Genomic DNA, 72,089 nt, shown 5'->3' on the forward strand with positions numbered 1-72,089 from the left:
GATGCTGATTTTTTACTCTTATGTGGTCTTTAACTGGACACAACTTGGTTAAATTCTGCACACAGACTACCCACAATAGCTAAGTGCACTTTCCTGTCCCTGAGAGTTTATCTCTGTGTTGAGCACAATGGACAAATGGAGGCTTACTGGGGGCTGCAGAGTCTGTGCTGTTCTGCAGTTTGGTAAACTAGGCTCATCTTATGCCTGGTGAGTGTATATACCCTCAATCAGTGTTCAAAGTGGTCAAGTCTAGTGAAGATATTTTGAACTAGAGCAGCGGTTCTCAACCTGGGGGTCGCGACCCCTTTGGCGGTCGAACGACCCTTTCACAGGGGTCGCCTAAGACCATCCTGCATATCAGATATTTACATTATGATTCATAACAGTAGCAACATTACAGTTATGAAGTAGCAACGAAAATAATTTTATGGTTGGGTCACAACATGAGGAACTGTATTTAAAGGGCCAGAGGGTTGAGAACCACTGAACTAGAGGGACCTGAAAGTAAAGTGCATGCTGGGCAACTATAGAAACAGGCCAAGCACATCCACAGCTGTAGCCCAGCCTTGGAAAGCAGACATGGGGCCATGGGTGGGAGGGAGCTGCATAGAGACAGGGGCAGAGTGAAGGGGGGACCAGTGAACATCCCGGGGTGAAGGCCTCATGTGTGTGTCCTTGTGGGCAGAAAGCAGAGGACTGGTTCCAGGAGGCTCCTCTCTGTTCACGAGGGCCTCACTCTTTTACCTGGAGGCCAGTTAACCACTCTGCTCTCAGAAACAGGGCTTCTTAACGAGGGCTAAGGGCACGTGTGACTCGTGGGCCTCGAGTTAGTGCACCTCTGGGATTTGGTGCAGCAGAGAGCACCACAAGATGTGGACAGGAGGATAGCTCCGACACAAGTGGGGACCTGGGAAACATTAGCTAACTTCTCTGAGCCTCAGTCTCAGCATTGGGAAGCAGAGATGCTGGCGGGCCTGCACAGTGTCTCCTGACAGAGCAGCGTCTGCAGGAAGGCTGACCTGGGGCAGGTTGATTCTCCCCTGAACCTCAGCTTCCTCATCAGTGAGGAGGACTGACCTAGAGGGGCCAAAGTGCCCAGAAACCCCTCTCATGAAGCTTCCTTCTGGCTCCCTAATTGGCCAGGCCAGGGGGTTCTCCCCATCACTGCTCCATCCATTCACCTGTTCACCAGGTGTTGAGAGAGCTGAGCGCTGTCTAACTCTATGTGTTACATGGTGCTGGTGCTGTGGTGATAAACGAGGCAGAAGAGGGAGTAGGAGCAAGCGTGTGTGTGTGTGTGTGTGTGTGTGTGTGTTTTGTGTTTGTGTGTGTGTTTGTGTGTGTGTTTGTGTGTGTGTGTTTGTGTGTGTGTGTACCTGTGTATGTTAGAGTTTCAAATCCTTTTATTTGTAAAATTGTATCTGTTCTTTTTTTTCTCTCCAATGAGCAGCCTGAATCACTCATTTTTTCTTTTCCAAAGACACATACACAAGCCATAGGGCTGTGGCCAGCTTCCTGGGACAGGGAGGGGACTCAGAGGGGCTCAGAGCTGCCCACTGTCATCCTCACCAGCTCCCTCCACAAAACATTCTGGAGGTGCCTCTCCACCTTCAGGTGTAGTGAGAGCTTGGAAAACAGAGCGAGGAGAGCTTCCTTCTTTTGCCTCCCAGGGATGCAGGATCCCATTTCTTGTCAGAGTAACAACCTGTAGCTCATGGACAGAAGCAAAGTCAAGCATTTCCTCCCAACACCCAGAGCCACCATGGGCTAGGGGTCCAGTTGGGGATGGGGCATGTGTACAAGTAGAAACTGGATTTAAAAAGCAGCTTCTGATGTTGGAAAAGGCGTAACTATGTGTCCTATGAAAGGGCAGTTGATGCAGGGCAGGTTCTTGGAAATTAGCTTTAATTTATAATTAGACAGCCAGGTTAAAATTGTTTAAGGCAAATGACCTCCCTCTGTCTCTCACACACATTTAGTCAAGGATGATACAGACTCATTTTAAATGAGAAATGTCATCAAATCAAACACAAGCTCATTCAGTGGAAAGCCCCGTTACTCTCTGATACATTCTCTTGTGTAAGGGGTATGTGTACAGATTGGGAGGTTGCAGGGGCAGTGGAATGAGGGAGGGGGCCCTGGGCCACAACTCTCTCCTCTCTCGAGGCAGGTCTGCTCCATCCTGCTGGGATACTGAGGTTGGCGGGACCCGAGGGACTGAAGATTTTCCTCTGCAGCTGCACCTTCTCTCTCCACCCTCTTGACTAAAGTCCAGATTGGCCATAGGACAGTTCCTCCATCCCTAAACTTTGTGAACAGTATGACCCTCTCCTGCTGACGCCCTGTAAGACCTTCCTCCCTGCTGCCCTCCAGCCTCCTTACGCCTGTACTTGGGATACATGCTCACGCCAGCCCAGCATGGTTCCTCCATAGAGATCTCACTCTGACCATCCCTCCTCTAGAAAAATATTGAATTATATGTGAATATGGACATACAGATAATTTTGAAAAGCAGATTAAGTGCAGGATGGTAAGGTTTGAGCCACCTGTTACCAACTTATAAACTTGGAACAAAACAAAGACTAGAGGAATCTACTGTAAAATATGAACTAACTTCCATAGCAGGAAGATAGCAGAGTTCAATTTAATTTTCTTTTTACCACTTTTCTGTATTTTCATAACTTTCTGCAAGGAGGCTTCAGCAATTTTACTGTCAGGAGGAAGGAAAGCAACACAAGAAGAGTGATGCTGAAGGTGGGAGGGTGTGTTGCAGGGGGAAGCAGATATAGTCATGGATTCCTTACACCTACACATATTTATTACACATATTTATTAAGCACTTGCTGTAGGCCAGCAACTGTTCTAGGCACTTGAGATGCAGTAATTAATGGAAGAGAGACAAACACACCCATCCTGAAGGGACTTGAGATTTTGAGGGGTGGGGAGCCGGGACTGGGCAGGTGAAGGTATTACGGCTGCAGGCTCAGGTGGGACGTCTGGGGAATGCCTCCATGAGAAAGTGACATTCAATTCAAGACCCAAAGGAAGTAGAGAGAACCATGTGGATGTCTAGGAAAGACGGTCCAGGTATAGGGAACAGCCAGTGCAAAGGTCTGGAGGCTGGGAATATCTGCGAATCAGTGAGGAGGCTTGAGTTGAAGGGAGATGGAAACATAGGAGGGTTTATTTTAAGATGGGAGAAAACACAGCATGTGAGTAGGTGGAACAGAATAATCAATAGGAAGGGGAAGGTTGATGACATAAGAAAATATGGGAAAATTGTGACATGTGTGGTATGTTAGGTAGCATCTCCCCTAAAAAGAGAATGAAGAGATTTTTGTATCAGATTGATAGAATGAAAAAAATGAGCTGTTTAGCATAATAATTTTTAAAATGATTAATAGATCATTTTGCCTGAACCCTTAGATAAATATTTATTGAATAATTAGAGGCCCAGTACACAACATTCATGCACTGAAGGGGCGTCCTTCACCCCGGCCTGAGCCCTCTCGCAGTCTGGGACTCCTAGGGGGATGTCCAACTGCCAGCTTAAACCCACTCCCTGCAGTCAGACATCCCCCAAGGGGTCCTTAGAGCTGTCACAGAGGCGGAAGAGGCTCCTGCCACCGCTGCTGCGCTCTTCAGCCGTGAGACCAGCTTCTGGCTGAGTGGCGCTCCCCCTGTGGGAGCACACTGACCACCAGGGGGAAGCTCCTGTGTTGAGTGTTTGCCCCCTGGTGGTCAGTGTGTGTAATAGTGATGGTCATTCCACTGTTTGGTCGATTTACATATTAGGTTTTTATTATATAGGATATGACCTTATTAGTGTGTGATAAAGTAATCATCTGATTACTTCTCTATTAGATAGTTATTATCATGTGGGAGCATTTCATTTAAAAGAAGATTTGGTCACATTAAAATAGAAAGCTCTGCACAGCAAAAGAAACCATCAGCAAAATGCAAAGGGAGCCCACTGTATGGGAGAACATATTTCCCATGATACATCTGATAAAGGATTAATTTTAAAAATATATAAAAAACTCATACAACTTAACAAAGGGAAGACAGAGAATCCAATTAAAAAATGAGCAAATGACCTAAATAGATACTTCTCTGAAGTGGACATACAAATGTCCAAGAGACATATGAAAAAATGTTCAAAGTCACCAATCATCAGAGAGATGCAAATTAAAATAACAATGAGGTACTACTTCACACCTGTAGGAATGGCTACCATCAACAAATCAACAAATGACAAGTACTGGTGAGGATGTGGAGAAAAGGGAACCCTAGTACAGTGCTGGTGTAGACTAGTATAGCCACTATGGAAAACGATATGAAGTTTCCTCAAAAAAATTACATGGAACTCTAATTTGACCCAGTGATCCCACTTCTAGGAATATATCCTAAGAAGCCTGAAAGAATATATGCACCCCTATGTTTATAGCAGCATTATTTACAATAACCAAGATCTGGAAACAGCCCAAGTATCCATCAGTAGATGAGTGGATAAAGAAAGTGTAGTACATTTACACCATGGAATACTATGCAGCAGTATAAAAGAAGGATGTCTTTGAGACAGCATGGAGGACCTGGAGAGTACTATGCTAAGCGAAATAAGCCAATCAGAGAAAGACAAGTATGACATGATCTCATTTTTCATATGTGGAATCTAATGAATAAAATACACTGTTGAACAAAAAAGATCCAGAAACATAGAAGCATAAAACAGACTGATGAATCTCAGAGGGAAGATAGGGGTGGAGGGGGATAGGTAGGGAGAGAGTAACCAAAGAAGTTATACGCATATATGCATAACCCATGGGCACAGACAATACTGTGGTGAAGGCCTGATGGGGATTGGGGGAAGAATGGAGGGGGTTAATGGGCAAAAAAAGGGGGATATCTATAATACGTTTAACAATAATGATAAATTTAAAAAAAAATAAAAGAGGATTTGGGCAGTTTATGTCTAATAAAATTATTGAAGCACTATTATTACTTACCAGTTTACAATCAGAACCAAGGTTTATTGACTGTGGCCAAACATGAGTTGTTAGTGACCATGACAATCTTACATGACATTCAATTGTGGAAGCAATGTTTAGCCAGCGGGTGACAGTTAGCAAACCTTCATGGATTTTTGGGTTTGTTACTGTTCTGCTGCTGTGTGATAGATAACCTCAAAATTTAGCTTCCTAAAAACAAACACTATTACAAAAGTATAGTAATCAAAACGGTGTGGTACTGGTACAAAGACAGGCATAAACCAGTGGAACAGCATACAGAGCCATAGTGAAATACATGTAATACTCATCATTCAACTTTCAGTGCAGCGTATGATGTTGTTTCCCTGTATTATTGGCCATGGATAAAGGAAGCAGATTAAAGCATAGATAATCACCTAATCACTATAATTCTGACTTTTATTCTGGGTGCATACTATTTGGTATACTAAGCACAATATACACTTTCTTGTGGGACAACTCCATGGAAAATTATTGTTTTACAGTAAGGCAATGGTAATAATTTCAGATGAATGCTGTAGTGAGCACCTGTCTCATGTCCGCTCAGCACCCTCTTTTTGGATGAAGCACCCCATCTATCCTTTGTCAAGCTCCTACTCCTTCATGCCGCTAAACCAATTTGATTCTTTCTCCACAAGATCAGAAGCATCTGGAGCCCTTGATGGAAACACCCAAACCCACCATAGGCCCCAAGAGCTGTCTTAGGCCCAGTTATTATCACTGGCTCTGCTTGTCTACCTTTGGCTTCAGTCTCATGCTTAGTTTTGACTTGTGTTGCTTGCAAACAAAGAAGTACAATTAACACAGATGTCTTCTCCATGCCAGGTGGCCTGCTGCATGTTGGGGACCCCACTCTGAAATGACACAGCCTTAGAAGGAGCTTCCAGCCTAGTAGGGAGACCACGCTCAGAGGGCTAATTGGAACACAGATGGTAAATTCCATAAAGCAAATGTCCTAGTTGAATGTGTGGCCTTGGAGAGTCAACAGCATATTTTAACCAAGAACTAGTAATTAGGTTAAACCCCCAAAAGAGGTGAGAGAAGTGGTAGAACAGAGAATGTTCCAAGAGAAAGAACAGAATGAAAATTACCTGGGTGTCGGGACTGGGGTTCCTTTCTGTTTTATTCGCTGGTGCATCCACTAAGCCTGTCACCCCATTGAGCACTTGATGACTATTTATTTGGCAAATATACCAGGACGCAGGGGCACCGATAGCCTAAGTATGATGGGTGAGGGGTGAGGGCTGGGCAGGTGGGTGACATGGTGAAGGTAACAGGTAATGAGTCTGGAACTGGGTCAGATTGTGCAGCCCTTGAGCTCAACACCAAGGGTTTTGAGTTAGTTCAGTTGACAAAAGGAAGCACTGAGGATTGTACATCAAGGGCAACATGATCAGCTCTGTTCCTCAGTAGGTTAAGTTATGCACAGCGGGAGGATGAGCTGTGGTGGAGAAAGTCTTGCGTGGTAATTCCATTTAGGAAGTGATCCCAATGATCCACAGGGAATAATAGCAATGATTGCTCTTCATTTTGCATAATTTGAAATGAAGCGCATACGTACTTTAGATGCATTGCATAGTTTCAATCTCAATCGCAAGCTCCTTCACCAGCTTAAAACTGAGGCTCCCAAGGTCAAGAAGCCCACACTTGCATGGTTCTGGGGTCCACAGTCCTTTCTACTACTCCTTCCTCATGGAAAACTAAAGAAACCTTTGATCAATTCAGCAGCAACTAGAATGGAGAAAAGGATAGGTTTAGAGATAATTTCGGGTTGGAAAGATATGTCCTAGCAGCAAGTTGAATATGAAACTTTTGACAAAGGAGGGATTCAGTGGAAGCTGATTTCCTGCATAGACAACTGGGTGGTTGATGGTGGCAGTCCCACATGCCAGATCAGTGGAATCCAGTCTTCTTCCCCTCATGGGATCTGGTATCAGGCTTCAGCCTTCACATGTCTAGTTCTGGCTAACCTTCTATTTTTCTGCTATGTAACTCACCAGTTCATTGTCTGAGTGGGAAGAGAACAGATGAAGACAGTGAGAGTGTGGAACCACCATGCCCTGGTTGCAGAGGTGCTGAATTCATGAGCACAGATCCACTGGCAAAGGGCTGATGGAAATCCCTTTGAATAGTTGGAATTGGTGTGAAAAAAATTATACTTGAAATCCCATAATTTCATTGAAAATGGAGTCAAAATTAGAGTGGTTTCTCCATTATTTAATTAAATTGCATTTTCCAAACTTCCATATAGCCTTAGAATGGCTTTGATGTAATGGTCATCTCCATGTAATAAAACAGCCTTTTGCCCCGAAGGGTGACTGTGCTTTGAAGGGTGGGGCCTATGTTCTGTGTTTACCTATGGCTGTCCTGTGCTGATTCTGTGTCGTGTTTGTCTGAGTGGGAAGAGAACAGCTAGTGCCGTGGTCGGCAAACTGCAGCTCGCGAGCCACATACGGCTCTTGGTCTCTTGAGTGTGGCTCTTCCACAAACTACCACGTGTGGGTGTGCACATACAGTGCGATTGAAACTTCATGGCCCATGCTCAGAAGCTGGTATTTTGTGGAAGAGCCAGTATTTTGTGGAAGAGCTACACTCAAGGGGCCAAAGAGCCGCATATGGCTTGTGAGTCGCGGTTTGCTGAGCAGTTTGCTGACCACTGATGGGATGGACTAGGTGGAAGGTAGTGGCAGGACTGGAGGCCCAGTTGTGGGCTGGGATGGGAGGATGGACAGGATCTCTTGGCTTTAGCACTTTGTGAAACCTGGAGAGTAGGAGCACCGGCCATTGGGACAAAGACAGGGACAGATGCGGTGGGAGCACTGCGTGTGACATTGAGTGGCTGCCAGGGAAGGGGACAAAGGGAGAGTGAAGTCTTCAGAGGTATGCAGGGGGCTGAGTTATGGGTCAACAAAGGGAGAGAAATTGCTTAAAGGGACATTTGTAGAGAACAACTTTATTAAACTGAAATCTTCAGAAGTATAACTGTGTGAGCCCCCAAATGCAGAGTGTGGCAGTGGAAGAGGTTTTCTTAAAGTGGCTTCTTTTTGCCCCCAACATTCTCCATCAGATGGTTTTACCTATTTCATCACCTAGAACCAGAAAGAATCATGTCCTGCCTTTCCCAGAATTTCCTGGTCAGAGGTTCTGGTCTGTAACTTGCCCTGATGTTTGCATCTGCAGGTACTGACCCAGAGGCAACTAGAGTTTATTTGGAAGTTGTTTGAATTGTGAGAACAAATTTTGGCTTGATTTTTTTTCTTTTAAACATTTCTTCTCTAGATATTATTAGATTGGAAAGTTACAAAACACTTTGCAGGAGTGTTTTAATGGCTTAATGCCTGACTTTAAGTGCATATTTAGCACTTTATCTCACTTTTTAATTCATTATCTGAGGTTTGGTCTACTATAATGCATAACCAGCCATTAGTTTGTATTAGTGGAGCTAAAATGGATGACACCAATATGAGCAGCATGAAACATTGACCTACTTTTATTAGATAAAAGAAGAGAATGCATAGAAACAGCAAGATTGTGTCTACTCTGTCTTTTTTAGCTGGGTTATTTGCTTTGCTAAAGTGCTGGTGTTTTGTCAACCTGCCCCTTTCTCTTCTAAACTAATGGCTGACTAATGTCCAAGGTATGCCTATGGCATTGCTGACATCCCCTTGCTTCCGTTTTAGAAGCCGTCCAATTCTGTGTTTTATAAAAGGGGGTGAGAAACAGATGCAGGCAGAACTGGGGGGGAAGGTGTAGGGAGAGATGACATGGGAACACAACAGGTAAGTGTCCCCACTCTGCAATGTTACCTTCCTTTCCGGCATCTCTCATGGGCTCGTCTTTATTCTGGAAGCCAAGAAGAGGCAACCCGCAGGTATTTATATATTTAGATAATAAACTTTGTTCTGCAGTCTTTCTCCCTCCCAGACCATGTTCCGGGAGCAGTTTTTTTCAGTTCCTTTTGGGGCCTCCAAATAGTTTTATTTCAAATTAAAATAGTCCCACTTTTCAACCAACTTGGGGGCCATGTCTTTACACTTTCAATGGCAGGACTGTATGACGTTATGCAATGATTTGCAGAATCCAGTTTTCCTGTGTCTGGAGTTACAGATCTGGCCACATTAAACACACGATGATGTGTGAACCAGAAAGGCAACCCTATTCAAATGGCAGATAAAAGAACTCCCCCCTCTCTCCACATACCCAGTTCCAAATGAACTACACTCACTTGTTACAAGTTTAGGATGTTTCTTATTTCATTCAATTGATATCAAAATTATTTTATTTTAAAATATTTTTATTGATTTCAGAGAGGAAGAGAGAGGAAGAGAGAGAATCATTGATTGGCTGCCTCCTGCACCCCTCCCCCACTGGGGGTCGAGCTTGCAACCTAGGCATGTGCCCTGACTGGGAATTAACCCTGACCTCCTGGTTCATAGGTCAATGCTCAACCACTGAGCCAAGACAGTCAGGCCAAAGTCATTTCTTATAAAACCAGTATTGTTTCCAAAGATACGCGCTCCCTCACAGGAGTCCTTTCTTGCAGCTTCCTCCTCAAGATCCCCAGACTCCTATACAGTTTCACAGTTCAACACTTGTGGCCCTGTTGGCTGTGACCTCCCTACATGACACCTTTATTGCTTTCGTATCTACCTCTGCTGAGGCGTTGAGGGGACACCGAAGAGGAGGAAGAAACAGATGTGCACTACGATGCTCAAATTCTCATCAATCCAATTTTCTAGAATTTTCTTTCTGTAAACATTTGTATTACCCAGTGATGCCTCATTTTCATCTCTGATTAGAAATTGGTTCAACCCTGTCGTGCTCTTCTCAGATCCATGTTTTTACATCATTGTTTAGACTCAGTCTCATAATACTCTTTTCTTCAGCCTTCAAAACTCTCTGATTTGGGACACACAGTTTATTCAAACAGTGTTTGAACACTGTTCCAGGGACCTGGTCTGTTGAGTGCTGACTCCTGGAGGCTCGGGGCCGTGTCCCACCCTCCAATGGCAGAACAGGCTCAGCAAGAACTGAAGAAGCACAGTGGGCTTGCTTTGGCCCATCTACAGTTTTCCAACAGAAACATTTCATCTTCTCCTTTGGTTATAAACTAAACAGACTTTTGGCTCAGAAGACAGTGATGTTAAAACTTAGGACAAGAGCCCTGGTTTCTGCAATAGCACAGACTAAAAGAAAAATGCTGTTTAGCCCACGAAAAGTGCTAAATATGTCTTCCCTATGTCCTGCCAAACATATCTTCATAAAAAACAAAAGAAGTTCATCTGTTTCCTTGCCGTAGACACAAACTTTCAGGGTTATTAGCCCCTGGCTGTTTGTGTCTTATTCGGAACTGAATTCTAATAAGAAAACAGGAAGGTGTGTGCAAGATTTGTTAGCTGCAGAAGATGACATTGCTGCTGCTTCGTTTTTTCTTCTCTCTTATTGTTTTCTTTTTCATACGATATTTTGGACACACTTTTGATCTAAGGGAAGACATATTATGTTTCATTAGATGGAATGGCTCTTAATACCTAGCTGGTGACCTGGGCTCCCCAAAGAGGAAAATACTGAAAGGATCTTCAAAGACAGAAAGAAACTAGGGAGCCTTCAATGAGGCTACATCCTCTTTGGTGTTTTCTGTCAAAATATGTACAATCACATACCTGGTTCTTAGGGGGAAGGAAGCGAGGTGTCCATATGTTCATCTCCTTCCCTTTACCTCAGTCAGACGATTACCTCGGCATCTCAGCTGTGTTATTGAGACATTTCAGCGTGAAATTTGTTTTTCCTCACTGAACTTTAAGCAGAATTTCAAGTGCCAAGTCTCAGAAGCCAAGTGGGGCTATTAAGAGATAATTACTAATTATGCTAATTTGGGAAGGAGCTGCCTTTTCCTTCCCCGGTCATTTTACCCGCAGCTCTCCTGCGAGAGCTGTCCCCTCCAAGTGTTAATCGCCTGCCCTCCGAGGGGTTTGGTGGAGGACAGCTCGTCCTGAACCTCCACACCCCGAGTCTGAGAACATGAAGCAGGGCTGCAGATTTTCTAGGGCAGTCAGCGCCCTCATCACCGGTGATTTATACTAGTTATTAATTTGTGCCATGCCAACAATATTTATCATCCCTCGTACTCAGATCAGGAGAGTATCTTTAATTTCTAATATATCTGTATTTCTCTTCATCATCTCTGAATCTTAATAAATCCTAAGTATCTGAATCCTTCATAGTATCCTGTGGTATTAAAGTAGACACCACAGACTTTATGAGTCTTGAATAATGATAAACTTTCTCCTAAAAAGTTACTACTTAGAAGAAAAGCAAATTATGAATCTCTGGGTTTGACGTTGATCACATAAATCACATCTGTAATTGGCACATACACGCACACACATGCACACACACACACACAAGTTGGATCAATAAGAATGAAGTCGTTAACATTGGGAAACTTAACCTTCACGTGGATGTGGAAGAGGCCCCTTCAGCCCCCTTACTGGTGGTGGAGAGACTTGCCTAACTGGCACTTTCACGGGGGCTGATGTGACCTATGGATTCAACCTGCACCTTTACATGATAGGAGCCAGAGGAGGATGCTGGTTGCCTTCCTTGGGTAGCCCACCTATCACCTAGTCAGTGGCCCCATTGGTGGGCGACTCAGATGTTCACATCATGCTCCAACCTTCACCCTTGTCTTTATTTGGTCATAAAGACTACACTGGGACTTCAACTTTGCCATATATATACTAGAGGCCCGGTGCATGAAATTCATGCACTTGGGGGGAGTCTCTCAGCACAGCCTGCACCCTCTCGCAGTCCGGGAGCCCTCAAGGAATGTCAGACTGATGGCTTAGGCCATTGGAGAGCTGTCCTAAACCAGCAGTTGGACATCCTTAGTGCTGCCGTGGAGGCGGGAGAGGCTCCCGCCACCGCTGCTGTGCTTGCCAGTCGTGAGCCCAGCTCAGGGCTTCTGGCTGAGCAGTGCTCCCCCTGTGGGAGCACACTGACCACCAGGGGGTAGCTCCTGCATTGAGCGTCTGCCTCCTGATGGTTAGCGCATGTCATAGCGACCAGTCATCCCACTGTTAGGTTGATTTGCATATTAGCCTTTTATTATATTGGATATATATATATTTATATATTTACCCTCCTCCTCCCCCATACCCCCCACCCAGACCAGCATGGAAAAGAGTAGAATTTCAACATGCCCCCAAAATGCTTCCTGGGGATTTCCTGGTGAGTCTGCAGCGTCAAGTTCAACCAAACTAAGGCCTTGAGTGTAGAATGCCATTTGTGGTTCCTATGGTTTCTGTTGTTTGGAAGTCTGTCTTTGCAAATGCTTAGGGAGTGTTCAGCCAGTGGCAATTGGAAAGTGTGGTCAGTCCAGTGCTCACCAGTCCCACAAAACAGACCGGGGTACCTTAACCCAACCCCAAGTATCTCCTAGAAGCCAACAGGCTCTTGTCCTCTTGTTGTGGACTAGATCTGTTTATCCCTGCTTCCTGTGAAGGAAGTTGGCTTTGTCACTTTTAACTTGGGAAACCAAGGGTGAACTCAACGTGTCATATCAGAACAGGGACCACCTCAACACCAGCTGGACCCACCTCTGTGAGACACTTAGGGAGCAGGAGGGAGGACCCAGCTGGGAAGTCCTATGTTCCTGGAATGGAAATGTTGATGGGAGCATCATGAAAGCTGGTGAGCACACCTATGAACACTGATGAAGGGTGCAGCCTTTGTTAATTTTCTCTTTGATACACAATCATTGTCATAGGGCCATAGTCGGCAAACCGCTGCTCGCGAGCCACATGCAGCTCTTTGGCCCCTTGAGTGTGGGTCTTCCACAAAATACCACCACACTCAAGGGGCCAAAAAGCCACATGTGGCTCGTGAGCTGCGGTTTGCCGAGCCACAAGTTTGTCGACCACTGTCATAGGGGATTCTTTACTAAGGTGCTCGCCTACACTTGACAAAGAAGAATTGGTGGCAGTGGTAGAAATTTGGAGACATTTAGAGCTTATTTACCAACTGTGCTATCTTGGGCAAGTTACTAAATTTCTCAGTAACTCAGATTTGTCTTGTAAAATAGCTTCCGGTAAATGGGGCCTCTGACCATTACTAGGTCTCCGATGAATGACGTCCTGTTCTCAAGAGAATAACTAAGGAAGGTGTTTCCTGTCTGTCCATTTGGTTGGAAATTTACATGTGTAGCTTCCTTCTTTGTAAGGGATAGAAGGAGCAGTGCTCAGACATTTCTGGGTCCTTCAGATGGTGGTAGCTCTCTCACAGCTGCCCAGTAAGCCCTGCAACTCTGGACTGCTCTCCCATCCGCAAAGCATCCTGATAAGAGATGAAAACTTAGACACATTATCTCTTTTTGCCCATTTAATGTTAGACTGTTGTTTAGGTTTGGGTTCCCAGGATTCTCAAACTGCCCATTATTTTTGTTGCTCAAAATACACCCATTAAGAAAATAAAGAAATTTCCAAATTACGTATGCCGAAGGTCCATTAAGAAAATTCATAAACAATGATATTATAAGCTGCCTATTAAACAGATGTTTAGAATTTGTGCCCCTAAATTTCTCCAGAGCCCTTACGTGACAACTATTTTCTTATTCATAATATAATCTTTGCACAGCTCCTGACACATAATAGATGCTTAAAACTGTCGCTTTACACAAACTGGCCATTTTCCATGCAGAAATATAATAGTTTTTATCTTGTAAAAATTAATGTTTTTGGAAAGTGGTCACACAGCTCTCGTGCAGGCAAAAATTACATATGATTGATGGGATCTCTTTTGTACAAAGGTGAGATGTGACCATGTGTGTTAAATTATTCGTTCCTTCTTTTTCTTGTTTCCATATGTGCTGCATGAGGAAATAGGATGGGAAAGCACCTGATGTGAACACATGTGACTCCTGCATGGAGGGGTAGCTGCCTATGAGATGTGAGGACACTGGAAGGCTCCCCATAACCTTTTTCAGAAAGACCTCTCTCAGTGTTGCTGTTGGTGACTAAATCAGCCAGCAGTATCATTGTAGTGGCCAAGCACTGTTTTCCCATTACCAAGCAAGCTCTTGAGTTGTGACAATGTGTTTTTCATCAGTTATTTATATTTCCCTGTGGGTCTATGAAATAGTTTCCAATGTCAACTAGGTGATATCAGATTTTAAAAGTGACCAGTTGCCACCTCATGATTGAGCCGGAAGTTCCAAGACAAAGGGGGGAATGAAAGGGTGAGGGCTATGCCCTCCGTCTTGCCCCAGGGTAAGGGCTATGCCCTCCATCTTACCCTGGATCCTCCATTTTGGGGCATCCATGTGCTCGGCAAGGAGCTTCTTCCCGGAAGCCCAAGCCTCTGCTAGCCACACCCAGGACTTCTTTAAACTAACCAATGACAATCAAGGGAAGTGCGCACCGTAGATATGACCACATCCTGTGTAACAAGACACCAACTTGCACCTGGCCAATCGGCAGGGCCCACGGTCCCTTCTCTTCCCCTTACTCCAACCCCCTATAAAACCTCTCTCCACACAGAATTCTCTCTCTCTGCCACTTGGCTTGCTGTTGCGTTGGTGAGTGTGGTCGGGGAGCCGAGCTAGCTCAAAAAAAAGACTCTTTGCTTTTGCAAAAAAAAAAAAAAAAAAGTGACCAGTTGGAGAAAAAAGCATAGCTGGAAAAAGACAGGCCTGGGCCATGAGAACTTGGACTGAAGACACTGGGCACCTGGGAGGAGAACACACCTGGAGAGGTTGGTAGGTGATTCAGGGCGAGGATGGGAGATGCAGAGTCAAAGTTGGCTGAGCTGTTTCAGAAAAGCTTTAAGCTGAATAGCACGAGTCCCACAGGGTATAGTCAGTGCCCCTGACTAGCACTCACCTTACCTACACAACTGTCCTGGCTGGGAGGAGAAGTAGGACAGAGAACTACTCAGGCCACACGCCACTCTAAGGATTTCACAGTTTGTCAAGGAGATAGCAGGGCACAGCGCCTGGTGCAGGAACAGGATAAATACAGACACAGAAATGCAGATTCACAGCGAGACTGTGCTACAAGGTTTATCTCAGGTTTCCAGTCGGTCTTAAATATATTTTTAAGGCCAAAAATACTGCTTGGTTTGGAAAAAAGAAAGGAAATTAAGCATTTTAGGTGAGTGCCATGTAAAGAGATTGTAGGTCAAAGTAAGCATCTTATGTGCAGAACTGTGTTTGACTAAGAAGTGGGCCAGGATTCCATCTACTTGTTAACTGAATACCTACTCTAGATTAGCCATGCTCCATATCTCATAGGGAGTTGGAAGAAATAAAAGTCATGCTCTTTGTCACTTTACAACTAGTTATCAATATTCTATATTTACTTGCTTCCTTAAGGAAATAGAGAAAGCTAAGTTAGGGGACGCAGGATAGGCAGGCACTATAAAAAGAGAACTACAGTTTAAAAGAGAAAACTTAAGCAGTTTCTATATAAAATTGGAGGACAGGATTTGAAAGTATTAGCAGTCAGTGTCCTGAATCAATTTTGTTCTAAGAGGCAGGGAGGGTATGGGATTGAGGTTGAGTTTATGATTGACACTGCAAAGCACTTCAATAAACTATGTGAGCATTCAGTCTAGAAGCCGGCAGAGTGAGGAGCAGCATAATTGAGGCATAATTTTTTTAAAGGTTAATTGCTAAACTTAGTTTCATTTACAAAAAACCAAAGCTAAAATAATTCACTTAATAAGCATTTCTAATTTGTGTGGAACCTTTAATTCAATGGTCACTGACAGCTTACTGGATACCCACTTAGTCTCCATCAACACCCATTTAATGCCTTTCACAATCTGTGTGTTCATTCAAAACCCAATATGGTATTCTCAAATTCTGCCTTAACTCGTAAAATCTAGGTCTGGGTCATAACGCACCTCTTACACTTTGTATTTGAATAACTTGAACTGGCTTTTGTTGTTGTTGTTGGGTACATACCCTCTTGCCTTAGGAAGACTCACACCTGCCTTTATGGTTCTGATGTAACCTGTCAGCCTGACCTGTATGAAGTGACCCCAGGAAGACTGTGAGCGACTTCAGCCACCTGGGTGCACATTTTCAAGCTGCCTTTGCCTGGACAGTCCATCAGAACCAGCTACTTACGAACCAGATGCTTCATTGTAACCTAATGAGGTTCTTTTATAACCATAATATCCAATTAGTTACATCTGCTCTTCTATTTTACTGAGTTAAATTACCCAATTTTTTTCCTTCCTGTGGTTTGACATCCTGGTTTGATTGCTCTTATTGGAAAACAAGAAGCTTCCAACTCATTATGTTTCCCTTTTTGCCTTGGGTGCCAGGAAATGCAGTGCTTTAATGCTTCATAGTCATACCATCTCCAAAATTTTAAAATTCAATTTGGAAGTGTATTTTCATAGACTTTTAGAGTCTTTTTTTTTCTGTATGAATAATAGATTTTGATTAACTGAGAAATGTTCAAGGTCATTTCATAATACATGTAATGTAATTCTTTTTTTTTAATTTATGGGTGAAAATGGGCCCTAATGATCTAGAAAAGCTAGCAACGTGCAAGTATCATGATATAAAAATTGCTGGGCACGCCTTAGCTGGTTTGGCTCAGTGGATAGGGCATTGGCCTGTGGACTGAAGGGTCCAGAGTTTGATTCCTGTCAAGGCCACATACCCAGGTTGCATGCTCCATCCTTGGCCCTGGGTGGGGCACAAGTGGGAGGAAACCAATTGATGTGTTTCTTTCACATCGATGTTTCTCTCTCTCTGTCTCTCCCTCTCCCTTCCACTCTCTCTAAAAAAATCAATAGAAAAATATACTCGGGTGAGGATTAACAACAACAACAACAACAACAACAAAATAACAGCTGGTGCGTGACCTAGTTGATGACACAACACCTACAGGTTGGGTCTCATTTTGCCTTGCCCCATTATTTTTAAAAGGTTCTGAAAAAAATAGGCTTTTCTAACTAATAAGCAGTTGGAATTAAACCCATTAGCTTTACACAAAATGAGCACCTGGCAGAAGTATCGAAAAGACTCAGAGTGCCCAGAGGAAAGGCACAGGTGCTCCGGAAGTTCCCAGAACTGTCGGGACACTGAGGCTGGGGCCCCCATCAGCGCTGCCCTGCCCTCTCCTCCAGCTGCAGGACCGAGCCCTGGTCACCCTCCTGGTCAGTGATGTGGCCGCCAAGGAACATGAGCGGTGGGTTGTGCTTCGCAGAAGGCCCTCCACCCTGGCGCTCTGGAGCTGGTCCTTCTCCAGTGCACACACAAGCTCCCTTTCCCAGGCTTGAGAAACAAGCCAGCGGCTACTCTGGCTTCCCCGGTCAGGTGACTTAGATTCTGAACAGAAGCTTGAAAATAACCCTAAACCTGATCAACCTGTGTCCAATATGGCAGGTGACAGTAATAAAGGTGTTAAAGGGTCTAAAAATATTATGGTTCTTAGGAAGAAAATAGAAGTTTTATATAAATTCAAAACTGTAGTAGATTACTTAGTAGCAGATCTCATTGTGCAGGAGCCAGTGACAATGTGCAGCAATACTCAATTATCTGGGCATTTCCTAAACCTTATCCTGCTGAATGCTCACGTTAAGTGAGGTATTAATGTATTGTCCCCCAAAAGGTGTTGAGAGTTGAAACAAGTTTGGAAAACACCTTGTGCTTCTCCTTGCCTTATATATTATTGATATGCAATGGGTTCTGAGAAATCTTATAAAATTTAAATATACCAAATAATTTGTTAAATTTAAATATGTCAAGACATCCCAAACTTAAAAACAAAAACAAATAAATGGATCTTGCATGTTGCATAGAACTGCATTTGGCCATTTCACTTTACTCCATTCCATTCCATGGGAGAAATGACCAGATTTAGGATTCACAAATGTCTGAGTACATATTGCGTATGTATATCAAGGATCTACTGTACAGACTATTTCAATAAAATGCTAATTACTTTTAGAATGTCTAGGAAATAACCCTAAAGTTCACACATACCTTGGGTAACAATAAGATATACTACGTCTTCTTCATTCCACACCACAAGGGCACATGGGACTGAACACTCCTAAAATACTCAAATAAGTGAGTTTTGGCATTTTATTCTGCTCAGGCCCTTTCTCTTTTCTTACAGGACGGGAGGCAGGGCCTCACTGCACAAGTTTACGAAGCAACATTTCCTGTGACCCTGCCTGGGTTTTGGTTGTGCCTTTGTGTTCCTTTGGTCTTGTTGTTGCATTTGGAAAATCCAAGCTCTTCTCATTTGCAGGCACAAATTGTCTTCATTTCTCAGCGATTTGGGGGCAGAAATAATATCAGCATGGACATGTAGTGGGGTTGATGTCTAGTCGCTAGAGCCTTTTGTGTGTCAGGTTGTGTGATGGGGGTCACAAGTCTCTGGGACTCAGGGGGTGGCTGAGTGTCCTGCGTTGTCTGCATCTCCAGCTGTGCGCACCTCTGGCTCACTGGACTGGCTCACTAACCTGTCTCTCCTCTGTCTTCCCACTGTGAGATCCTGCCTTCGAATGTTTGCAGCCTCTCCCCACCCCAATATGCAGACCAAGAAGGCTTCAATGATTTCAGGCGGTATGTGAAAAACATTGAAAAAATTAAATGCCTTATTATATTTTAATGAGAATTAGAAAAATATAAAGCGGGAACATTAAACCCACAAATATAACATAGCCTAGGAAAACATAACAAATGGGGGAAGAATGTCTTCACGGTCTTTTGGGTATTTAGCGGAATAGTAATAGTTTTGTTTCATATGTTCCTGGGCATGTGACTTATGATTAACTGTCTAAATCAGGATGCTTATGGAGTGGAATGGGGCATTATTTCTAATTAATCTCACACTACAGGTGTACGCTGGCACTCTCTGGGCATGTGATTATAAGAAACAATTGGTGAAGGCTTGACATTTCACATAAAGCAAAATTTGGGACAGCAACTAATATAACAAGGAGAAAGAAGAGGAACTATAACAGACGAGTAAATAAACAGTGCATTTACTGTTCTTTTTAAAATTTGCAATGTGCCTGGTTATCTTGGCAGCACTTGATCAGTATGGATGGTTCTATCTGTAAAGTTATCAAAAAGTTTAAGGCACCCATTACTTCTCCTTAAATGCACTTACATTGGACATTATTCATTTGATCTTCCCACGGCTTTGGTGAAAATGATTGCAAAAAAATACAATACCATTGTAAAACTTTATAAGGAATACAATGATCATAACTGAAAGCCAAATCAGTCTTTGCTCAAGTAAAAGGAAGCTGGAGATTAATAAACAAACCTACATTTCAAACCCGCAGTTTTGCCTTCAGTTTGGAGGGACCTCAGCCGAAAGGCTGACCTTAATTGATGCTTTATTATTCAACGTGTGTAAAGAATCACTTAAAGAAATAAGGCAACAAAGGAAATGAAGCCAAATATTGCAAGAGGTGGAAGTTTACTGTGTGTTTTAAGACCAAACAAATGTTAATGATGGTATAAAATAATTCAGAAGGAACACCTATTAACAATAAGCTTTAAAATCATAAGCTTATTATCCGAGTATTTCCTAAATTTTCCCATGCATTTGTTTTTCATCTGGAAAGATTATATTTATACTAAATGCCCTGGTTCTCCTGTTTCTATACTTGTAACATAGAGCGCGTGCGCGCATACACACACACACACACACACACACACACACGCGCGCACACACACATGCACACACACTTTAAGTCACTCAGATTAGGGACAATTTCTGCTATAAATTGATAAGGAGTTAGAGGACATTCACACAAATAAAGAATTTCATGCATTGCTATTCCATCAGCAGGGAAAGTCTATGTGACCCAGGCACCATGACTGCTATCTGTAACCTGAGACCTACGGCTAACGTTGAAATGTTGTGCCCATGTTAGTTAGGGCTCTGGGTCCAGGATGTCCTTCCTCAGGGATGTAATGGATGGACCCTGTGCTTTGATCCACCCTCAGTTCTTCCCTCGCCCCAGCTCTAGATCTGGAGTTGCCTTCAGTCTAGGAAACTGAGCTGGGAGGGGTCTAAAGAAACGTGTTCTGTCCACGCTCTTCTCTGAGCTCTGTGGCAGAGGGACCCTCCCAAACGAATTTTTGGGCATAAAGGGTGGAGATCCACTGGCCCATTATCAATAAAATGTCATTGAGAATCAGTGACTTGTTTACAAAAGAACGTTAATAACTCAGAAATCCTATGTGTGTGTGTTTATGTAAAATGATTTTATAACGAAGATTTTGAGCAGATGGGAAGAGTAATTTTAGGTAATTTGTGTGCAATGAGTTGCATATATTCTCCTTAATGTTAATAACCTTTGTTCTCTTTGGGAGTACAGAGTGTTTTCTCAAGAGGGTCTCATTATTTAACTGTTTTGTTTTAAAGTTGACACTTCCAGAATCATCATCGTATGGTGAGTTCAGATGTCCTATTTGACTTTTCTCTACCCAAATTTGTTTCTGTAATCCGCTTTTCATCCATTTACTCAGTGAATTTAAGGCAGAAACTACATGTTTACCTGTGGCTTTAACTTGATTTTGTCTTTGTATCGCCAGCATAGAATCTGAGCTGGTTTAATCTGGGAAATTGGAACATTAAATTTATTGTTTATGCATGAAAGTGGATGAGAAATATCCTGTACACAAACACACAGAGACACTCACACAAGGTCATACAAATGTTTCCATTTTAAATCCAGATGCACAGCAACCAAAAAAATGTATTTAAATCTGAAGAGAACATTCTACAACATTCAAATTTAGTTCCAGGATTTTACTGAATGAGTAATAAGTTTCATTTTCATTGCAAGATATTAACTAATTTGAATATCACAGTAAACTGTGTGCTTATCTAGACGTATCTTTCTGTGGACGGTGTTGTGCATGTAGGTGCTGTATATGTATAGCACTGGCTTTCTTTTTTTAAAAAAAATATATTTTATTGATTTTTTACAGGGAGAAAGGGAGAGGGATAGAGAGTTAGAAACATTGATGAGATAGAAACATCAATTCAGCTGCCTTCTGCACATTCCCCACTGGGAATGTGCCTGCAAACAAGGTATATGCTCTTGACCGGAATCGAATCTGGGACCCTTCAGTCCGCAGGCCGACGCTCTATCCACTGAGCCAAACCAGTTAGGGCAGCACTGGCTTTCTTATTTTAATATTTGTTTATTGAAAAATAGAATTCAAAATGTCCTTACCACTAGTCTTAATTCATAGTAGTTCTTAAAATTTTTTACCTTGTATAGCAATTAATTTTTTACTTTGAATTCAATATACATTATTATGTAGATATCTGAAAAATGAACATGTTGAATAGCTAGTTGGTTCCACAATTTAAGGTTTTTTTAAACCTTTGAATCAGAAAATTGTGTTACTGATGCTACCTAAGCAAATAAAAGCACAGTGGAAGATATGTGTGTGTATTTACATATATACAAACACATCTATACAATAGCACACACACCAACACACATATAAGCAAATAAAAGCACAGTGGAAGATATGTGTGTGTATTTACATATATACAAACACATCTATACAATAGCACACACACCAACACACATGAGCTTGCCGTAACCGGTTTGGCTCAGTGGATAGAGCGTCGGCCTGTGGACTGAAGGGTCCCAGGTTCGATTCCGGTCAAGGGCATGTACCTTGGTTGTGGGCACATCCCCAGTAGGGGGTGTGCAGGAGGCAGCTGATCGATGTTTCTCTCTCATCGATGTTTCTAACTCTCTATCTCTCTTCCTTCCTCTCTGTAAAAAATCAATAAAAATATTGGGGGAAAAAAGATATTATGAGCTGGTTTTACCCTAATTTCCATCTTCTGGAGAATGGGAAGCATAGAACTCTCTTACAAGCCCTGCTGTACCCTGGCTCCATAACCTAGTTTTAATTCCATACCAGGACGATGGCACTATTCTTTTTTTAAAATATGTTTTTATTGATTTCCGAGAGAGGAAGAGAAGGGAGAGAGAGATAGAAACATTGATGAGAGATAATTTTTGACTGGCTGCCTCCTACATGGCCCCGACTGGGGATCTAGCCTGAAAACCTGGCATTTGCCCTGGCTGGGAATCAACTGCTGACCTCCTGGTTCATGGGCTGATGCTCAACCACTGAGCCACACCAGCTGGGCAATGGTACTATTCCTGACTGCCTTTTTTTTATTTTTGCCAGTGTACTACACCTCAGTCCTATTTGAAAAGACAGAAATCTAATTGAAAGAGTTATAGAAACATCTGCTTCAAGTCCAGAGAACCTTAATTTTACAATATCTCTAAGGGAGGTATATTCTCTGTAACATGAGCCCTAAAGAAAATAAACTAAATAATCAAATATCTCACTATCCTTGTCCATAAAATGAAGACGCTATTGAGTTAATACTTTCCTAGAATTCGTTTACCCCCTACTAAAGAAGGGTACATGACTGATTTCGTTTCAGAAGGAAGAGTGTCAGTGGGAGGTGGAAATGGTCCTCACACCATTCACACCCTGGAAGGAAACCCCTCTTAGAGTCATGGTAGTTTACGCTGCTTTAACTGGAAATGGGGCTCTTCCGAGGGTCAGGAGAGGAGGGAGCCAAAAGCAGGATACAATAAAAGTCAGGGAGTGTCACACCATTAGATGACATCTGAAGAGAAACTTCCTGGACATTATTCAGTCAAATCTGATGTTAGTCTAATTCTACAAGTATTTCTTGTCCACTGGAGATATTATGGTTTATATGCTAGAGATTATGGTGACAAAAGTGGAACTTATGAGGCTCTTGGCTCTTATTAAGGTAGAAATATTTCTGGAAAGAGGGCATAACCTAACAGCATGCTTTCATTTTCAGAAAATATCTCTAAAGGTGAATAGAATCATGCTTTTCTGTCTATTGTAGGCTGAGTTGTGTCCCTGCAAATCCATTTTCTGAAGCCCAACCCCCAGGACCTCAGAATGTAACTATATGTATTTAAGAAGAGGTGGTTAAGTTAAAATGGGATCATTGTGTTAGCCTCAAATCCAATCTGACTGGCGTCCTCATAAGAGGAGATCAGGACACAGATACACACAGAGGGACAACCACGTGAGGACACAGGCAGGAGAGACCTCAGGAGAAAACAACCCTGCCACACCTTGATCTCAGCTTCCAGCTTCCAGATCTGTGAGACGATATATTTCTGTTGCTATATTTCCCAGCCTGGGCTACTTTGTTACTGCCACCTGAGCAGACTAATACACTGTCTGTCTAGACTTTTGTTGTTGTTGTTAATCCTCACCAAGGGATATTTTTCCATTGATTTTTGAGAGAGTGGAAGGGAGGGGGAGAGACACAGAGAGAGAAACATCGATATGAGCGAGACATAGCAATTGGTTGCCTTTTGCAAGTGTCCCAACTGGGCTGGGATTGAGCCTACAACCGAGGTATGTGCCCTGGATGGGAATTGAACCCAAGACCCTTCAGTCTCTGGGCCGACACTTTATCCACTGAGCCAAAGTGGCTAGCGCTAGACCTTTTTGTATAGTTAACTTAGACTAAAAAGGACAAAACCTCTCCTATGCTAAATTTTATCTTACACGTTAATTTATAAGTCACCTAAATATGACAGACATGAATACACAGTGTATGTATATATATTTGCACATGTATATGTACATGAGGTGTATGTGAAAAGGTATGTCACAATATTACAACTCAAATACTGTTCCTATTTTATAGATAAGCAACTAGTGTACCAGAGACAAATTTCAGGAGTAGAACAGCATAAGTGCTCGATAAATATTAGTCACTAATATTTAGTTATTGTTGCCAGTGGCCAAATGGGCAGTTAGTTGAGTGGCCTCATCATTGCTGGTTTGCACTTGACTAATCAAGAGAAACTTGTTGAAAATATGGACACAGAGTCTCAACTACATGACTCTTTCAGAGTTTGTCCTCCCTGTTTGGTTAACCTTTTGGGTGAGGCGAGCCTTCTGCAATATAGACACTTCAGTCCCATAATTGTCCTTTAACACACTTTGCCTGTGATGTAAAGTAAATTCATGTCCCCTGTTCCTGAACCAGAATGTCCACTGATGCTACACATGGAGATTGTGCCACATTATATCTGATTTATTTTTTCTCCATCACCTGTGGGGGCTTATTTTTGACCTCAACCCATACTAGAAAGTCATCCCTTCCTGCAAAACCACAGCAGGGTAAACTACATAGCATTGCTTCCAAGTCACCCAGACACACCATGGTCAGATGGCGTTCCCAGGACAATGCCCAGAGAGAACTCTGGAGGAGGGAACTTGCTTCAAACAGGCGAGAATGTCTCTGCACCCACGAGGGGAATGTGACCATTGCCAGACATAGGGGTATTTTTTGATATCAGTGGTAACAAGTCCGATAGAAAGAAATAACATTTCAGAGCAGAAAGACATGGTCAAGGCCATCTTGGGGAACACTTTAAAGGGTCGGCTCAGCCTGACGGTGAAAGAAGGGGAGTCCAGATGAACCAAGAGTGAAGACAGTTTCCGCCTCCACATGGATTAAGGACAAGACAGTCCTAGTGACGGAGTAACAATGCTGACATCAGGCTTCTGCTTACAGAATTTAGGTTAGTATGCATAAATATATACAAGTAATATGGAGCATTTAACTGATTGCATAGTTTCAATGTTATCAACTCTCACTTTTACTGTTTCCCTTATGGTCAAGTTTGGAAACATTCTTAAGTATCACTACAGATAATCACCAAGGCCTGCTGGCTGCAGCCAGTGTCGCTGCTGCCAAAGTGAGTGGACCAAGTACGTCATGTGCACCAAAGGATTTTATCTTCTAGTGCTGCTCATTGGGTGCGGGTTCTACAAGTGTCCTGTTTAATTAATGTGCATGAGATAGAGACAGATGGATAGAGATAAATAGGGAAAGGGAGAGGCAGAGAGAGATGGGGAGTGGGGAGAGAGGGAGAGACAGAGGGGGGGAGAGAGTGAGGAGAGAGAGGAGAGAGAGGATATATAGAGAGAAAGAGGAGAGAGAGAGAGAGAGAGAGAGAGAGAGAGAGAGAGAGAGAGAGAGAAAACAATATTCTAAAGTTATCTAATAGGTAAGGGATAAGAAAGTCCAAGAAACATGCTATCTACATAGAAACAAAGGACATGTCCAGTGACTTTCATCTTTTCCGTGAGGCATCCTGTGTCCACATGTTGAATAGATGGCTGTCTGGAAGCCTTCTATGTCTGTTCAGATGAGCTCTACCTCCTAGTTTCCATGACGCCTAGGCACAGAGTGCCATCCTGGGTCATAAAGAATGGCGAGCTACATCACAGGTTGGATGCCACGGTTCCTTACTCTCCTGGGCCTGGTGTGAGAGCGGTGCAGCACGCAGACGCACACAGTGCTTGTCCACGGCAGTGAGGACAGAGTTGAATTTGTGTGAACCAGGACGCAGAATGGTGGCTGAGCTTCTGGGCCGTGCCTGGACCTTTCTAGAAGAAGGGCAGCACCAGTTACAGCTGTGGGAGGTTCCAGACAGATATGCAGCCAGCAGACAAGAGGTGTGCCCGTGTGCCCAAGCTGGAGGCTCAGGGGAGATAGGCTGAGGAGAATGCCTCAGGGTCAAGGTGAGGGGTGCCAGGTTCCGAAGGGCTGCTCACTGAGCCGCATCTGTGGGATTTGTCTGGCTCTGTGGGTTTCATCTCATCCATCCCCCCACACACCCATGCGCGTGCCAGTTATCTGTGTGGCCAGTTTGGAAAACAGAAGTGAGCCCCCAGAACTTTCTGAGGGATTTTTGTAAACGTTATTTTCCACGTGGATCACAGAGAAGCTGGAGCCAAGTGGAGATGTGCTTTCTGGCTCTTTCAAAGGACATTTTCCGAGCTTTTGTCACTGCCCCATCCCTGCCAGTTAGCACGGTGGCTGCCACATAAAATTGTCCATCAATGTTTGTGGAAAGAATACATTTGAATTCACCTGGCGATGACTTAACGATAAACCAGACAGTGCCCTTTGTAAATCTGCCATCTACATCTGATAATTAGTTCTACAGCTGCCATTGAGGGATGGGTTACAATGCGGTAGACACTGTGCTCATGTCTGGGAGCACACAGCTCATCAGGAACCCCGTCCGTGCACAATCACTGCACACACAGAGCAATGCCTGCCATTCAGACATGCAGATAATTCTGCAAAACAGGAACTGGAGAAGCCACGTTCATCCCTAGTTGTCATCATCCCAAAGATGGCTTATGAACAATATCCCCACACATGTTCGCACATGGTGTGTTCCCCGTGTCAACTACTACGACTCATAGGGAACATACTCTTTTTAGAAAATGTTCCTTTCTGCTACATTGTTCTGGCTATTCTTGAAACAATTTTTATTTAAAAAATCCATTTCCTCAATGTGTTTTAATTGAGCAGCTTTTATGCTCTGACTCTGGGGAGGTAAAGTATTCAAACCTTGAGCAGTTTAATGATTTAGATTTTACACAGGAGTGTCACCCCGAATAATTATAAAAAAGCACAATAGAGACCAAATTTTGTAAAAAATGTGATAACATTTTGTATTTAAAACCATTTTCCAAGAATCTAATACTGTGCCAGATTCATGAAGTTTTTTTCTTTCCCTGTTTTGATGTGCACACCTCTGTCTATATCCACATATGCAATCTAAGCTCAGAGAGAAGGATCCTGCCAACTTTTTTTTCTTGCCTGGTTTTTTGTTCTAAGCTGCTTGCTTAGCTCATAGTAGGTGCACAGGGATGTATTTGCAAATGAATAAATGGTACTTACATCAAATCAGCCCTTGTCTGAATACATGGATAATGTTTAAAGCAAAATTGCAAGCAGAGCAGAATTGGATAGCATGCCTATACTTTTAAACCCAGAGTCCTTTCTGTTTTGGAAGACTCACAGCACCCAGTGCAGGGAGATGAACTTGGCACAGGGCACAGGAAAAGGAGACCTTGGAGTTAAACTCTCTTCCCTCCCCTCTCTGATGCTATCTGTCTCTGACTCTGTTTCTCTCTCCTTCCCTTTCCCTCCCATTAAAATCCCTTTATACACCATGGTTTTTGTTTCTCTCTTGTTTTATGATGTAGGAAGACAGAGTATTTTTATTAGTGTCAAGGACAAAAAAAGATTTATTTTACTTCTGAGTGTGAATTATGAACACATTGTTTAAAATAAATGTTTTAAAACTTTTACAATTAATGTTTTCCTCAATACCATAAGGCATGATCATAAACCAAAGCCATTTTTTCACTATTTATCAAGGAGTTTGTGATCTCAGAAGTTTAGTCAAAAGTTTTTTATACATGACTTTTTCAGTGTTCATCTAAAAATAAGTATATATTAGACTTCTGTCCCAGAGTTAGAGAATCTTCCAATATTCATTATTTTCATAAATGCTTGAGTCTGTTGTCTCTATATACTATACTTATATTTTGAGAATCTACAAAAACACACACATATAATTTTTAATGGCTTGAATTCCATTCATTATCTTAAAGAAAGGTCCACATTATACTTTAACTTTCCTTAAAATAATTGGACTAAAACACTCAAGTGATAAGATAAAATTATATGAACTCTCAAATGTGTTAGATCTAAAATGAATGGCCTTGTCATCCTAAATGTTGAATGAGTAGCTATTTCCCGGAGTTTCACTCGGTGCTGAATAGCTTTCCATCTGTGTAGCTCCTGAGGGCGACTGGCATGAAGACCAGAGCAACATTTATTACACACCAGAGGGGCCAGTACCTCTTAGTTCAATATCTTTCCAGGGTTGTCAGAGTTAGTGTATTCCCTATTCCTCTGTCTTCAAGGCATATATATATATATATATATATATATATATATATATATATATATATATATATATTTATATTTATATATATATTAATATATTTATATTTATATATATTTACATTTCTTCTTCTTCTTCTTCTTCTTCTTCTTCTTCTTCTTCTTCTTCTTCTTCTTCTTCTTCATTGTGGGTAGTATTAGAGATAAGCTACTGTTTATCCTGGTATTTTTTCCTAGGCATATAGCAATGATTTCTATTTGAAAATTGTTTCTTCTTCAGAAAGAAAATCAGAAGCATGGACTCCTTTGAATTAAAAAAAAAAATTCTCCTTGATCCACATGTTTTGAATGAAAAAGTCACTTTCTGTTAGAATTCTGTTAGAACCAGGGTAGTCCTTTACACACTCTCATCTACAGTGTTAATATTTAGAGTTGAAGCACAAATAAGATATCTTTATGTCTGTTGGTTAAATGAGGCCCTGCATGTTCCGAGTTACCTTAAGGAATAGGAAATGGTATTATTTTAACATTCTTTTGCACATCGCCCAAATTAATAAAACAGTCTTTTTAAAAAACTGTGCGTGTCAGATAGCATAGGCGCTCGTGTACGTTTTGTTTCAGCTCTCGGGTCCAAACACCCTCTAATAAAAAGAGAGTGTGTGTTTCCTTTAAGGACACATCCATTTCCACAGCTATGAGCCAAACGGGAGCGGAGCATCTGTCACAGACAGGGATGAGTGAACCCAGCCAGACTCGGGTGCAGGGGAGGTCAGCATCTATTTTGTTGACGTTTCTGTCATGTTTATTAAATTGCTCTTTTCCGAAAGCAATTAAACTTTTAGGAAATGTTGCATTCATTTCCAGGAGAGGAAATCTGTGTCCTTCTGACGGACCTCGCCTGGTAAAACCAATTTGAAATCAGTTATTTGCGTTCAGGGCGTAGGCTTTGAGCCAGTCTGTGATGTTTCCCAAGTTCTACATCTTAGAAGCAGCACAGCTGCACTTTTTTGTTTCTGTTTTTAACCACAGAAGGGGTTTGGCTGGGTGAGTGTTTTCCGGCAGTGACTGGCTCCCCAGGTTCATGGGACCGAGTCCCCCTCCGTTCTGTTTTAATATCACATTGAGGAGACATGTTTGAGAAATCACGGAAGACATTACAAAATGATGAGGCAGAACTTCCGTCTATCGGCCGTAGGAAACAAGAATCAGAGGTGTCATCTGAATCAAATGGAGCAGCAACGATTAATTAAATCTATAAAATCCCTCAACGCACGCCTGGTTGAGACGTGTAGAGGGACACTTTCTATTATGTGCAAGTCCCCTGGAAGTGCTGAGCTATCCTTCAGGTGGGAGATTCACTTTGTGGAGCAGGAACTCCAGGAAAGAGGGTTGACTAATATATTCCGAGTAGTATGAATTTTATCTATTATCTGAATGGTGAGCCATAGCAACAGAAAGAAACCTTGATCCCTTTGGTCAATGAGTTCTCTGTGAGCACCGCTATAAAAGTGCTGGGAGGGATGGAGGCCACCAGGTTTTAGCTACAGTGAACAGGTAGTTCACAATAGCTGTCCTGCTCCACCTTTGTCTCCACTGGCGACTTCTCCCCCGAATGCACAGGAGGTTTTGATCAGACAGGTGTGGAGACAGAGCCGGACCTTCTCCGTTTCAGACCAGCTACTGCGAGTATTCACGGGAGAAGGGCATTAACAGTTACACAAACACGCGGCTCTAATGGGCTCTCTGCATCCAGGCAATTCCTTTAGCCACCACCTTCAACCCTGTCATTTTAAGTGTATACACCTTTAAAAACGCTTTAAAATGTCATCACTTAGGGATTCAAAAGTAATCTAAAATCTACAAGTCACCTGAGCCTTGATGTTATTATATGTCTCTTCCATCTTAAACAGAAATGCTCCCTTGCATTGTTTATATAAAAGCTCCATTTATGGGCACTTTTAAAAGCAAGCATAAAATCCCTCTTTAATATAAATGTAACATTTACATTATCATGTAGCTAGTTTTTGAGATTTTAAAAAATGTTAAGATAAACTACTGGTAATTTTGACCATTTAAGACAGATCATAGTGAATTCTATGTGTGCATGTATATGTATTTTATGACACAAAGATGACATTTACGAGCCACTTTGTTACCAAAAGCCAGATACTAATTGTACTCTTTCCCCATCAATAAAATACCAAAATGAAGCTAATTTGCAGCCCTTCATTCTCAATATGTGTAACCAGAAGAAGAGATGACTAAATAGCCACAGTGTATGCAGAGGATCCAGAAACTCTGATTAACTCTTTATTTTCAAATATTTATTGCTCTTCAGAAAAAAAATCTTGTGTCTCTGCAAGTGGCCAAGTTTATTTTGGGGAAAGTTACAAACCTCTTAAAAAAACAAACATATCCTTCCTGTAGCTGCTAATTCTTTGATGCATTTCCTGGGAACTTAAATTCACTCATACATTTGTAGAAGACTTAGGGCACTAAGAGACACATTGGCTGTGATGCTGACTAAACAAAGTCAAGAAACCAAATGCAATAGCTCCCACTCCTTCCAAACAAAATAAATAAGTAGAAGTTTAATCCCCCAAAAAGGATGCCTGAGAAGTAAGAGTGTCACATATGCAAGTACAAGAACATATGTTTTTAAATTTCCAAATGCATCTCCCTTTCCTGTTTTCTAAGGTTTCACGGAAGCATGTCAGGCTTACACGTGGATCCAGATTTAAACAGACATTTTCCCCTTCCTTTTGAAAGTAATGTCCCTTCATTTGATAGGGGTACATTTGTAAATCAATTATAACATATTAACAGCTAGGAATAAACAATTCTCTTCGCATAATCAATTATTTAACAGCATGCATTTCTGTATATCAGTGGAGGAAAAACATTTAATTCAAATGATAGAGGTTAATTTAGGTTCACTCTAGTTATAGACACTTAACAGGAATTGGGTTCTTTGCTGCACTTCAGGCTATGCATTGCTATGTAGCTTTTTCTTGCAATATGTAGCTGCATGGATGGTGCTGACACTCAATAGTTTGAATGTTTTGTGAAGGACATCTGTGCAATTTCACCTGGCAATTGCTTTATTATTATTATTATATTGTTATTATTTAGTTTTGAAAAGGCTGTAATAAGTGCTTTTAAAATCTTCCCTACCATGTGGAAATTTATCCTTTTAGAAATCTTGTTGGCTAGTAATTAAGAGCCCAATTTACCAATTCAGAGTTTAAGTGATGAAGAACAAAGTAGTGTAATCATTTTTGGTTTTATGAGTTGCTCAAAACTGTTCATATTCCATATTTCTAGCATTTTAGAAAAAGAAGCAGCAGACAAAAAATTGCTCAACTGTTTTCATCGTCTTTACTGTGTACACACACACACACACACACATACACACACAAAACAACAAACATTATATATGTATATTTTAAAAAATTGAACACTGGATGCTTTCAGAGTATAAGTTGTCTTCCCATCCCTCACAAAGGAAAAGTACAATTTTCTAATTCTGCATGTCCTTACATGATGCTTTTTGGGGACAGCACTTTTGCAATAACCGAATCACCACTATTTAGATATGGATACATGAACCTCATATTTTTATTCCAAATTCACATTCACTCATCAGATCGAATGCCCTTGAAGCAATCTCAAATCACTGCTATTACACGGGTCGCCAGAAACCAGAGGGAGGTATAATGCAAATTATAAAAAGAGAGAGAGAGAGAGAGAGAGAGAGAGAGAGGGAAAAAAAAAAAAGCCCTACGCCATTAGATGATGGCGGGCTGTTTAATCAATTTGATTTTATCACTAAATCCAGTCCTTTCTCCGAGCTGTCAGAGAGCGAGGTGAGAGGAGTGAGCGGGCTGCGAGGCTGCCGTGTAGCCTCGTGTGTCTCCACCAGCTACGCGGATGCTTGTCGGTTTGGTATTGCACGGGATACAGAGCACAGCCTTTCTATTTCATTAACTTTTCACGGGACTTCTTTTCACCACGAGCCTGCGTCTGTCATCTACCTGCTTTATTCTGTGCCTTCTGCGAACTTTCTGTGAACACTTCACACCGTTGTCCCGCCCCCCGTGACTCATCAGCTCGCTTTCACAGAGCTACAGCTTAGACGGCTTTTCCGAGATTCGGCTTCACTTTTCTAAAACTCTGTGTAGCCAATCACCCTGGAACAATATCTAAATTTTAAGAGTTACCATATTTTGCTGTCTAATGCCTCAAAAAGAGAAAAGTCATGCGCTGATGCTCAAGTTCAATTAGACTGACTTATAAAGGATTGTTTATACAGCATTTCAATAGTTATCCCCAGTTTTCTCCCCTTGGTTTTAATGATGGATGCACCTTACTTAAAATCCTATTCTCCTGTTAGTAGCATGGAACCAGTTAAATCGGTATTAGTTCCCAACCCACTTCCAAATATGTTTTTATTAAAAGGGTGATTTTAAATATTTTTCCAGAACCTTCAGTCATTTTACATGTTATATATACGAATAAATCCAATTTTAAATACATTCATTATTTACAGAATGTATTTCACGCTAATGCATAGCTTCTTTTAGAAAAAGTACACTCATAAAAGAAAGAACAAAAATATATGAAACAAAATATATGTACTATATAATAATTTAAAATACAACCACAAAAAGCCTCGGACTATTATTCTAAAGGCACCCAAAGGTTCAGAGATTAATTGGTAAAATTTTAAATGTTTTCTCTTTATATACGATACTGTTCTGATGAACGTTGCCTCTCGTTCTGCCCAGTGGAGATGATACTAATTAACAAAACCTTAAACCTTTATTTTTGTTATCTTGGGTTAGAATATACACTTTTGTAATATCCATAGGTTCAGTTCTTTCAGATATCAGCAGACTACTCTAACAGGACCACACAACATAGATTTGGTTGTGTGTCATTCTACCCAGGACTCTGAAATAAACAGCAATCTCTAGGTTTCTTCCTGAGAAACGCGAGAAACGCGAGCTCTGTGGCATTTAGTGAGATCAGGGAACAGTCGAGTCTCTATAAACTGCCAGTGCCTCAGCATTTTGCCAACATCCCTGAATGAAACAGAAGAGAATAAACCAGCGTGTCTCTCACATGTTACATGGGATTCAATCGGACGTTCCTAAACCACACGAGTAAAAATTAGATGGTTTCCTTGTATTTTTTAGGGTTTTTTTTTTAGTTGCCTGTTTTTCTTCCACACAGAAGTCAAATTTTGACATTTCTCATTTGTACAGAAAATATAAATCATTCAAAATAATTTCTAAAAGAAAGTTTCAACCAAAAAATAGCACACAGAGAAGATGCAAAAACTATAAGGCACCCGGTCTTGATAAAATAACAGAAAGAAATTGACCGGTGGGTGGGTGAGGTCCACTCTGAGTGTCTTCCTTAAAGTTTATCTGAGAGAGAAATGCAGGTTCTGGTAGTAAGTTTATTTTCCTCTCCATATATTTTTTGATCTTTAAAGATTATACAACTTCCTGTGTGATGTAGTGACTAAAATAACACCCAGGGCAGGAATACTTCATTTTTGAGGCTATGGATCATATTTATTAATAATACAAGTATTGTATCAATTCCACACTTCAGCTGTAGATACAGAGTTTTTATTTCAGAGCCCATAGATTCTTTGGGCAATAAAAGGGGTAATTAAAAAATCATCCCAAAGCCACTTTTAGAGGGTGCATATAAAGAGCTGCCAGCATTTCACAGCACTGGGAAACGAAAAGTTACAATGCCCCTTCCAAAATGACTCCTGGCCATTAGACTAGGTTGTAAAATAAGTACCATTGGCAAAAAGGTTAACATTTATCTTAACTTATTTATTCACACGTAAAAAGAGCCCTGACGTGTTGCTCATAGTCAGCAGCTTCTGTTGGTACAAATAGAGCCTTATCCTAAGATTCCTTCCTTAACCACCATCAACACATGCCCGGACTGTAAATTGTGACAGAGTTATAATATTAGATCAGTTTAAGGGCTGAGATTAGTCTTTTCATTTACTGTTGTTAAGATTCATGAATATTAGAACATAATTTAAATTCACCATTGTCCTGGTAGAAGAGGGGGAAGCACCAAGCAGCTGTAATCACTTGGGATTATACATAAACTGATCCATTCCCAGGAAAATGCAAATAACACTTAACCCGTCCCATAATTGCTATGTTTTCTTCTAAGTTGATCATTTACATCGTTAGCTTTACCATAAAAAGTGAATGCCCGGTAGTTTGATTTGATAGTCCTCCCTGACAAACCAGCTCTCAGCAGATGCCACAGGAAATCCTCCCCGCCCCCAAACACATATCTATGAGTAATAGCAATCAGTATATCATCCTAACTACCTTCCCCCTCCGGGTTTTGGCTATGAGAATTAAAAGACTTGGTATATTCAATATAACCAAGGCATAGCAATTTTGCCTATCAGAATTTTATTGGGAATTGTTATAGTTAAGTTTCTAACAAATGAAATCTTCCTTCAGGTTTCTTGCTTTTCTTTCCCCAAATGAATGCTTTCTCGGCCAGCATGACTACTATTCAAAAGTCAGAAAAATGAATTTGGAGAAAGGCACCAATGTCTACCAGCACATGCTTTATAGAACTGCTTTATTGCGAACGATTACTCCCTACTCTTCAATTTTATATATTTAAAGAGGCTAAACAAAAACACTGGGGAACACAAACACTCAAAGTCCATAAGGTAACGTCATCTTTTCCCTCTTAAAAGTTTTATACTCATTATTAAAATTCTGTGATTTTTCTCAATATTGATGCCACTTTGTGTTCGTGTTGTTTTGGGAATACATTAACAGGTCTGTTTCTAAATAAAATTTCAGATGACAAAGTGAGTGGCCAGCATTCATTTTACCAGCTCCCTTAAACTAGAATTACGGAATCAATCTCCTTCAAAAACCAAAGCTCTGAAGTCCCGCAGGGAAGTTGTCACTTGGCTCCGGCGGTCGGTCCTGACATGCGATCACAATGAATGACTGTTTGACCTGGGCAGTATGACTTCAAACTGTCTGGCTAATTTCTGTTGTTGGAAGAAGGACTTGACTGTTGGGAAGCGGTTAGGAAAAGAGGGGGCACAAACTTCTCTTAGGCCACTGAGACGGTGAACGTTCTCCGGGGAGCATTTACAGCCTCAGCCCTACCAAACTGGGAAACCTGATACATGTTAGTAGTGTCTTTCCAATGGCTCCTAGGGCTCTACAGTCACTTTCTTTAAAAAAAAAAAATCAACACAATTTCATATCATGCTAAGAAGGGAACTTCATCCTGTAGACTCATGGCAAAGAGCTGTCTGGGAAGGGCGGGCAGCAGCGGGAGACTTTTCATCCTTACAAGGCATGCAGGCAGGTTGTGCTGGCATTTTAGAACATTCCTCTCCAGTTGGAGCAATTGCTGGTTTAACACCAGCCCCTCTGCGGACGCCCTGGGCTGGAGATGGAATTGCTAACTTCAGGGCGGCCGATCTCCAGGAATATGGGTAAGAAGGCACCCACACCACAGTGTCAGCAGTAGCCTGTCCTCAGCTGCTCCTTCTCCTCTTCTGCTTTGCGATTCCCCCCACTAACAAGCTGGAATGCTTATTTCTCCTTCGTGGATCAATTTCCGCTTATGTTCCCGGGATGAGCCTGTGTCTCCCTAGGTCCCAGTGTCTACAAACACCCGGAACCGCACTCAGTACAAACTGTCAGCCAATCTGGGGAGGCGACTGCCAGCGCTTTGCCCACTCCTTCCTCCAAGACCACGTACCTCGTTTCCAGGGAAGCTGCCTTAGGTGCACGTTTCCTTGGGCACTGAGTGCTAAGGTGCCTCCAGCGGGTCAGAGGCAGTCCTGACGGCCCAGGTGACCAGGGACTGAACGACCCTCCAGGAGAACGAGCGGCTCCTTCCTCCGCCCCCTTCTCCTCCTCACCTGCTCCTAGCCTAGGCTCTGCTGAGCCCGCTGCCCTGTCACGGTCCCCTCTGGGCTTGCAAAAGCCCCCAGCCATTTACAAAGGTGTCTGAACTCCCAAGGCCCTCCCTGCTCGGCCCTGACCTCCCACCAGCATCCCCGAGGGAAGCCTCCGAAACAGGCAAAGCCCCCAGCCCCAGGACGCGGAGGAGAGCGGCGAGTTAGCGGAGGCGCTCGGATTGCCCACCAGGTCCTTACCTTTCCTCTTGGACCTCCGCCGCCGCCGCCTCTTGGACTTGCATCGGAGTTGACTGCTCAGCCCCCCGGACCCTCTGCTGGTCCCCAGCACCGATGCCATGGCTGAAACTCGGCAAGTAGATCAGGACAGCAATCCTTTCTCAACCAATTTCACCTTCGCTGCTCTTGCCTGCCGCCGCCTCTGCTAACTGCTTCCGCTTCTGCAAATCAGGCAGCCGGCTCACTTTTTAGGGCAGAGCGCCCGCGTGGTCCCCCTCCCTCCTCCGGTCGCCAATTGTCCTGGCACTTGTTTCCAGCTGGGCTGCAAGCCTGCGGTCTGAGCCCGGAGTGCCCACGCTCCAGGGACCGGAGGAGCGCGAAAGCGAGGCGGGCTGGCAGCCTGGGCGCTCCGCTCCGCTCCGCTCTGTTCCGGGCAGCCGCTCCAGGTCTGGGCGCTGCACGCAGGGGTTTCTACTTTGGTGTCTCTGCTAGTTGTGGGGCACCAGCCACTTTGAAGCCAATCACGCAGGGAGCCTGTCTATTTGCTGCTGCAAAGTCTAATTAGATCCAATCACAACTGTCTGCTGGCTCTGACATCAGCACCACCAGCCCTTTGCATCCCCTGTCAGCTTGCAAACTCAGCTCCCCTTTGGATGGAGGGAGCTGCCCAGGACCCAGCGGAGAAAGAGGCTGTACGGAGGGAGGGACAGCGCGCGGCGGGCGGCACCAGCCTCTCCGGGAGAACAGCCTGAGGGGCAGCTAGCTGGCAGGAGGGGTCTGCCCTGGGATCCAGGTTCCAGCTTCAGACCAACGGACAGCACCCTGTGCTCCTGCCCTCTCAGAAACAGGCAGCGAGTGTTTCTCCAGCCAAACAGTTTTAGCGAGTTAATTCATTGCAATGCTTGGGGTGCCCAAGGGGAGATGCCTCTGAGAAATTCGGGGACCTTGCTTCCTCGGAAGGGGACTAAGATTTGCAATTCCCCCGGGACAGCTCTTAGGGGTATTCATTTCTAGAGTCTGCCTGTTCCTCTGCTCCCTTCCCCACCCCCTTTAGGTCCCTAGGCTGTTCCTTTGGCAAAAGAGAAATATTGCATAGAGACGACCTAGGTATTCAGGTCCAAGTCTGATTTTTAAGGAGAGGGCTTTCAGAGGGTTGCTCTGTTTAGGGAACAATGAAATGAAAGATAGCCAATGCTGCCAACGGATAGTCTTCGTGCCAAATGTAACATTTGGATGAAGGAAAGTAATATTTACTAGGAGAGGAGGTGACTTGCAAATTGAAATCATTTTGAATATTTTATTCAGGGTTATCCTATTTTTTTTAGGACTATAGTTATGGAACCCTAAACATTCGAAGGGAATATAAGAAGGAAAAGAACCCGGCCGTAATTGCATTTTGCATTTAAATCACATAAGCTATTAATTATAATAGTAATGGTTTGGAAAAAATCCACTGTAAAAGTCATTAGCAAGCATTAACACATTGATATGAAAATGGCACACAAACACTTTTGTTATTTACTACTTCACATGCACCCTTTTCAAGCTCCTTATGGGCTTTGAAATTTCCAGATTGTTTTCTTCATATAAGAAAAAAATAAGTTCTCTAGGGAAAATTGAAAACAATGAGGATGTTCCGATTGTTGTGTGGTGAGCTGATGGGTCATGGCCCATGGATGAAAGAGAGAGAGAGAGAAGGATGTTCGATTTCACATCCTAGCTCCACTGCCCTGACTTTAGGATGTAAATGAGACCTCAGTTTCCTCATCTCTGAAATGGGGATACTAATGGTGCTGCCTCATGGATTTACCCATACTCGAGAATCATATCACTCTTACCCATCATCCCTCTTGTCAGAACTGCAATTGCACAGTTAAAATGTGTGGTGGTTTTATTTGTTCCTTTAGCATTCATCTCTGCATAGGCCCTAAGAAACACGAGGGGAAGCCATGTGTCTGTGGTTCAAACACTGAGCTGAACCACTCTCAGTTTGTTTAGTCAATCCACCTGATAATTTGGAAAGAGTGGGCACGTGTTATGGGGTAGGCCTCAGACCAAAGGGAAAGTTTCAGCACAGAGGAATAAATGCAAACCAACCCAGTCTCTTGTCTGTGCCTCGTTTAGTAGCTTCATTCCACCGACAGCACCGCTTAAAGCTGCTGATAGCTCCCAGCGAATGTTGGAAAGTGCTCTGTATAACATAAAGAATATGTGAAAGCATAAGCTGGATCCAGAAATGCGGCACAGGACTCTTCCTGGGAAACTTCTGGTCTGCCTCTGAGACACCTGCACTGACCCAGATTCGCCCTGCTTAGCTTTTGCTGAAAACGCGTCCCCGCATTGAGAAACCAGGGAAAGATGTTTTAGGCAACATCACCAACAGATGCAGTTGCCTCCAAGCTATTGGCGTTTATTCACGGCCCCGCCTACATCCCTGTCATCTCAATGGCAATGTGCTGCCTAGGAGTGTGGCATGGCGGGCAGAGAGTACAGCTTCTGGCCTAGATGTTGCTTATGATTTTGGTGGGGCTGGGGCAACAGAGGTGAAATCTAGATTTTAACACTTAGTTTAGATCCTGACTTGAAAGTTGGTTCAGATCAAATCTTGGCCAATCTTTACCTTCCCTCCATTCATTTGTCTTTTGGTATAATTTATACAAACAATGTTAGCAGGGATATGTGCTGTTTTCTGTATTTTGCATAAAGTGCTACATAACGGACCAGGTGAAAACGAGGGTATGGCAACGTTTGTGTGGCACAGGAGGAAAGGCCTTCAAAGAAGAGGCTCACTCATGATTACAAACATTTTACCTCAATGATGGCATAAAGGGAGCAATGCTGACAATCTGCCATCTTCCCCGTGAGCCTGTCTGCCTTTTGCCTTTTGCCTGTTTCTTCAGCACAGCTTGGCAGCCTCACAGGACGAGCAGAAGTTGGAAGAAGATCGGGAGCCAGCATCACCCTGTTGTCCATCAGGAGATGTCACTGATGTGTGTCTTAAGTCACGTTGAGCCAGTCCCTGCTCCTCCCACAGAACAAAGAGTTAACTTGGCAAAGTCCTAACTCTTTGACCCTGAGTTAACCTGCCAGCTGGGGGGCCGGGTGAGGAGCAGATATTGGGGTTCCAGACTGGAGGGGAGGAGTTGGTTCTCAAGTCCAGATTTCACCCGTGTACCAAGAAAGGTGTGGCTTCAGTACAGACTGGATGGGGCTCCCCCGTGGGCTCACCCACAGCACCCCAAGGTTCCCCTCATTGCTCTTATCAGAACTGCAATTGCACAGTAATAATGTGTGGTGATTTTGTTCGTTGCTTTAATTTCTATCTCTGCATAGACCCTAAGAACCATGAAGGGAAGCCACATGTCTGTGGTTCAAGCACTGAGCTGGGCACCAAAGTGATATTATGGTAATATTTGCCGTTTGCTCAAAGTGCAACACTAAGTTTATGTTTTATACAGAATCTTGTCTCATTTTTACAAAAAACTCTCTGAGAGAAGAACTGAAACTAAATTCCTCTCACAGTTGAAGAAGCTGAGGTTGAGAGCTTAGGAAACTTGCCCAAAGTCACCAAGATCAGGTAAAAGTCCACACTCAGACCCTTCTAACTGTCAGCCTGTGATGCTTTGCACTTTGCTGTAGTTTGTGTGCTAGAGCCTGAGGCTCAGGGATGCTGTTAACTTCTACCAGCCTTGTTTGAGAAGTGAAAATATATTAAGTAGGGACCCCGAGCTTCAGTGAGTTTATGTGTATGTGTATGATTTATAAGTATACTAGAGGCCCAGTGTATGAAATTCATGCACAGAGGGGTCCCCTCAGCCCAGCCTGCACCCTCTTCAATCTGAGACCCCTTGGGGGATGTCAGACATCCCTCTCACAATCCAGGACCACTGGCTCCTAACTGCTCACCTGCCTGCCTGCCTGATTGCCCCTAACTGGCCCCCCTGCCAGCATGATCACCCCTAACCACCTCTGCCTATTGACCTGATGACCCCTAACTGCCCCCCCCCCCTGCCAGCCTGGTTGACCTTAACTACTGCACCGTTCCCCCCACCCCCCTGGCCAGAATGGTCACCCCTTACTGCCTCCCCTGCCAGACTGGTCACCCCACGTAGCCTGCTGCTCAGTCGCTTGGTCATTCCTCACTAACCTCCCCTGCTGGCCTGGTCGCACCACGCAGCCTGTTCGGTTGTCTGTTTGGTTGTTTCAGATGTGATGGCCCCTGGCGCATGCTCTCTCTCTCTCTCTCTCTCTCTCTCTCTCTCTCTCTCTATATATATATATATATATATATATATATATATATATATATAACACATGAATAAGTCATATCTAGTTATCTATGTCTTACATCTAATCTATATATCTATAATGAAATGCATATCTACATACCTATAGATACTTATGGGTATCTATATATACATATGTATATACTAGAAGCCCAGTTTACAAAATTGTGCACTGAGTGGGGGGATCCCTCAGCCCAGCCTGTACTCTCTTGCAGTCCGGGACCCCTCACTCCTTACTGCCCACTTGCTTGCTGCTCTTTAGCGCTGCTGCAGAGGTGGGAGAGGCTTCCACCACGGCTGCTGCGCTCGCCAGCTGTGAGCCTGGCTCAGGGCTTTTGGCTGAGCAGCACTCCCACTGTGGGAGTGCACTGACCACCAGTGGGTAGCTTCTGCATCGAGTGACTGCCCCCTGGAGGTCATTGCATGTCATTGCAACCGGTTGTTCCACCGTTCGGTCACTTTGCATATTACCCTTTTATTATATAGGATAGGAGCAAGCAGCTGGCTGGCAACACTAACTGTGGCTTCCACTATTACTAAATGGAGCCACAGAGCATGGCACATGTATTTATTACCTTCACACACTTCTCGTTTACCTTCCTTCCTTAGAACAAACCAATGCCTTGGACAGGAAAAACCTTATCACCCTTGTTTCCCCCTGAAGGCTCTATGTGTTGGGGTGTCTGGACCAATGCTTCATTGCTAGGTAGAGGCAGAGCCAAAGTCCTGGCTAGAACATCCCAAAAAATTCCAGAAATACCATGTATCAGAAATCTCATAGACTCACCTAGCCAACCTCACCTTTTGTTTTTTGCAAAGGAGGAACCTGAGGTCTGCACATAGACACGTGGTCACAGTGATTGCATCTTCTAACCAAATCGCATGCCTCCCTTTCTGTTCCTGCGAGTTCTCATCTGGACTCCTGACTCAGTGCCAGTGGTTAGTAACAGCTTACAATGACTCCACTTCATTAATCAGAATGTCTGTATTTCCAGTCAGTTAAAAATCTAGTTCACTTGGCTTCTTACAGGTTTCCAAAAACAAACAAGCACACCCACAGAAACTAATATGACTTATTTACAATGTGAATTTTAGTTACCATCCACTCCCTTACCTGACAATTTCCACTTGGGGGGATGGGGAAGAACAGAAAAGAGGGGCCCTAAGATATTCATGTTTGCCAACTCATGACATCATCATGTATGGCACCAAATTGTTACTCTTTACAAACAGAGACATAGATAAAGAGGATATTTCATGCTTTCATCTTCAGCCACTGTTCTTATATAAACAACGCACATCAAAGGACTTAGGCACAAGCCCTGGAAGTACTAGAAAATCATACATCAAGATGACACACTGTGCCACATGCATTCTTATTCTCACCTTCATCCTGGGGGATGGAAGTAGCTGGTGAGGATGGAGGGGCTGCACAGAGGTCTGCAGGCCAGGGAAGAGTTTTGAATGTGAAAATGCTCTTTAGACAAAGCTTTCACGAGAACCATTTTTCCCTTTGTTCTTTTGCTTTCTCCTAGGCATGCCTATGATTTGAGAGAATACCAAAGGCATACTTATCAGTTTCCCGAATGAACACAGCAAAAGTTTTTTTTTCCAGAGTTCATGCAATTCTGATTGCTGATTACATATACCAATTACGATTTTGGTAAAAATAATTGTGGTCAAATAATTTTGGCCTAAAGAGTTTTCTTTATTGGTCATTACCACTGTTTTTAGTTTTTGCTAAAGTTGACCCTTGAATACCGTAGGGGTTGGGGTGCTGACACCCACACAGTAAAAAGTCCATGTATAACTTTTGACTCCACCAAATCTTAAGTTGTCCCTCAGTATCTGCGGAGAGTTGGTTTGGGGACTTCCTCATGGATCACAAAATCCACGGATGCTCAGTCCCCTATATAAAATGGTTTAGAACAATGCATGCAGTTGGCCTTCTGTATCTGTGGACTCCCAACTGTGGATGAAAATCTGTGCAGGTATTTATTGAAAAATATCTAAGGAAAAGCAGTTCAAACACATGTTGTTCAAGGGTCAACTGTACACTTTCAAGTTAAACCAAAATATCTGAATTACTGTTTAAATGAACACTACAAGTAAATGAAAATAGGGTAAGTAGAAAAGTCTCCAAAATGTGTTACCATAACACGAAACTTCAAATTCTATTTATATATTTCCCTATGTCTAGTCTTGGAAAAGGCACTTAACCCTCCTGAACCTCTTCAGTAAATTGAGGGGAGATAACTGCATAGTTGCTGTGAACATCAGATAAGAACACATATGCCAAGTTTTTTGTACATGGACCTGAAATGCTTAGGTTACTTAAGATGTTTATTATCACATTTCCCCATGACCAGGGAAAAACATTCAAATCGGGATGGTTTTGAGATAAAAGAGCCCATGAGCCAATGATCTTGCAGCCATCATGGCCCATCTCTTATGTAACTCAGGTGACCTTGAGTCCTCAATCTTGTCTCCAGGCTAATTGTAACAGCAGATTCCATTTCTTTCTACAGACGCAAGGTGTTTTCTAGGTAGGCCTGCCAGCAGAGGACTATGTCTAGAATCAGTGTTTTATGATTTCTGTGACCTTTGCATAAGAGTCAGGTATGGTATTTTAGTACCAAATATTTGTGCAGGATATGAGAAATAATGGCCTAAAATAATCCTTTTCAATATCCTAGATAGATTCAATTATTTGCATTTACATTTAAAATGCCCTTGGTTGCTAGTTTCTGAAATGTAAAGCCTCAGTGTTTTACTGAATCATAAAGACTTACTGCTATTTAAAGCTTAATGCACACTCTACCTTACATTGTTCCTCATGTCTTAAACAAATACGTTTCAAAGAGTTACTTTTTTCCCCCTGTACCAAATCTTCTCTTGGAACCAGGTGATTTTCAGAATGAGCAATATCATATCCCCAGAGTGTAGTGTGACCGGATGAAGAAAGGAGGAAAATAAAACACAGATGGGACTAATTTTTTGCGGTGTGAATCAATGTAATACTGGGAAGGAAAGGGTGGAAGCTTGTCAGGAATATATTTCTGTAGTTTGAACTGGCCTAGGCTGATGTAATGGGTTATTTTTAATTCTCTACCTGGATGTTTAGAGTCTAAACACTTCATTTCCTCCTCTGGGTTCCTGGTTTTCCCGTTATCTGGGACATAGTCTGGGCATATGTTATGAAACCTTAAGTCATTATTAAGCTGGTCTTTTACTTACCTCTGCCTGCAATAGTCACAAGCAGAGAGGAAGAAGGATGGCTTCTTGTCCATTTGTTCAAATGGTTTGAACCAGGACCTTCTGAGCGTTTATAGAAGAAATCTTTAAAAGTTTGCATTAGAATTCCCTACTTTTGGTCCAGGAAGAGAAAGAGCTAGGAAAATACTAGCAGAAAGATAGTGGTGGGTTCCTTATCAGGTTCAGAACATGGTTGAAAACTAGGATTTAGACAGCTCTGGGTCACTGTTTCCCAGAACCTCTGCAGCTGTGCCCGGATCGCCCTTCCCTGCTCCGGGTGAGGTCCATGAAGACCCTCAGCACAGGTCCTTCCTCCAGGCTTTCCTTCTGAGTCTGCATATGAGTGACACCAGCAGTCACAGGAGCCAGCTCCCAGAGAAGGGGTGTCACTGAGAGCAAAACCCACTTTATATGATCCCATCACTGGGTAGATGTGGTTCTCATGGATGGTAAGCAGACATATTGGGAAGAAATATAAATTGCTGACAAGACATTTGTGCACCAGCATGTGACAAAGTTGCTTCTTCAATAGCTAGCTTTGCTGTCATCTGTCAATGTAATATGAACATTTGTTGGTCATAAGTCTAAATTCCATGAAATGCAGTATTTTTCTCTTAGTGATCAAAATCCTAGACCCACACAGAGCAGTCCTTGCTGTTAGGACTATTACTTATTGAGACAATAACTCATCCCTCACTCATTTCCATGGAAAATGGCAGCACCCTCACCACTCCACCACCCCCACCACAAAAGAGATACAGGAGCCAAGAGAAGAAATTGCAGCAGGAGAAAACTGAGCAGACTCGCACACCAGGTGGGTGATAGACACCTTCACCAGGCTCTTCCTCTGTTTTCAAAGTGAAAGAAAGGCAGCTTATAAAATCTCCATCTGGTGAAGCTTCTCTTCTCACCTAATTCTGGACCTCAGTCCTCATTGTGGTTCTCCAACTTTTAAACCATCCTGGAGATCTTGAGGGTACCTCTGACATTTTCTGAGCATGAAGCTGCCCTTTCAGAGTTTAGCACATCTTTCCAGGACCTTGCTCAATGCTTTCTTCTTCATATGTTTAGTGCTCAGCACAATTACTTATAGAGCAATCCAGGACTTCTACAGCCACCCTGGGAGTAGTTCATGGAGGGATCATTCTGCGCTGGTCATTCTGCACCGGGAGAGCTGACCCCTGTACCTGGGCCTCCTTCCATGCCAGGGGAGGCATGTTTTCCTCAAAGCATCATGGTGAGGATTAAATGAAGTGAGATTTATAAAAGTTTTTGGAACAATAGAAAGCTGTGTGCAAATACAAGGAAACATTGTTATTGACTTTAGCCCACCCTTGTCTACAAAACACCTTACAGGTCCATAGATACGGAGGGGCTTCGGCAACTCAGGAGCAGGACAGTGCCAAGTATGGTGTCCAGGGCACACTGGGAAGAGCTGGCAGACTCATCATCAGCAGAAGGCAAAACACCTAAATGCCGACCTCATAAGGCTGCCGTGAAGTGGAAATGAATCAATGTTACAGCACTTAGACTAGTGCTGGGCACATGCTAAGGACAAGCTTGCATTTGTTAAATAATGGTGAGTTCCAGTGAGCTCCTGGCATTGCACTGAGGGCAGTGTTGGAGGTTCACTTTTCGTGTCAGCATTGTGACCATGGGAGTATATCCGTGGCATTCAGAGGGTCAGACTTTTTTCTTGTCACTGTGTAACACTGTGCATGTGATTGAACTCCTTTCCCTCTTCCCAGGGCAAGTTGTGAACTGGCATACACTGGGGTCCAAGGGAATACGATTACTTCACTAACTCATGTCTCTCCTTTTATAAGACCCTTCCCTTCACCACCAAGTGTCACTTAAACGTATTTTAAAAGGAATGGGAGAGGCAATTGCAGTCTTTGGAGAAGAAAGGATACAGAAAGAAAAAGACCATTCAGGAACTTTCCAAGAAAAAGGGCTGAATACAAGGGAAACTTAAAGTCGGGGAAACAAACAGAAACAAGCAAGTTCCTCAGAGACATGTTCATGGGGGAGACCCCCAAACATGGGGGTGACCTGGTGGGTTTTAGAGCCCAGCTGAACCGAATTCAAATTTCAGTTAAGTAACTGATTAGCTGTGTGAAGTTGGCAAATTACATGAGGTCCATGAGCCTCAGTTTCCTTATTTGTGAAATGAGGACTCATATTTTTTCATCCCATACATTGAGGCGACTAGATTTATACAGTGTCTGCACTCAGAAGCGTTAATTAGGAGTGTGTACTCTGTTGCCACAGAACAGTTCAACACTGCATACTTCATAACTTTGGTGCTACCTTGTCCTAGGTGGCACCCAGTTCCAAAGGCACACTGCCATTTATGGCCTGGCTGTCCCCAGATAGTGACCACAGGGTTGTTTAAAGTTACACTGGTTTCCATTGGGCCCGCCCTTGGTGATGGCCTGTAGTCCTCAAGGCCAACCACCAGTTCTTCAGGGGGAGACTGGATTTCCCCAGGACCATGGACAGCGAGCGATCCGTGTAAATTGCAGTTTGAGTGAAATCAATAGACCTGACAAACTGGCAGTGCTGGCGACTGGGGACTTGGTAAAGGTGTGACTGTGTAAATGCTCGCATATAACAACGCAGGGGAGGGGTGGTGGTGGTGGTGAGAATCACAGGGCGGGCCGTACAGAGGAAGTGAGCTGCGAAATGAGCTGCCATGCTGGGCCAGGCCTCCTGCCATGCGAGGGTCTGTGCTCTTGTCCCTGGTAATTGTTAGTGGCAGCAGAGCCCGCCAGGAGCCAGGGCAGGTTTCAGCTGCATTGGTTCTGCATTTCAATGCAGCTCCGGCTGCTGATCTATCCTGTCAGTGACCATCTCCCAGCGGACAAGACACCAGGCCCCTGAAAAACCAGGAGTCAAGAGGCCCCTCATTACAGCAATAATGAATTCTGGGGCTCTCTTGCAAAAAGATTGCGACAAAAAATCACTTTGGGCTATTATTAAAATGTTTTCAATTTCTTTGGTTTCCAGGAAACAATTTGAGAAAAATGAAAGGAAATATGCTAATACGGTATTTACTTTACAGAGTGAAAATTAGAGTGATGCAATTTGAAAAATTTAATCTTACATTTGCAACATATGTGTACAATGGTATTTCAACAACTTTAATATTTTTGTGATTCCTATCATTTGTAAATACATTTATATTTTACAAACACTATGTTTTAAAAACTATAGTAAATATAACAAGGCACTGCCATAATTGCACTTTTACAAAGGGACTTAAAATTTTATGACTAAATTAACCATTTATTTTTCTGAAAATTGCTGCATTTTATTATTAAATATATTGCCATTTAGAGTCTTTAAATCTTTTGGTACAGTAGAAAAATAAAATCATTTTAAAGTTGTTTTTTTTTTTTTTTTTTTTTACTGATTTTTAGAGAGAGAGGAAGGGGGAGAGAGAAACACGGATGTGAGAGTGGAATATTGATTGGCTACACACCAGGGATCGAGCGAGCCTATAACCCGGTATGTGCCCTGACCAGGAATTGAACCAGCAACCTTTTGGGTGCAGGAGACAATAACCAAACAACTGAGCCACACTGGCTAGAACCGTGGTCGGCAAACTGCGGCTCGCGAGCCACACGCAGCTCTTTGGCCCCTTGAGCGTGGCTCTTCCTAAGCCTTAGGAGTACCCTAATTAAGTTAATAACAACGCACCTACCTATATAGTTTAAGTTTAAAAAATTTGGCTCTCAAAAGAAATTTCAATCGTTGTACTATTGATATTTGGCTCTGTTGACCAATGAGTTTGCTGACCACTGGGCTAGAACAAAAAAATAAAATCATTTGATAATGGAGTCATTACAGTAATACGTGCTTTAAACATTGAAATAAGTTGGTGAGGTCTCATTCTCATGATCTTTACAAACTGAACAAATGGGAAAAATCAGCAACTCTCCTTGATCCATCAGAGAGCTGAGGCCCAGGGCAAATCACTGTCACCCAAATTGGAAAGACAGCCAGGTAGGTACAGAGAACCACAGCTCACGGGAGCAGGGACCAGGAGCAGACACCCAGGAAGCCAGGTGTGGCCGGAGAACCTGAGCGATTACCAACAAACTGCTGGAGGTTCTGTGTGGACAAGTCTGATGGATAAAAACTGCAGAGAGACCACGTCATAGGGAAACTCCACAACGTTGCGAGAGCTACCTCCAGGAACCCTGCCAAGTCCCCACACAAACACCCGCCTGGGCTTCCAGGAGAGGAGGGGAAAGGAACCATCTTGAGACAGCACAGGGCCTTGGTCCTGCTTAACCAGGCCTGCCTCACCTGCTGAGCTTCACCTGCTGGGGGTTTTCCAGAGCCTAACCGACCTGGGGGACAGGAAATAGCCAACTGCAGCCACTCCCACCATCCTGTCCTACCTCAGTGGGGAGAATAACTTAGAGGCAAAGGTGAGGTCCCAATGTGGGGCCACAGGTTCACTGAAAGGCTGAGATCCAATCTAGGACACACTGGTGCAGTTGCACAGCAAGCCTCTCCCTCCCATTCCTATCACCATCATCATGTAGGGCTCATGTATATCAACAGGGGGCACGGCTGAAAGAACAGTGCACACCTCAGCCCTTATCTAAAGAGAAGTCTCTAGGGAGACCAAACAAGGCCACTGGAGACCATTTCAGCCTCTGACACCTCAGCGGCAGAAGGCAGTGAACCCAGCCTAACTCTTGGCCATATAAACATAAGTCTGTCCCCTCAGTTCCTTTTATTCAGTACATCATGTCCAGCTTTAAACAACAACAACAAAATACAAGGCACATTAAGAGACAAAAACAAACAATTTAAAGAGACAGAGACAGCACCAGACCAGACTTGGTAGAGACAATGAAATTATCCAATCAGGACTTTAAAACACTATAATTAATATGCTAACAGCTCTGATAAGAAAGAGTGGACGACATGAGAGAACAAATGGGTAATGTGAGCTGAATGATGGAAAGGCTAAGAAAGAGTCCAAAGGGAAGACTAGAAAAATAAAGCACTATGACGTAAGGAAGAATTGCCTTTGATGCAATAATCAGTAGACTGGGTATGGCTGAGGAAAGAATCAATGAGTTTAAAGAAATGTGAAGAGAAACTTCGCAAACTGAAATACAAACAGAAAACAAGACAAAAGACAATAGGATATTCAATAATTGTGGGACAATTATAGAAATCATAATAGGAATATCAGGAAGAAAAAGAGTAGAAACTACCAGATGGAAATGGGAAATGCCAGAAGGAAAATAAATAAACAGAAGAAATACTTGTTGTAATAATGGCTGAGAATTTTCCATAGTTAATGACAGACATCAAACCATAGATCCAGGAAACTCAGAATACCAAGCAGGATAAATATTTTAAAAAATCACACCTATGTTTACATTTAAACTGCAGAAAACCAAAGACAAAGAGAGCGTTTTCAAAGAAACTGAGGCATAAACCACCATACCTAGAGAGGCAAAAAGATATGAATCACATCAGACTTCTCTTCAGAAACAATGAGGGCAAGAAGATGAGAGTGAGATATTTAAAGTGTGGAAAGAAAATACCCATCAGATCTAGAATTCTGTGTCCAGCGAAACTATCCTTCAAATGTGCAGACAAATCACAGACAGAGAGACAACATTTGTAAAACATATATCTGATGAAAGATTGTTTCCTAAAATATACAATGAACTCTTAAAACTCCACAATAAGAAAACAATCTAATTAAAAAGTAGGCAAAATATCTGAATGGACACCTCCCCAAAGAAGATATACAGAGGGCAAGTAAGCATATGAAAAGATGCTCAATATCCTAAGTCATCAGGGAAATGAAAATTCAAGCCATGAGATTCCACTGCCATGATGACAAAAGCCCAGAACACGGACAACACCAAATGCTGGTGAACATGTGGAGCAGCAGGGACTCTCATTGCAGGTGGGAATGCAAAATGGGGCAGCCACTTTGGTGGTTTCTTACAGAACTAAACATACTTTTAGCATGTAGTCCTCTAGATGCTCCTTGGTATTCACTCAAATGAGTTGAAAACTATGTCATACACAACCCTCACACAGATGTTATAGCAGTTTATCCATAGTTGCCAAACTTGGAAGCAACCCAAATGTCCTTCAGGAGGTTAATGCATAAACAAACTGTGATCCATCCAGACAATGGAATATTACTCAGTGATGAAAAGCTACAAAAAGCTGTCAAGCTACATAAAGACACAGAAAAAGCTTGAAAGTAGATGATGAGTAAAAGAAGACAATCTGAAAAGGTTACCTCCTGTGTGATCCCAAGTGCATCCTACATTCATCCAAACCCATAGCATGTATGACATCAAGAGTGGATGCTAAAGCAAACTATGGACTTTAGTTAATGATAATTCATTAATAATTATTAATGTTGGCTCATCAATTGCAACAAATGTAACACATCACTGCAAGGTGTTAATAACAGGAAACTGGGGTGATGGAGGTATTATATGGGAACTCTCAGTAAAATTTTTCTGTAAACGTAAACTGCTCTAAAATATGCCTATTAATTATACAATTATTAAAAAAAGAGAGAAAAAATAACTTCTCACTCTAGATCCATGAAATTTATATCTATGTATAGTGACCACTCCTTTTTTTAGAGATACTGGGAAGATGATAAACTACATTAATAAATCACATAGGATTAAAAATAAGGACACCTTTATAGAAAGGTACATTTTTCAATACATGCAATGTTGTGTAAGAAGGGACATAACTCTCTAAACTCTTTATTAAAGGAGTCACTCTGCTTAAGATGAGGCCTATTATTTCATGATACTGGATGCTGATTCCTCTTGAAAATGTAAGCATTGCAAATTAGGCACATATTTAAAATGTTACAAAACATTAATTATTTTTACTGCTGGTAGATTACACCAGCCATCCAGGAATAGCATTTTCCATAGATTCCTGAACTGGTAAAGTTTAATACAATTTTCTGATTTATCACAGTTCAACTCAATTTAAAAGGAGATCTAACTACAAGAGCCTTCAGTTAGCTACAATATTTTTAGTATTTAGCAACTGGAAACCAGAGAAAATAGCAAGAGAACAAGTTGGTATCAGAAATTTATTAAAATTCCAAACATCTTTTATTTAAGTTCCTGAGATCACTACATAGGCAGATCCAAGTTCATAGCAGTGATTTTCAACCTTGGTTACTTACCATGGTGTTAATGAATCCACATAAGACAGCAATCCAAATCTCTGAGGGTGGGGCCCAAGCATCTGTTTTGAAGGCTCCACAAGTGAGTGAACATCGAACCACTGTTCCTCACCACACATGCAGGAAAAGTTACATCTGAACAACCATAAGCCGTGTTTATCAAACTGGAAAGACAAGTATACTGGAAGTTTTAGCATACTGAGCCAGTTGACTAGTCATTCTAGAATCATTCTCAGTTTCAACTAGCTGGAAACTCAAAATAAAGATAATCTCTTACCTCAATTAAATAGAATTAGAATGAACCAGAGTGACTATTACCAAAGCATTGTGACCAATTAATCTTTTTAGGATTCATCACGCTCAATTGGTGTCTAATTCTAGAGTGAACACAAGAGCTCGCAGAAATGATCCACTCAGACATCCGTGGAAACAGCAGCTGTATCACAAAGTATGAATATGGGGGGAGAGGGGGTTCTCTTCCCATGGGAGTCATTCATTTATTCAACAGTTGTGCATTCAGAAACCTTAAGTGCTGGAGACCCTCTTCATCATTGCATGCTCTCTTAAACTTGACTTAATGGTGGTATGATACAAAACTGACTTAACTATGGTATTTGCCTCTAACGCAGTGGTTCTCAACCTTCCTAATGCCACGACCCTTTAATACAGTTCCTCATGTTGTGGTGACCCCCAATTTCATTGTTACAAATTGAACATAATTAAAGCATAGTGATTAATTACAAAAACAATATGTAATTATATATGCGTTTTCCGATGGTCTTAGGTGACCCCTGTGAAAGGGTCGTTCGACCCCCAAAGGGGCCGCGACCCACAGGTTGAGAACCGCTGATCTAACGCATGTTTAGTAGTGAAGACAAAACAATGATTTTAGTAGAACGTGTTAAGTGAAAGAGGTGTTCAGGAAGGTATCAGATGTCCAGAGAAGAAAGTAGAGCAAGACATGTGCTAGGAAGTCCTTCAGGGCACACTTCTCTTTAGCACCAGATTGTAAAGTGTGTGTGTGTGTGTGTGTGTGTGTGTGTGTGTGTGTGTGTGTGTATGTATAAAGGGGGAAGACATATGCTTATTATTGACATAAGAGAGAAAAACACTGTAGTTATTTTAATTATCTATTAAGAGAAACCCCAAGGACAGATGGTGTCATCAAGCTTACCCTTGGGACATAAATGGTTAAGAGAATTGCTTTGGCTACTGAGCAGGTCATTTGAATCCCCTTTCTCCCTGGCTTTCAAATGCATCTGAGCCTCTTCCTTATGAAAGGTTCATGATGTGACAGCCAGAGCACCTCTCCACATGATGTCCCAGGGGACTAGGCAGCTTTCTAAAAATGGCAGTGAAGAAAAACAAAAAATCCACATCTCTATAAAAGCCAAATGCTTCCAACCAATACTGTTATATATTACAATTTCTACGGTTTGTGAAAGAAACCCCTTTGGGATTTGATGTCAACTATGTTTAAATACTTTCCCCAAACTCAAAATAGAAGTTTTCATTACTGGCATATCTAATAGGGTTGTTTCACATTTCTGTTATGTTTTTACTTTTACATACTCTATATTTAAAAGTTTTTTTGGTAAAAACAGGAAAAAAAACATAAGAAAGAGAACTTTCAAATCTATCCATATTTAAAATTAATTCAAAATTTTAAAACTTAGTTTCTGTAATTTGTTGCTGTGGGCTTTATACATATTTAGGTATATTAAAGTTTAGGTTTTTCTAACTTTTCTGTTGTTTTCCTGACAAGTCATTAATTCAAATGTTCTGTAGAAAAAATAAAGATTCAAAATGAAATTCAGATGTCTGACTAGAGATATGTCATTAAAAGAGATTTTTGCATGTATCAATACACTTTCCAATCTTTCTCCCTCATCTGTAGTTACATAAGAATGACGACTAAAGTTTTTTTTGGATTCTTGCATCAACTATGTCTCATGAAATGCATCATAAGCTAAGTTGCCAGGAATCATGCTCTTAGAAAAAAATAGTTTTTGATATTGTACATGTATCTCTTCCTTAGCCAAGGGTGTGTAACGAATACTATCCATCTCAGCTTTGTTATACTGCTAAAAACAAAGACACCATAAAGATAGTTTTCTTTTCCAGGTCACAGATGCATGGCCATCATTGACGCTATTTAACATTTCATCAACCGAGCCAGAGAAGCGATATTCCCTCTCTGAGTACCAGGCAAAGGCCACCCCGCTAATGCTGACCTCTGCCAAGTGTAATTCATGGGTTAGGAAGCATGGACAATTACAGCTCTACTGTATTTTGCAGAACACAGGGGTCATACAATGGAATCATTATGCTGCAGGAGACCAATAATTCAAGCCATGTTTGCTTGTGCTGAGTGCAGCGAGCTGCCAGGTCAGCGTGGTTATCCTGTCAGAGGACGGCCTGAAACGGGAAGACCCGGCTGGAAAAGAGCCAGCAGGGCAGACTTCTGGGTCAGGATGGGGGTTGAACAGAGACTGCAATGACACTCAGAGTTCCCATTATCTCCTTATTCATGGAGGAGGGAGATAAATCCACCTTTTATCTCTGAAACACAGATTTTATTGAAGCCCTGAGTAGGCAATGAAGAGGCAAGAGTTCTTCTGATCTTGCTTCTCTAGCTGCCCTTCTTCTCCCGGGACACCATACTCTTCACCTCCAGCCAGTGTGCAGGGAGTTAATCACCTCAGCTCCTTGCAGAAGGACCCTCGTGCACGGAGAGGGCTCGGCTGGATTAAAGGAGGCTGCAGCCTTTGGGTCTGAGCTCAGATGCCAGCGTTTGCAGAAAGAGGAACACAAGAGAATAAAACTAACACAGCCAGAAAACAACAGGACAAAAGAAAGGAAGACCCAGAAACAAAAAGGGCCGGTTTTCATGTGTCAGAAGTGAACTCCATTGCTCTGGACCTTAAGGTTAATCGTAGCATGCATGCATCATGTTAACTGTTTTACCTGCTCTTAGGAATGAATGTGTTCTAATGGTTACAACGCACTTTATCCTCTCTTTGGAGTAGTGCAAGGGAGTTTTTCTCAGACGGACATCCAGTGTTTCCCCAACATCCCTCACTTCCCAATTTACTGCCGGACCAAGCAGTTTGGTGCACGATCATCTCTGATCTTAAGCCTCAAAGATGCCTATTTTCTGTTACTGGGTTCTGGGATGGAGAGAAGGTATCAGTTTTTAAAGAATCATGCTTTTCATGTTTATGTAACGAATCCTAAAATCTATTTTTCACCTATCCCCTCCGAGTACACACACACACACCAGCAACCTAAGCGCCCAGGATGATCAGGATGGAGTTCAGTGCACCGAGCAGCCACCAGGGGGCACTGCAGAGCAGCCCAGTCCCTGGCTGATAAAGGAGATGAGTCTTCTCCCTTTCTGTGTCCACAAAACCTCCCCTGTATCGTAGGAAATACTTTTGCTTTGCCTTAGAATGATCTTATAAAAAATAGATTGTTAAAAAAATGAAGCGAGGATATTTGAGATGAAATCTATTCCCAAGGGTGTCATAAAGGGGAACAAGATTCATAGACAAATCGCCCTGTGAAGATGACTTCTCTACAGGCGGCTTTAAATCCGCAGTTTTGGGGGTAGGTGCCTAGATATGGAGATCCTCGGAAAGAGCTGAAACAGTGTGCCTCAGAATTTGGCTTTAGAATACAAAAGTAGTTTTATTATGTGCTAAGGAAATCATTTTAAAAAGTCCTCACAAATGAATGGAAGTAGCATCATACTGTTTAGAAAATATATCTGGAAAGCATAATAATAACTATTATGACTGGTTGAGTAAAAAGAAATGGAAGATTAACATGCTGAATCTAAGACTTAGTCATAGTAATAAAGTTTTAAAATAAGAAAATGAGAGGCAATTCCCTTCAGGTTAGAAAGGTGGAATAGGTTTCTTAGAGTTTCCAGTTACCAAGGATGAGTTATCAGTGATGTAAATCTGGATTAGGGAAGGAAAGAAGGATAGTCCATCAAGAAACACCTAAGGGCCTGCTACAGGTAAGGTGCACACAAGGTGCTTTGTGGGGGTAATGTGAGCATCATGATGACTCAACAAAAGCTGTTTAACCTCGTGTGGAAGATGATGAGAACCTACATATGAAAAGTTAACTAAATAATAATCCACAATAACCTTAGTTTTAATATAAATAAGAAGTGATGATAAATGAACAGACATGACTGGAGCAGTCTGAGAATTCTTCATGTAGTAGGTGTATTTTCATTCATCTAATAAATGTTTATTGAGCATATGATAACCTCTCTACAGAAAAATGCCTTTACTTGATGCTGCAGATTTATGTGTTTGGAGACTAAAAAGAGATTTCAGGCAGAAAGGTAGAGGGCCAGGAATGATTTTTGTTTTCCAGGATTCTGGGAAAGTCATTCTGGCTTGCACAGAATATAAGAAATAGGAGGAGATATGGCTAGAGAGGCTGAGAGGAGTTATCAAAGGTTTTCAATAGAAGGATGAAGATTTTTTAAACATATTTTTATTAATTTTTCTTGAGAGAGAGGAAAGGAAAGGGAGCTAGAGAGTTAGAAACATTGATGAGACAGAACATCTATCAGGTGCTTCCTGCATGCCCTTCACCAGGGATCAAGCCCACAACCCAGGCATGTGCCCTGACCGCTTGGAGCATGGGTTGACATTCAACCACTGAGCCACACCGGCAGGGCAAGGATAAAGATTTTGTATTTTATTTCAGGAGAAGAATTGTTGGCCATTTTGAACACAAAGATGATCATTCACTTCAAAATTCTCCCTGAGATACTCCTTTTATTTTAAGGAATTTATTTCTATCTGCTTCCCATTTTCCAGGGAACTCCATATCTTGGGTACCTAACTCCTAGAACTGATGATTTCCTGTGCTCTGAACAGGAGATTCCTAGGGTTGATGATGAGCTGGAGCAGACATTTGGCCCAAGCTAGGAAACCTAGGTTAGTCGTCTTTGACTAGGTTATGCACAGTAACACCCCTAGAGATTCCCAATCACATCGCATGTCAGCTGTGTGACTCTTCTCCACAAGGTCTTCCTTGCTCTCAGATCCAGGGTACTTTCCCCGCTGAGCTCCAACAGGGCAGAGCTCTGTCTTCTTGTTTCAAACTGTAAAGAGAGGCCCCTTTTGCATTTTTATGCTTTTTGTTGGTTTATTTATTTATTTATTCATTTATTTTAATCATCACCCAAGGACATTTTTTCCATTGATTTTTTTTTTTAAGAGAGAGTGAAAGAGAGAGGGGCCCTGGCAGGTTTGGCTCAGTGGATGGAACGTCAGCCTGCAGACTGAAGGGTCCCGGGTTCGATTCCAGTTAAAGGCATGTACCTTGGTTGAGGGCACACCCCCAGTGGGAGGTGTGCAGGAGGCGGCTGGTCTATGTTTCTCTCTCATCGATATTTCTAACTCTCTGTCCCTCTCCCTTCCTCTCTGAAAAATCAATAAAATATATTTAAAAAAATTTTTTAAAATAAAAAGAGAGAGGGAAAGACAGAGAGAAATATCGATGTGAGAGAAATACATCGATTGGTTGCCTTCTGCATGTGCCCACACCAGGGCCTGGGCCGGGGAGGATCCTGCAACCGAGGTACACGCCCTTGACTGGAATTGAACGCGAGACCCTTCAGTCCGCAGGCCAAAGCTCTAGCCACTGAGCCAAACCAGCTAGGGCTCATTTCACTGTTTAAAGGACCTCACAACTCTTGCAGAAATGCTGTCTGCTGTACTGAGCATGAGAAGGTGGTGATGTGCCTTGTGGAGAAAATAACTGTGTTTGGTAAGTTTTGTTTAAGCATGAGTTACAGTGCTGTTGGCAATAAGTACAATGTGAATGGCTCAATGGTACATATTGAAAAAAGTACCTTTAAACGGAAACACACATAGAGCCAAGTGAGAAATGTATTGGTTGGTGAGAATGTGACCAGAATCTCACAGGAACCTGAGGCTGTATTTCCCCTGGGAGCAATGGCTCAGTACTGGCAAATTCAGTGTTTGCAACCAACTTTTAGTACACAGCTACCTTGAGTCAACTTTATTCGATCTGCACAACTCCCTAAATTAGCTCCCCTCCTTTGAGCATTGCTTGGTGGTGAGCATGTGCTCTGATCAAGTTTGGGGATTGAGCCTGCAACCGAGGTGCATGCCCTTGACCGGAATCGCACCTGAGACCCCTCAGCCCTTGGGCTGCTGCTCTATCCACTGAGCGAAGCCGGCTAGGGCAGGGTGACATCTTATTTTGAGAGACATCTCTAAAGCAAGTGACAACTCTGTTCAATATTGAAATGAGTGGATGGGGAGGCAAATGGAACCCACACACAAGGAGGTGTTTTATTGAAAAGCCCCAAGGAGAGAGAAACAGAGCCTTTGTAGTGTTGCTAATAGAACACACACTTGCTGGAGGGAGGCTTGGGCCTTCATTGTCCTTGTTTAGAGATGAGCCAGCAGAGACAGAACAACTTGCAAAAACATCCTCCACCAATAATGAACTCACAGAAAGAGAAACTAAAAAAAAAAAAACAACAACCCATTTACCATTGCACCAAAAAATTTTAAGATACCTAGGAATAAATTTAACTAAGGAGGTAAAGGACCTATACTCAGAAAATTACAGGACCCTGAAAAAAGTGATAGAGGAAGACATAAACAAATGGAAGAATATGCCATGTTCATGGATTGGTAGAAACAACATCATTAAAATGTCCATGCTACCCAAAGCAATCTATAGATTCAAGGCAATTCACATTAAAATACCAACAGCATACTTCAAAGACCTAGAAAAGTGATGGCAAACCTTTTGAGCTCGGCGTGTCAGCACTTTGAAAAACCCTAACTTAACTCTGGTGTCATGTCATATAGAAATTTTTTGATATTTGCAACCATACTAAAACAAAGACTTATATTTTTGATATTTATTTTATATATTTAAATGCCATTTAACAAAGAAAAATCAACCAAAAAAATGAGTTCGCATGTCACCTCTGACACGCATGTCATAGGTTCGCCATCACTGACTTAGAAGAAACTCTCCAAAAATTCATCTGGAATAAAAAAAGACCCTGAATAGCTGCAGCAATCCTGAGAAAGAAGAACAAAGTTTGAGGGATCACAATACCAGACATCAAACTATACTACAAAGCCATTGTTCTCAAAACTGCCTGGTACAGGCACAAGAACAGACATATAGACCAGTGGAACAGAACAGAGAACCCAGAAATCAACCCAAGCCAGTATGTTCAATTAATATTTGACAAAGGAGGAAAGAGCATAAAATGGAGTCAAGCCAATCTCTTCAATAAATGGTGTTGGGAAAATTGGACAGATACATGCAAAAAAATGAAACTAGACCACCAACTTACACCATACACAAAAATGAACTCAAAATGGATACTGGACTTAAACATAAGATGGGAAACCATAAAAATACTAGAAGAATCCACAGGCAGCAAAATCTCAGACATATGCCGAAGCAATCTCTTCACTGATACTGCTCCTAGGACAATGGAAACTAAAGAGAAAATAAACAAATGGGACTACATCAAAATAAAAAGCTTTTGCACAGCAAAATAAACCATCAACAAAACAACAAGAAAGCCCACTGCATGGGAGAACAAATTTGCCAATGTTATCTCCGATATAGGTTTAATGTCCAAAATTTATAGGGAACTGATACAACTTAACAAAAGGAAGATAAACAAAATCCAATAAAAAAATGGGTAAAGGACATAAATAGAAACTTTTGAAAGAGGACATACAGAAAGCTGAGAGACATATGAAAACATGCTCAAAGTCGCTAATCATTCGAGAGATGCAAATCAAAACAACAATGAGGTACGATCTCACACCTGTCAGAATGGCTATCATCAACAAATAAACAAACGACAAGTGCTGGCGAGGATGTGGAGAAAAAGGAAAACTTGTGCACTGCTGATGGGAATGCAGACTAGTGCAGCCACTGTGGAGAACAGTATGGAGTTTCCTCAAAAAAAGTAAAGATGAAACTCCCATTTGACCCAGTGATCCCACTTCTAGGAATATATCCCAAGAAACTAGAAACACCAATCAGAAAGGATATATGAACCCCTATGTTCATAGCAGCACAATCTACCATAGCTAAGATTTGGAAACAGCCTAAGTGCCATTAGCAGATGAGTGGATTAAAACATTTTGGTACATCTACACAATGGAATACTATGCTGCTGTAAAAAAGAAGGAATTCTTACCATTTGCAACAGCATGGATGGAACTGGAGAACATTATGCTATATGAAATAAGCCAGTCAGAGAAAGATAAATATCACATGATCTCACTCATTTGTGGAATATTAAGAACATCATAAACCAATGAACAAAAATAGATACAGAGACAAAGAAGCATCAAACAGACTGTCAAACTTCAGCAGGAAGGCAATGGAGGGTTGGGGGAGGATTTAAGAGATCAACCAAAGGACTTATATGCATGCATATGAGCATAACCAATGGACAGACAGTAGGGGGATAAGGGCATATGTGGGGAGGGTTGGGGTAGGAGGGCCGAGGAAAGTAAATGGGGAAAAAAGGAGACATATGTATTACTATTTGTAATACTTTAAACAATCCTATATAGTAAAGGGGTAATATGTAAATTGACTATCACTCCAACACACAAGATGGCCACCCCCATGTGGACACAAGATGGCCAGTAGGGGAGGGCAGTTGGGAGAGACCAGGCCTGAAAGGGAGGGCAGTTGGGGGCGACCAGACCTGCAGGGGAGCATAGTTAGGGATGACCATGCCTACAGGGAGGACAGTTAGGGGCGACCAGGCAGGTAAGGGAGAGCAGTTGGGGCAATCAGGCTGGCAGAGGAGCAGTTAGGTGTCAATCAGGCTGGCAGGGGAGTGGTTAGGGGGTGATCAGGCTGGTAGGCAGAAGCAGTTAGGGGCAATCAGGCAGGCAGGCAGGTGAGTGGTTGGGAGCCAGCAGTCCTGGATTGTGAGAAGGATGTCTGGTAGTATCGGAACTAAACGGGCAGTCAGATATCCCTTGAGGGGTCCCAGATTGGAGACAGTGCAGGCTGGGCTGAGGGACACACACACAGCCTGTGCACGAATTTCGTGCACTGGGCCTCTAGTAATTATAATAATAAAAAAAACCCTTCACTCAGGGCTTTGCTGGCTGCCAGGGGTTAAGATGCATGTAACTTTTCATCTGAAACCTGATATATTTGCCTCACTTCCCTGCTCTCCTCCACCCTCGCCCCTCCTCCACCCCCACTTTTCACCCTGCATATTTTCATTGAAAATTGTTTCCTGTATTTCACAAAGGAGAGTAAATGGCTTCTCCTTGTCAGGCCTGCTTGGGAGTCTTAGTTCCTCTGGCCTAGAGTACTAAGACCCAAGTGTCATTTTAAACAGACCAACAAAGGCAGCTTTGTGCCCATCAGAAAACCTTATGAATTAATTGCATTCTGTAACATTAACCTCAAGGTCAGAGCAGGTGAGCTTGACTAGAAGTTGATGTCCAAAAGATTGAAATATGTAAAAAGTGGCTCAGAATACGATGGGAAAACAGATATTGCAGCAATGTTACCTCTCAAAACCTGAGGACTTTAAAACCATCCACAGACCTGACTTATTTAGAAATTGCTTCATATCTATATGTATATATATATATATATATATATATATATATATATATGTATAAATATCTGAAAATATATATGTATACATATCTGAAAAAATATATATATACACACGTACACATGTGTGCACCCTTTACTTATGGAGTTACTTTCAGAAGTTCAATTTTCTGCCTTGCCAAGATTCTTTGGTTGCTCTTGCATTGGTTTGCTTTTGTTCGACAACAGAATAAGCTGTAAATGTTTGTACACGTCCAGTAAATCAATGCATGTGTGCTGTCACAAAACCCTAAAACTGCCAATTCTTTATGTAAAGTTTGAGTCTCACTGGCTGACCTCAGAGTCCCCTGCAATTGGCCCTGGTTTTCCTGTGTCACACTCTATGCTCAGAGACTGCCTTTCTGTGCACATGACCTCTTCCGGGTCTGTGATGAGCTAACTTAACTTCACTTGAAAGTACAAAAGCCTTGTGGCTCCTGTTCACACTCTGACGTGGAGCCCCTTGGACAGGCAGATGGGACGCTGGCTCCAGAGCAGCACATGGCTTTGTGTGTGCTGCTGGTGGAAGCTTCATGAACTGTTTTGAGTCTGGACAAGTGAAGGGAATTTCAAAGTTACATTGTGCTTTCTAAGTGCAGGCTCCATAGCCTGAGCTGGTGCTAAGGATGCATTTTCTCTTTGTCCTTTTCTCCTCAAACTCTCCTTATAAATGAGCCCAGCCCCCTCTATTTTCTGTCCACCCACAACCCTGTACCTCACGGACAACCTCAGAGATATCTCAGTGTAGGGTGTCTCCAGTATAATTGCCTACACAGGCCTTCAGTAATACAGAGGTGTTTACTTATATGTTGTGGCTGGACAGACATCCAAAAATTCCTTGTCCAAACTCTCTCAAAACTCCTGCCCACCTATGAAATCTGTGGCATCGTCAGATGGCTTTTCAGTCAGCACCAGACAGTTTTAAATGCTTTCTGGGGCACACGGGTCCACAGCCACCCCTGCCCCCTGAAGGAGTTCCTATGAGAACAGGAGAGCCTCCTAGGAAATAAAATGAGGTTCCCTATCCCAATTTTGTCCAAATTCTGTTGGGGGATGGAGAGAGGGGTTCCGGGAAGGGGATTTTGCTTCCTAAGAAAAGGGACAAAAGGATAGATTGCCACACTGCCGGTACCCCAGCTTCCTTGCTTCAGCCTGAGGAATCTGACAGCCCTAAGATGATATTAGCAGAAGGACAAAGAGCCAGCAATAAGCACAGTGGGGCAGAAAGATGTAAAAAGACAGGTTCCCATGACTCAGTGAAGTGCCAGCACCCTGAGCAGTGCAGATCTCCTATAACAATAGTTTTCATTTCTCATCTATATAAAATTTCAATATATTTTACCCATGTAAGTATTGTTTCTCGCAGCTGAGTGCATCTCTAATTGACTCATTGTAGGGAATACTGTTGTGCCTTTTGGAGGTGACATAAATGAACTGAAAGACTCAGTGCCTTCTTGAGAGTCAGTCTGACGAGGTGGAGAGAACAGAGACGCTGCCAAGAAAGCCTGTCCTCTGACCTCAGTGCTACCCTCCGAGGAGACAGTCCATAACTCCTGCCGTCTGCCACTCATGCTCTTGGCTGCAGCTGGTACAGGAAATAGAATTTTTGAGGACCTGCCACGCTCCCCAGAAGGTCTTAGTTGCAACTAAGATGAAATCACTTGAAGCAATGACACATGACCCAAATGAATACAATGATGATAGGGAAACTCAAAATTGCCATCGCCTGGACCAGTGCCACTTAATAGGAAACTAACAAGTTACATATATGAGCCACATAGAGACTTTCAAGCTTTCAAGCAGCCACATAAAAAGCCCTGGCCTGGGACAACTTTGTTAAGTTCTCTGATCCTCAGTGTCTTCACCTATAATATGGCCCCTATGTGAAAACAGAATGGAGCCAGGGAAAGGGTCCAGCCCCAGGGAGTCCCCCAAATGTTAGGTACAAAGAGCACTGAAGCTGCTCCGCTTGGCTTCCCAGAAATTTGGTCCTTATAGTCACTGTGAGAAAAGCTAAGCCACTGGCCTGTGGACAAGTAAATTTGATGGTGAACCGAGCTATTGAACTAATGAGGCTCTGGGAAAAGTTAAATGATATGATAATCACCATAGCTTTTGCAACAGTTCTGTCATGAACTGCAATTTTATTGACTAAACAACATTTGAAAAACCATCTTGCTTTTTGAAACCATGTCTTCCCGCCTCTGATTACATAAATTACCCAAATGCATAAGGTTTCTGAAATGAGATAGGCAAAATCACGATTGTTATTGTTGCATTTGTTATTCAAGAGATTGTAATTACACAAAATACTGGTCTCCTGAATGCCAATATAACCACTGCGAGTATATAAATTTAAGAGTATTATCAATATCTTGTGGTGTTAAAAATGCAGTTGATAAATTTTATTGGTTAATTGTGTGTGTATGTGGGAGAGAGAAAGAATTTTAATAGAGGGCAGTAACATTATTTAATCTTCTTTTTCATTGAGCAAGTTTTCAGAATATATTTAAAATTCTCACCTCTACACTTTCTTTATGGCATGCTTGGTTTTATGCTAAACGGAATTCAGAAGATTCTATTAATGAAGACGGTTTAATGCCTGTGCATTATTATAATGGACTCCTTTGTTCTACAGTTTCTCCCTGTGTCACAGACTAAGTCATTAATCAATTGGTGCTGAAAATAATTGTCTAGCTCTTAACAATCGTCTATTGTTGAAACATTTGGAATTTTAAGATAAAGATGTACAGGCTGTTCTGAAAAATGGTTTAAGATTACCCTTCATGGAATTGTGGACATATTGTTGGAAATGCCGAGCAGCTGACCTGGTTTTAATGCATTTTTGAGTCCCGTTGTTCAATTGCCTATTCAAATTGTGCTTGAAAAGTTGACTTCATTAATGTCAGGAGATAATGATTTTGTATTTTTTTTATTGAGCTGGCACAATTACTAAATGCACAACTATCATCGGATTTTTTAGCATTTTAAGCCAGAAGTGCAGCATGTTAATAATCAGGATGGCAAATTTTTGTCTATTTAACATCATTTTTTTTTGGTACATGGCCCTCCTATCTTAGATGCTGCTATAAATAAGAATCCTGTTTCTCTGAATGATTATTATTCAGCAAGAAATATATGACTGTAGCATGCTGTTTTAGCTCAAAATTAGGTACCTTTCTCATTGAAAATGGTGTAATTTGAAATGTTAATAAATACATTTCATGTCATCTCATACTATAGCAGATTACCACTTAAATCTGTCACGATTGAAGTCTAACTCAGAGCCTAAAAGAAATGTGAATTCTAACTGGAGGAAAGCGTGTGCCTGACTTTGTAATATAACTTACCTTTATGTAAATAGCTCCATCACTGACTATGTATCTGATTGTATGTCTAGCTCTGCCCAGACAGAGCGTTCTCACAGACAGTCTCCGGCCTATTTATTTTTGGTATGTCACTAACCTTTTTAATACACTTTAATGAATAATTATTGAGTGGATTTTATTTATTTAAAACAAATACTATTTCTTTTTAAAAATGTTGATTTTTGAGAGAGAAGGGAGATGGAGAGAGAGCTCACAACCCAGGCATGTGCCCTGATCTGGAATGGAACTGGTGACCTCTTGGTGTATGGCATGACACTTCACCAATTCCAATCAGGGCAACAAATATTATTTCTTATCAGAGAAGAAATACCTGCATTTCTCTCAGTCCCTCCACTACAATGGGACCTAAGGTAATTAATCTTTTTCTTCTTGTCCCTAACAATACATTAAAGAGCAGCCCTCTTCACTCTCTTATGCACATTCAAGGAATCTTCATCCCTTGTTATGTGGGAGAGGCCAGCTGGCATGAGGGTCCTTCTGTCACTTCAAAGTGCAGAGCGTGAAGCCTATTGAAAGATCCTGATTATTTCAATATTAAGACCTGTCTCTTAGGCAGTATCCTTGGCCAAATCAGCACCCAAATGTTATCCCATTATTCCGTAATGTTGAAGGACAGACTTCTTTAGAATATGAGAACTTGTAGTTAGCACAGTATAGGAGGTTCTAGCCAATTCTATCAGTGCATTTGCAGGAACAGGCTACATGATATGCAGTAGGCTGAGCAACACTGAAATCTGTAGGTCAGGCCAGCAATGGAAACTCTAGGGAAGGATTTAATGCTGTCATTTTTTGTTTGTTGGCATTTATTTATTTTTAATTTTTAATTAAATTTATTGGGATGACATTGATTAATAAAAAATATATATTTAAGTGTGCAATTCTATAATATAACTTTTGGATATTGTATTGTGTGTTTAGCACCCAGAGTCAAATCTCCTTCCATCACCATATATTTGGCCCCCTTTACTACTCCCCCCTCATCCCCTTTTCCCTCTGGTAACCACTGTAATGTGGTCTGTATCTGAGATGTTGTTTGTTTTATTTTCCAGGAAATCTCAGTGCTGTTCTTATAACTTTCAACTGATTAGTTAAAGGCTACCCATATTATTGAGGTCAATCTCTTTAAAGTCATCTTAAGTGCTAACTACACCTATAAAAAACCTTCATAACAATATCTAGCTGAATGTTTAATTGAATAGCTGGGCACTGTTACCTGGGAAAGTTGACATAGAAACTCATACCAGTATAATAAAGCAAGAAAATAAAATAAAGTCTAACATGTTTGAAATAATAAATAAAACTATACTTACATTTACACATCACATGCTATACTGTGTAGGCAACTATAAGAAAACTACTATAACTATTAAGTGAGTCTAGCAAGATTGCAGAGAGAAGTCAATGTTAAAAAATCAATGCTAGCTATGAGCACTTTTAAACAGAAAAAAAAATACCATTTGCTAAAGTTGTGAAGTAATGTTAAATAGAGCAACTTTTGTATACTGAAAAATACAAAACTTTGATGAGACAAATTAAAGATGGCCTGAACAAATGGAAAGACATACTACACTCATACATTGAAAGACTTGATATTGTTACATCAATCCCCCCCCCCCCCCAATTGATCTATAGAATAACACAATCAGTCAAAATCCTAGAAGGATCTTTTGTTTTGGAAATTTATAAATGACCAAGAATAGCCAAAACAATTTGGAAAAGAAGAAAAATGTTGGATATTCCAGATGATCAGATTTCAAGTTTTCTAATAAAACTAATATAGTAATTAAGACAGAGTGGTTCTGAATCGAGGATAGGCGTATGGATCAGGGGAATAGCATGAAGAGTCCAGAAATTGACCCAAACATGCATGTGCAGTTGATTCTCAACAGTGATGCCAAAATGATTGCATGCAGAAAGGGTAATCTTTTAGACAAATGATTCCAAAACAGTTGGAAATCCAGGTGCACAAAGTGAACCTTGGCCCAAACCTTGCACGCATAAAAAATCAACATAGACGAAGTTTATAGAAAACAATAAACTTCTGAGAGAAAGATTTATAAATATAGGTTAACAAAAACTGATTAGGTAGGACAGAAAAAGCTAAAGCAAACCAAAACAAAAAGGCCAAACTATAGAGACAAAAACATTAATGAATTAGGCTTTATCAGTATTAAAAACATCTGTTCTTTAGGACACAGGAAGTAGTCCAGGACACAGGGAATGAGGGGTGGGTTGGGAGAATCTACAGGGAGACTTTCTAGAGCCAGGGGTGAGGAACCTTTTTTCTGCCAAAGGCCATTTGGCAGAAATAACATCATTCACTTAATATAAATTTATGTTGCTATGAAAAAAGCTCCTAGATTTATTGAATTTGGAGTCCTACCTGCAGGTACCTTGGCAGGGCCAGACCAAATGATTTCACTGGCATTATATAGCCTGCAGGCTGGATGTTCCCCACCCCTGGTATAGACAAATACCTAGAGGATCAGTTGCTGTCTGCAGTTGGATTTTTACCTCGATGTTATAAATACTTAAGGTATCAAAGACTATAACAAGATTGAGAAGCAATAAAGGTAGATATTATAATGCCCATTATAAAACCAAGGAAAGAACCAATGTAATTTTTTTAGCTTCTCATGACTTACAATTGAAACAGGAACTCATTCTTGCTCCTAGCCCACCCCAGTACTGAGGGTGAAACTCCCTCTGGGGCAGTCACTGAAGGCTGTGCTCACATATACCTACTCAAGCTACATTTTGGTTAATTTGGATAGTTCTTATGGGTGGAAATGAGATGTTTCAAAATATGTTTTTTTTGGTATTAATATAATAAACTAGAGGCCCAACACACAAAATTTGTGCATGGAGCAGGGGGGAAGATGTCCCTCAGCCCCGTCTGCACCCTCTCCAATCTGGGACCCCTTGAGGGATGTCCGACTGCCAGTTTAGGCCCAATCCCACAAGGATATACCTCTTACAATCCAGGACTGCTGGCTCCCAACTTCTCACCTGCCTGCCTGCCTGATTGCCCCTAATCGCTTCTGCCTGCCAGCCTGATCACCCCCTAACCCAGGGGTGGGCAAACTTTTTGACTCGAGGGCCACAATGGGTTCTTAAACTGGACCGGAGGGCTGGAACAAAAGCATGGATGGAGTGTTTGTGTGAACTAATATAAATTCAAAGTAAACATCATTACATAAAAGGGTACGGTCTTTTTTTTTTTTTTTTAGTTTTATTCATTTCAAACGGGCCGGATCTGGCCCGTGGGCCGTAGTTTGCCCATGGCTGCCCTAACCACTTCCCTGCCAGCTTTATCAACACCTAACTGCTCCCCTACCGACCACATGGGGGCAGCCCTCTTTTGACCACATGGGGGTGGCCATCTTGTGCCCACATAGGGGCGGCCATCTTGTGCAAGGGTATGACAGTCAATTTGCATATCACCTCTTTATTATATAGGATAAGTTAGGTTTTTATGCCACCAATGCATTCATTCCCCATAGATATAATTCATCTTCCTGTTTCTTCATTAAGATAGCTTAAATCAGATATATTCTATGCTTATATGCTCATGTTATCAAGTTAGACTGTATTTTGCTGGGTTTAATTTCCTTCTGACTGTGTAGACCAGTATATTCTGTGTAGTGAGTGGTTGCCTATAAGTTCCACTATCTAATTTGCTACCTAATTACCTGTCTTCATTCAGCAAGAACATGGGAAAAATAGATATCTATATATATAAAAGGCTAATATGCTAAGTGTCTGTCCAACTGGTTTCTATGATGTGCACTGACCACCAAGGGGCAGATGCTCAACACAGGAGCTCCCAAGCTGCAGTGACTTGGCAGTGGTGGTTCTCAGGTGATGCACCCGGAAACCAGAGAATAGGGAGCCCAATTCCTCTCAGGGCTGCACGATTCAACCTTTGGCCATGGGTTATGTTGTTGCTGGGGCACTGTCGGCCTGCATCTGGTTTACTGCACACTTGCATTTGCAGTCCACATCCTGTACCACAGCAGCTTTGCAGAGTGCTCTCCCTCACTCCAGGACCCCTCAGGGGATGTTGGAGAGCCAGTTTTGGCAAGAGGGACCCCGCTCACTCCACAGATGCCCTTCAAGCCACAGCACCTCCCCAGGTGTGGCAGGCCAGAGAGGGAAGTTGGCTCCAGAGCTTGTCTGCCCATCTTGCCCAGTCCCACCCTGCTGGCTATTTTCTAATTAATTTATTTTCAATGTGCATGAATTCATGCACTGAGTCACTAGTTTTTAATAAAAAGATATGGATGGATTTAGATGAACTAGATTTTTGCAGTTATTCCATTTATTGCCCACATCATAGCTCTCCATTATCTTTCCTAAGCCTTATTAATCGTTTGGCTTCACCCATATGCCATATTGTTACAGGATCGCTTCATATCCTAGGTGAGAAGTGGTGCCAGGCTATGTCTGTCTCCCACCTGCTCCTTCTTGGGGCAAATCCATGGCTGTGTTGAAGCTAAGAGTGAAGTCATTTCTCAGGTTAAGTGTGTAGAGTGTTAGGACTGTGCGGGACATTTAAGGGAACATGTCCCAAGCTTTCATTTTATAGATAAAGACCCTTAGTCTCTGAGAGATGTTAACTTAATCTTAAGGGTTAGACCTGGAAACAGGATGCTAAATAGGACCACTGCTCTTGAGTTCTGCTGTCTCATTTGAGAGTTCTTGGTGTCCCCCTCAAGGCAACATGCCTTCTCGTAAACCCTGGACCCAGAGTGATTCTTTACTTTTTAGGAAGCTAATCTCACTAACAAAGCTCACAGCTCTGGGAGAGATGCCCGAGGATGACAATCAAAATCGGATGACAGATATTTGTTGTAGTTAAAACACCCTCCTAACCAAAGATAGCATCTATCAAATGTGCAAGGACTCTAAGTTAGGAATATAAAGTTCTAATTGCCAAAAGTAAAAGCAGAGTTTCTAGGCCTTGCATCAAGGGAATGAGCAGGAAGTTACTTCAGATAAGTTTTGTGTCAAACACAGAAGTGCTTTGAAAAGTAGCACATGAGGCTACTCATTTCTTCTAGATAAAACCCTTCTTATCTCTAGATCTTAGTATTTTCATGTGCAAATTGAACTGGAGCCAGTTCTGATAATTCTAAATAGAGCAACCTCTGCCAGGTAGATGAACTTTAACACATTTCTGTTTAATGATTCAGAAGAAGGAAACTAGGGAGTATTTAATGTGATTTCTACTAAAAATTCTTGTTTTATTCAAGTATATTAATGCCAAAACAACATTGATCCTTGCAATGTACTTAATAACTCGACAGGTTTTAGAAAGTAGTCATTGGTATTTGTCCAATCACTGGCTTGCAAATTTGTAGAACTTAGAGCTAAGCACTCAATAAACATGCACTTTCTGCCCATAAATCAGGACATTTTGGACACAGTGTTTAGAAGCTGGCTGCACTAATTGCATTGACATTTGACTTATCATCAGGGATGGAATTATTGTGTATACTTACCTGCCAGGACTTGTGTGTGATAGTCTTCCATCCCAGTATTTCACAGGAGGGCTCTGTTCCTATCACAGATGGAAATACAACAAGAGAATACCAGAATTCACCTGCTTCTTAACTTTCCCCTTTTGGGGGATGATATGGAACCATAAATTAAAGCTGTACTTAAAAATATGAACTGAGTAAACAAATAAGAAAAGAAAATGACAGTGCAGGAAAGTAAACCCAAGACCCCTTTTCAGATTATAGTTCCTGAGTGTCGGGCTGTTTCTGCAGATACAAAAGGGTGGCCTGTGTACATGCATTTAGTGCAGTGATGGCTTCAAGCTTATCCAAATTGTGCCTGGAAGAAAAACTCTATTCACGCATTGGAGTGATTTTTTTGTTTGTTTGTTTTTTGCTGTTACATTATTGGACAGGAACAATCATTAAATAAAAAATCCCCTTGCCCTAGCTGGTTTTGCTCAGTGGATAGAGCATTGGCCTGCAGACTGAAGGGTTCCGGGTTTGATTCTGGTCAAGGGCACATGCCCGAGTTGTGGGCTCGATCCTCACTGTGGGGCATGCAGGAGGCAGCCGATCAATAATTCTCTCTCATCATTGATGTTTGTATCTCTCTCTCCCTCTCCCTTCCTCTCAAAAATCAATACAAATATATTTTAAAATATCCCCTCAACTTCTGTGAGAATTTAAAATAGAAACATAAAAACTTCTAGTAATAATGATGATGCAAATCTAATAATTTTTAGTCTATTTACTTCTGCTTAAGACTTTTATGTATTTTGTACTCTTTTCCTAGATGCATCTCATAAATAAAAGGCTTGAAAGTGAATATTGGCCAGCTGGGAATATGTGGAAATATAACTCAGTTTTAGTGTCTAATAGGGGACAGAGAACACAGTTAAGATCAGTTTATTTTTATGTTCCCTTCTACTTGACTGGCATATATAAAGCGACTGAAAAATCCATATTGGAGGCATGAAAGAGACAAATGGCTTTGCCAAGAGAGATTCTGCTTTGTACAATGAATGGTTCTGGTGAGTGATATTTCGCCTTTGACAATGAGTATTTCAGTGACATGTTGCCATCTTACAACTGGACAAACCCAAGGGGAATGTATCTCCGTCCCCCCACCCAACTTACCCCAGCAATTGTTTAGTTTTATGTGACTTTTACTCTTGACCTTGTCCCTGAAAATAATGCTTTCCCCACATTTATTTGGGGACCTCTTCATTTTGCAGTATTTCATCTGGATTTCTTTATAGCCCTCACCTTATTTTTTTGTGCTGTAATCTTTCTTTCTTCCCAACCTCGGGAATTCTGACAGGTTATAATACTGGACCAAGACTGAGGAAAGGAAATGTAACAGGGCTTTTTTTCTCAGGACTCACATTGAGAAAACAGCAAAAAGTCAATTGCTGAAGCCCAGGTTTAGAGAGACTTCCTGGAACCAAACATCCACACACAAGAGTGGGAGTTTTAGTTGACAATAAGTTTAATATGAGCCACTACTGTGAGGTTTGAATGTTTTAAGAAAGTGACATTGATAACGTATAGTCTATCCAGAGAAGAAAGATCAGGACAATCCAGATCATCAATCTATCAATAACTACCACCGTCAGTCCTACTGTGCTCAATCCACTGAGAGGGGCAGAGGTAGCTCTGTCTGGTTTTGCACGAAGAGGCCATGAAGGAGAGTCTTAAAATCTGCTTTCGAGTATTGGCATCTACATTCCAAGATAGCTGTGGCACTTCACGCCATGTAGCTCAAAAATAGACTAAGATTAATGTTTACACATTCATAGAAACCAATTTTGGTATACAGTGTAAGTCTTTCTTAATTAAGGTCACCAGCTCTCAAGGAAGATTTCTGGGAAGGAGGTGGAGACGTGCACTGTGTGGCAAGCGTTTGCTGAACCTTAGAGATGATATACGTTTTCTGATGGTGTACAAGGCAGGCAGGAATCCTAAGAGGATTTCAGCTGTCTGACTAATCCCAAAATGAGTGCAGACACTGTATGGGGCCCTATCCTTTTTCCTTATGTTTGACTTTAAAAGGAGTTACTGTCAAATAAAAAATGAACCAGGACCCAGGCAAAAAGCAACTTTATTTGAAAAGACTATTACAATGAAGGTAGGGTAGGGGTATTACAATCAAGAGCAGGGTCTGACCTCAGCATCTATGAGGATTTCAAAGACCAGGCAGAGCAGAATTTTCTATTACAAGGAGGAGGGTGTATGGCCAGCAAGTATGTGGTGTTGGCACCAACGAGGGTGTCGTCACATGGGGAGCAGCCAAGGCTTTCCTCTGAGGTCAGGTGATTCTCAGATGGGCTTTTGGGAGCATTATTCTAAGTTTTGATGTAGCTCAAGCTCAAAGGTCAGGGTCAAAATCAAGGTCCAGGGGAGAGAAGCCTGGATGAGATTTGGTCAAGTCAAGTTGTTGGGCATTTTGTCCAGATTGATCCATGGGCTGAGCAGCTCTGCTGATCATTCATTGATGGGGCAAAGAGTGAGGTCTGGGGAGGATATCCCCTCAGTCTCAGGTACAGACGAAGTTATCCACAAATCTTATAGGGTGGGGGCTTTTAACTGCGGCTGTTGTCTAGGACCCCAGGGCTCAGGTCAAGTTAATAATGACAGTAGAGATTTACTAGTAGTGAGAACCCTTGATCTACTTCTATGAAGCCTGAGCTTTGTCCTGGTGCCAGGACAACTCTGAGCATGTGAGCTCCTCTCTGGGGTGTGGGGTCCTAGAACTCAAGACAGGG

The sequence above is a fragment of the Myotis daubentonii genome, chromosome 1, assembly GCF_963259705.1.
Source record: "Myotis daubentonii chromosome 1, mMyoDau2.1, whole genome shotgun sequence".
NCBI classification, from domain to species: domain Eukaryota; kingdom Metazoa; phylum Chordata; class Mammalia; order Chiroptera; family Vespertilionidae; genus Myotis; species Myotis daubentonii.